At 38.5% G+C, this 56,497-nt stretch overlaps 2 protein-coding genes and 1 pseudogene across 2 annotated transcripts; 1 reads left to right on the plus strand and 2 right to left on the minus strand.

The window, feature by feature from the left end:
- Positions 1 to 14,240: 14,240 nt before the first annotated feature.
- On the minus strand, positions 14,241 to 15,251 carry LOC130861407 (olfactory receptor 52B6-like). Its single transcript, XM_057750257.1, has one exon. The coding sequence runs from the start codon at positions 15,249 to 15,251 to the stop codon at positions 14,241 to 14,243; it is 1,011 nt and encodes a 336-aa protein (XP_057606240.1).
- Positions 15,252 to 25,943: 10,692 nt separating this feature from the next.
- LOC130861509 (olfactory receptor 52H1-like) lies at positions 25,944 to 26,906 on the plus strand. The gene has a single exon (XM_057750447.1). The coding sequence runs from the start codon at positions 25,944 to 25,946 to the stop codon at positions 26,904 to 26,906; it is 963 nt and encodes a 320-aa protein (XP_057606430.1).
- A 4,297-nt stretch (positions 26,907 to 31,203) lies between these two features.
- LOC130861762 (olfactory receptor 52B2-like) lies at positions 31,204 to 32,107 on the minus strand (annotated as a pseudogene).
- Positions 32,108 to 56,497: the final 24,390 nt, after the last annotated feature.

The following is a 56,497-nucleotide window of genomic DNA, read 5'->3' on the forward strand; positions in this document are numbered from 1 at the left end:
GGTCCGACTGAGGGCGGAACGCTAGTCTCCCAACTACCTCTGGGAGGAGTCAGGGCCTCCAGAGGTCGCGGGGGTGGGGGTGGGGGGAGCAGGATAAATGGTGCTCGCTTCCTGGAGCAAAAAGACTGGAGATGGGGGGAAGGGCTGCTGACCTCTGGATCCACGCCGGTCCAGGGTCTGCCGACATTCCCTAACAAAACTTTCAGAGCTGCCTCCCCTACATCCTTCAGCTTCCAGAATCAGGGTTTCATGATCACTATCTTTACACAGGCTACTCCCGGCTCCAAAGGTGCCTCTTCTGCGCTCCTTTCCTGAACTTGAGTCAACTCAAAACTGCAGAGGTCTCCCTCACTCTGCCTCTACCCGCGAACCCCGAACCAAGCTGCAGCGCGGTCAAACTCTCGGTACTAGTGGGGACAGCGGTGGCTGGCCAGAAAATGGGTTTGCTCACCAACCTGGAATTTGTGGCCTGGATCAGAGCCGAAGATTTACAGCTGCGGCCGCCGCCACCAAAGCAGAAACGCTAAGGGGGAAAGGGGCGGGGCGAGGGGGGAGGAGATGCTGCTGATTTGTCCAGCGCCGCGTGAGGTCCTGCACTCCAGGGGTGTGGTCGCCAGGGCTCCATCCAGCAGCCTGAGAGCTGTTCCACTTGCCTGAGGAACCGCACATTCCGAGGCCTTGGAGAACGCCTGCAGCCCAGGGATGGCACTTGTAAATTGTCTTCACTTTAGCTTTCCGACCTCACGTCAGTGTTAATAACACTGAGAATAAACCTGTACTCCATATTAATCTATCAATTAAAATGTCAATAAAAATGTCTAAAGTAATACGAATAAGGAATTGGCACTATAATGGCATGTTTTGCAATAAGATCATTAAAATTTATCAATTTAAAATTACGAATGCAATTTAAAATTGTATTACAGATTCAATTTTAGATTATTTAAACTATATAACTGAGAGATTATAAATATTTGTCTTTAGGTCCTTATGAATACATGCAAAGCTTATAAAGCTCTGGGAACTGTAACTATAGGGTTTCAATAGCACAGCAACGCTGAGAAGAAAAGGAAGGCTAAATTTCCTGCCCTGAGGAAACTGACCTGGTCTGGGAAGGGGAGTTAGGGGAGGAGGGCCTGGACCTTATGAGGGTGTCCAGATAAAAGTCAAGACAGAGGGCTGGGTGATCTAACATAATATTTTCAAGGTTCATCCATATTGTATCTTGTATGAGTACTTTGTTCCTTTGATGATTGAATAATACTCCATTGCATAGATTTTCCACATTTTGTTTATCTGTTCATCAGTTTTTAGACATTTGGATTGTTTTTACTTTTTGGCTATGAATTTTCTTGTACAAGTTTTTTTGTAAACATAGGTTTTTATTTCTCTTGGGTATATACCTAAGAATAGAATTGCTGGATCATGTTTTTACTTTTTTGAGGTCCTTTCAGACTGTTTCCCAAAGTGATTACACTGTTTTGCATTCCCACCAGTGGTATAAGAAGGGTTCCAAATTCTCCACATTTTTGCCAATACTTGTTATAATATGCTTTTTTTTTTCTATTATAGTAATCTTACTCAGTGTGAAGTGGTATCTCATCATTGTTTTAATTTGCATTTCCATAAGGACTAATGGTGTTTATCATCTTTCCAGACATTTTACTATCTACTTGAATATCTTTTTTCAAGAAATGTCTGTTCAGATCTTTGACCCATTTTTTGCCTTTTTCTAAGATCTTTATGTAGTCTAGATACAAGTCACTTTTGAGTTCTGTGATTTGTAAATATCTTCTCCCATTCTAAAGGTTGTCTTTTCATTTTCTTGACTGTGTCCTTTGAAGAAGTTTTTAATTGTGATGAAATCCAATTTTTTTGTCACTTGTGCTTTTGATATCATATCTATGAAGGCTTTGCCTGATCCAAAGTCATAAAGATTTACTCCTATATTTTTTCCTAAAAGTTCTATAATTTAGCTCTTACACTTAGATCTAGGATCTATTTTAAGTTCATTTTTACTATGTGAAATAGAGGTTCAATTTTATTCTTTTGCATGTGGATACCCTGCTATCTCAGGACCAGATTCTTTCCCCATTGAATTGTCTTGACATTGTTGAGAAACCATCATTAAGGAGTTGTGTGTGTGTGTGTGTGAGAGAGAGAGAGTTGGTAGGGAAGAGATGAGGAATGACATGTTCTGAATGTCTAAATGTTAAGTGAAAAAAGATCACCTGGAAGCGCTGAGCAGGTTAAAGAGGTCTGAAAGTGACAAAAAAAAAAAAAAAATGCCTAAATCCAGAGAGAGTAAATGTCTAGTTATTGCTTTAGTAAGGAGGAATAATCGCTTAACTAGATGCTATTGAGTATAGGTAGAAGAAAATGAATTTGTTAATAATTGTTTTTCTCTTCATGAAATTGGTGACAGTGTGTAGGTGGGGATTAAGGATAAATTCTAAATGTACACCCAGGTCTCCTACTCTCACATCTTAATGAAGGACATTTAGAAGAAAAAGTAGGTAAGTTAAGAGATGAAAAATACAAGTAAGAAGAGAAATGTGAGCTGATATTCAAGGCAACACACTGAAGAAACATATCTACAGGGAAAGTTTCTTGAAGGAACAGAGCAAAAAGCCAAGGCAAAAGCTCAAGGGAGCCTTGATATTAAAAGGAGACCACTATCTAGGTCTGGGAAGGAAAAAATTTAGAAGAACATTGATATCTAGTACAAGAATTAGCTCAAAATTCATTTCATCAAAAGACTTTTTAAACATGAGCGTGACTAAATCAAAGAGTTGGTAATCAAATCCATTCATTACAACTGGCATTTCTTTTCTGACTTGTATTTCTCTTAAGAGACTAGCTACTTCAAAATTCCAAGTCAAAAGTTATGCTGTTTTTAGAATGTCCTTATATTGTCCAAGTTCTCCTAACAAGTTTTCCTTGATCTTTCTTATTTCCTTCACCCTACCCTACACTTTTGAACCCCTGCTTTGTTCAAACCCATCCACCCACCCTCACCTCTTAAAGGTATCTTCATTTGCTTTAATAGATTCAATTTTTGTACTTGAAATTCAGCATATCACAGAGAAGTTAGTGAAAGAGGTAACATCTGCTTTACAAAGAAACTCTGAGAAACTCAATTTACATTTGTTTGCCTAAAACTAACTGGCAGATCAGGTACTGAATAGTGCTGTCCTGTAATGTGTCTGCTCATCTACTTTCTATCAATCAACATCTATTCCATGGGGTGCTATTTTATTGTTTTATAGGCAATGGAGAATGCAATAATTTGTATTTTGGGTAGATCTGTTGAGTGGCTAGGTAGTTGGTGGCTTAGAAGTGCACAATGCTGAAGTCAGGGAGATCAATTCAATGACTACTGAAACAGTCCAGATGAAACTAAATAAATTAAGGCAGTAGAGTGAGAATATGAAGGAAGTGATGAAACAAGTTGCTAAGCTGGAATGATTAGGCTCAGAGACAGCAGCATATTGGAGGAAGAAAGAAGGAGGAATCTGAGATTCCTTTTTGTTTTCTTTTTTAAAATTTTTTATTGAAATATAATTGATTTACAATGTTATGTTAGTTTCAGATGTACAGAAAAGGATTCAGCCATATATATATATATACTTTTTTTACGTTCTCTTCCATTATAGCTTATTACAAGATATTGAATATAGTTCCCTGTGCTATACAGTAGATTCTTATTGGTTATCTATTTTATATATAATAGTGTGTATATTTTAATCCCAAACTTCTAAGATTGACTTTTACATTAAGCTATTTGAAAGATGGTGAGGCTCTTCACCAAGGTGAGGAATTCTGGAGATAAAGCAATTTGCTGGGGTAAAGAAAAATGCACATTTGTTGTTGCTTTTTAAAACAAGTTAGGATATGAAATCAATAAATTCTCGATATCATTCATAAGAGATTAATAAATTATGAATTCCAAGTAAGGTGTACCCACTATATTTTACTCTAGATTTGTAAGTCAACACACTGTGCAAGGGCTAAAGCCAAGGGATACAATTATATCCCTAAGGAGTATGTATGGAATGATAGGAAACAAGAGGCTAGAGAATAACACACTGAACTCTTTAAGGCCAGGGATCATTTCTGTATTCCTATGTGTATATCTAGAGTGTAGACCAATACACAGAGTGCAGTAATTATTCAGAATTGGCTTGTGGAAGGAATAAAGGAAGAAAGTACATGACTTCTTTTTCAGGTATCAGGTCACTGGAAGAAAATGATACAGATCCTCTTTGTCTCCTATAAGTCTGTCTGGCTCTCGAGCCTGGAGTTCTTATTTTGTATCTTCTCATGACCCTCTGTTGGTTCACTAGAATAATCTGCCTGGGCCCTGATTTTGTTTTTATGACTACAAAACTAATCCTTTCTGAAAGGGGGCAGTGTTCTGGACTGAACCTGTTTTTCTCTTCTCCCACAGGAGGGGAAAAGTGTCCCAAAAAGGGATATCAGTAAGTCCCCTAAATATGAATGAGTTCCATTCCGAGAGCACATTCATAAGTCCAATTTGTTCATAAGTCCAACAAAATTAGCCTACGTACCCAACTACAGAATTGGCTCTATAGTACTGTACTGTAATAGGTTTATTATACTTTTCACACAAATAATACATGAAAAACAAACAAAAAATAAACACTTTTAATCTTATAGTACAGTACCTTGAAAAATACAGCAGTACCAGCTACATCACTACTGCTTTTACACTTGCTTCTGGACATTCTGTGTTTGAAATAAAGATACTATACTACTGTGATCTATACAGTACTGTACAGTAAAGTACACAAAAGCACAACCACTTGTAGAGGATGAGTGCACCTGACAATGTACACAAGACACATGAACTAACTTAGGTAATTGGACATGTGAATGCACATTTGCATCTTTGAAAGTTCATAACTTGAAGGTTCATATGTAGGGGACTTACTGTATATGGATGGGATTGGGGCGGGGATTGTCAGTCACTTGTCCTGTGAACTGTGTTATGAGCCCTTGTGGGAATCACAGGGTAGGAAAGATGGGATATTGAGCAGTTAGCAAATATGGTTCACTGATCTGGATATTAAGGATTTATGATCAGCAGGAATGGGCAAGTGTCTATGGTAAGAGAGTTTGGCAAGTTCTCAAAGTCAGTGGGGGATGTGGAGTAAAGAGTCTCAGGATTGGTGATTCTCTTCCTGTGTCCTCACATTACTTTCATTACTGAAAACTTGTTTATTGGACTATAGAAACTGCAGCCTGAGCCATATTCTGCCTGTCAATCTCATCATTGGGTGTGCTTTGACTCACTTGCCTCTTCAAATTCTGAATTAGTTCTGAGAGTTGTAGCATCATGACCCATGTTTCCATCACTGTAGAAGGAAGAACTCAAGTCTTGCCCTCAGGCCATATAATACCCATGCCCTAGATCATGGCATTTCTAGAGTTTTTCCATACTTAGTCAGCCTCTATAAAGCCTCTCCTGTGGGGTTAATGTCAGGTTAGTTAGATTGTCCTTCTCTGACTTCTTTTAGCCCTTTCTATGCTCACCTGAATAGCAGGGCAATTTGTCCTCTATGAAGCCTTGGCTTTAGTTGAGGAGGCAAAGAGTCTATGTTCCTTCAAACTGTAAGAAAGACTCAAGACAAATTGAACTCTAGAATACTGAGAGTTGTACTGCATTTCAGCAAGATGTTCTGCACTTATTATATCCAAAGACTTCAAGAAGTAAAACTAGGACAGACCAGCATGTGATATAATGGTGTGTTATTATGGCATATCAATTATCTCCTGAGTCAGATGTAGGAGATAGAAAAATGGGTATCTCTTTTTAGGTAGGAAAGAGGCTGGGATCAGGAGCTACCTTCTTTCTTAGGCACTCAGCCATGTTCTCTCTTGTAGTCCCCCAATATCTACAGCAGAGACCTGGAAACTTGCTTGAAACAAGCACAGGGAAATGGCAATTTCAGGTCTGCATTGCACTGAACAATCCCAGAGACACTGCTTTTTGTTGTGCAAATGCCTAATCTGGTAGGTAGCTAGAGAGCCCATTTCTGTGAACAAACTGTCCACCATTTTTCTTCCTTCATGTTTGTATAGTACATTTAATTTGACCAAAGTCTTTCAAGCCATTATTCAATTTTCATAACAACCCAGGAAAATAAAATGGGCAGAGATTATCATCTTCTTTAAGAGATAATAACTGAAGCAAGAGCTCCAAGGAAAATAAAACAGAAGTCTAAATATGAGGCATCTACCATTCTAAATGAGTTGGATTAACTTTAACATATTTTATTCCTTAAGTAATTTACTTTAACATGTTTCATTCATTAAGAAATCTTTCGAACATTGGATTTCTAGTTCCATTCCCAGGGGTATAAATGAGGGCTAATTGGGACATGGCAGGAAATGGAGCTTATCACCATTAGCCATTAGGGAAATGCAAATCCAAACCACAATAAGATACCATTTCAAACCCACTAAGAAGGCTAGAATTAAAAAAAAATAATAATAGTAATAACAATTATCATAGAGTATATGAAGAAATTGGGAGTTTCATAAACTCAAGTAGGAGTGTAATATGGTATAGGCACTTTGGAAAACAGCCTGGCAGTTCCTCAGCAGGGTAAACATGGTTACCACACGACTCAGTAGTTCTACGCCTAGATATAAACCCAGGAGAAATGAAAACATAATTCTACACAAATACCTGCACATGAATGTTCATAGCAGCATTATTTATAACAGCTAAAAAGTAGAAATAATTCAAGTGTCCATCAATTTGTGAATGGATAAGCAAGATGTGATATGTCCTTACAATGGCATATTACTCAGCCATCAAAAGGAATGAAGTACGATACATGCAGCAACATGCATGCACCTTGAAAAAATGCAAAATGAAAGAAGTCGGTCACAAAAGATCACACATTGTGTGATTCCATTTATTTCAAATATCCAGAACTGGTGAATCTATAAAGAGAGAAAGTAGATTAGCGGTTGCCTAGGGCTGGGGGTGGGATGGGAGAAAAGCGTGAGTGATTGCTAAGGGGATACATTTTGCTGGGGGAAGGGGGTAATGGTAATGTTCTAAAATGCATTGTGCTGATAGTGGCACAGCTCTATGAATGTCACACCAAAAATATTGAGTCATACACTTGAAATAGGTGCATCATATGGTACATAAATTATATTTCAATAAAGTGCTAATTTAAATGTAAAAAAAGAAAGAAAGGAACTGGACTTACATCCTGTAGCAGAAAGAGAAAGAAATGTGGGCTGCTGGCCTCTCTTCTTATCTCATAGCTGAATTCCTTTATCCAAATGATTAATCCCTTTATCCGAGGCTTCAGGGCTGCCTCTCCCATCTCATTTAGCTTCCTGGGTCAGGGTCCGCTGGACAATGGTCTTTACACAGCCACTTCAAGGCCCGAGATCAGCTTTTCTATGCTTTCTCCCCAAGCTTGGGTTATACTTTAAACCTGCAAAATTCCCTACATCCCGCCACCAAACACCAGCCAACTACTGAAGTCTGGTGGGGGGAGGTGAAACCCTCTGAAGGGAGGGTGAAGGCTACCTGGCTTCACTCACCTGTACCTGCACATGCAGATGAGGACAGAAAGTGAGGAAAGCTTCTGGGGATGGAGAAGTGTCTTAGAGGGACAGAAGAGGCAGAAAAGCCTCCTACAGAGCAAATTCAAATACATTCAGTCATTCCAAGTCTAGAATGCTGCAGCACCAATCATAAAGTGGGGAGAGGAAGAAATGTGTGTCCTAAGCAAGAAAGAACTGTGTCAGGATTTTAAAGAACAGCAGGAACAAAGGGTTTTAATAATACCAGAGTCCAATAGATAGGGATATCGAGGTCTCAGCATCAGTGATCTTTACTTTCCCATCATAATTTAAAACAAAGAAAAACATGCCTACATCCCACCTATAAAACATAATTAGGAGAGTTGAATTGAAGCATAATTGAAGTGTGATTAACAGTGAGTTAGGCATTGATTAATTTTGGTTTTATAGCTTACTCCCCTCCTGTACATTAAGGAGTTATTACATCCATTATTATTTTTAGGGTCCAAATATTTTTGTAAGCACTTTAAAAGTTCTGGAGTCTAACACTGTGTGCTGAAGGCATAAAAGAGCCTGGGAAAACTTGACTACCTTGTGGAGAATAGGTGAAGTCCATCTTGTCCAAAAGGGGAATGGAATATCGGGTTGATGCCCCAGGAATCAAGAGAGTTCTCCCCTGCTCCGGAGAAGACAAACCCCTCCCCCAGCCTTCACATCTCACACCTCTGTCCTCATAATACTCCCGACCACTCACTGCTTTGAGACCATTGGGAACTATGCTATTATGCAGTTTATCCCTGTTTTGTCAGATGCAAGAAACTCATGTTTCAGGGTTATCACTCAGATTCTCATCTCCATAAGGTTCTGGATATCCCTAGTTTTAATTCCACATACCATCCCTCTCCAACTTTTGAAATCCTTTACTGGCAACCTGTGACTCACAGTTAGCCATCAGCAAAATTCCGTGTATTATCAACTTCTTCTTGGAACTTTCTCTTCACTTTCTTTGTTAACCGAAACCTGTCTCTCCATAGTATATTTGTTCATTCTCTCTTACACTTCTCAGATCTCCTGCCCTGGAGGTCATCCCTGCACCTTATCATGAATTCCCTCCATTCTCTTAAAATATAAAACCCTAGCATCTTTATATCACTTTATCACACCACACATCTCACTAATTGTCCATATTCCAGTTATCCTGGTTATTCCTTCTTTCCCAGGTGGTGTCTGCTTCTGCTTCTGGATCTTTGTCTTTCTCTCTGTTCTCTCTCTGTCTCCTCTCTCCTCTCCTCCCCAGCCCTCCCCCTCCTCTCCTGTCCTCTCTTCTCCTCTCCATAATTATTCTCTCATCATGATTTTTGATGACTTCAATTCTGATGTAGATGATCCTTGCTTATTCTGAACTTCAGTTCTATTCACCACTTCTCCAAAAATGAGCATGGCTTTCATCTTCATCCTTCCCCAGTCTCTCACTTCCATGGAAGTGCTGCACTTTAAGTCTCTCAGCTTATTGAGGGCTATTCAGACTGAGGGGTGAAGGACCGAAAGAAAGAATATGAGGACTAGGTAGAGGCAGTTACCAAAAGTTTGCTAAAATGGAACAGACACCCTAGGTTTGTTTAATTCAAATTGTAATTTATGTGGACATAGATAGGCAAATAAGGTTTTTAAAAAACTTTCTCATTAATAAAACTAGCATAAAGAAAGAAAGAAAGAATGGTGACCTTCAGTAGGTTGTGACGCCTGGAAACTAAAAAAAAAAAAATTTTTTTTTTTTATCCTTGTTCTAGGGATAAAGTTTAAATTAATGAGATTGAGGGCTGTGAGGCTTTGAAAAGTGCAAGTGGGAAGGGAAAGGAACTGTTCCAGCTTTTTCTTCTTACTGTTCTTCAATTTCAGTTCTTTTGAAATCTGTCAAATTGAACACGTAAAGCCATCATTCATTTGGGCATTCTTAGGGATCCTTGAGAATAACCCTGTAGATAATGTTAGGGGAGCGCTGAGAAGGAGACCTGGCAGAGTGACTCCAGGGACTCCAGAAGAAGAAATATCTGAAACCCTGGATACTTTTTTCTATAAACTATGTCATCCCTGTTAAATTACACTTTCCTTAGTCAACTACCTTTCAGAATCCCAGCCCTCAATCCACAAAGCAAATTTCCTTTCCAGTGTTTCTTACATGAAGTTGTTTCTTACATGAAAAATGGCAGATTTTCCCTTTGATTCTGAACAAGAATATGTTATGTTTGCGGACATAATATCAGGGAAGCTTTGCTTTCCACTTTTCAAATTTAATTCTTTACTAATAGCACATGTTAATTTTGTAATTAAAAATATAATAAGATATAGAAAAATCTTTGTCTTGAAATACAGAAAAACATAATAATTTATCAAAATTTTAAGAATGCATAATTTATGACCTAAATGTTCCACTTTTAGGCATCTAACTTATAGAAATACAGTTCTCCCAGAGGTGCACACAAATATACCTGAATATATACACCTCATTTATAATAGTGAAACATTGATAATGATTAATGTCCATTAAAACATCAGTTATTTTGTTATATCTAGCTAATCTCATTAATAATTAAAAATACTCTGAAGTAAGTGTTATATTTTTTATTAAAGAGAAGGAAGCCAAGCCTTTAAGAGGTTAAATGTATTTCCCAGAGACAAATGACTAGTATGTACTGAATATGGTGAGTGCAATTCTAAGCCAAGTCTGAGTGACTCTAAAGCCTTTGTGTAACTTGGAAACAGTTACACTCCCAGTAAACATAAAGGTGTGGATTTGGAATCCAGTAATTCAGACTCCAGCAAAGTTGTTTCAAACATTTTAGTATTACAAAAATTTTGCCATAATGATTCACCTTGCCCATATGTTGTTTTGTATCTGTGAAGATATATTTGAAAGGTAATTTCCTATAAGTGTGATTTCTGGATCAAAAGAAAAATGCAGAAGAATTTTGTTAAGATATCCTAATTCCACAGAAATTCTATCATATTGTTTATTCACGGAAATGTATGAGAGGGCTGTTTTCTCACATTGCTGCCAGTGATTATAATTTTTGCCAATCTGACAAGAAATAGTGTTTTTTTTTTTTTAAAGCTCTTTATTGGAATGTAATTGCTTTTTACACTCTTGTGCCAGTTTTTGAGGTACACCAAAGTGAATCAGCTGTATTTATACAAATATCCCCATATCTCCTCCCTCCCACGACTCCCTCCCACCCTCCCTATCTCACCCCTCTAAGTTATCACCCATCATCAAGTTTATCTCCCTATGTTATGCAGCAACTTCCCACTAGCTATCTGTTTTACATTTGGTAGTGTATATATGTCAATGCTACTCTCTCACTTCATCCCAGCTTCCCCTTTGCCCCCCAACCCCCCGTGTCCTCAAGTCCATTCTCTGCATCTGCATCTTTATTCTTGCCCTGCCACTGGGTTCATCAGCACCATTTTTTTTGGATTCCATATATATGAGTTAGCACATGGTATTTGTTTTTCTCTTTATGGCTACTTCACTCTGTATGACAGACTCTAGGTCCATCCACCTCACTACAAATAACTCAATTTCATTCCTTTTTATGGCTGAGTAATATTCCACTGTATATATGTGCCACATCTTCTTTATCCATTCATCTGTTGATGGGCATTTAGGTTGCTTCTATGTCCTGGCTGTTGTAAATAGTGCTGCAATGAACATTATGGTACATGTTTCTTCTTCGATTATGCTTTTCTCTGGTTATATGCCCAGTAGCGGGATTACTGGATCATATGGTAGTTCCATTTTTAGTTTTTTAAGGAACCTCCAAACTGTTTTCCATAGTAAACTGTACCAACTTACATTCCCACCAACAGTGCAGGAGGGTTCCCTTTTCTCCACACCCTCTCCAGCATTTATTGTTTCTAGATTTTTTTTATGATGGCCATTCTGACTGCTGTGAGGTGATACCTCATTGTGGCTTTGACTTGCATTTCTGTGTTTCTGTGTAGTCTTCATTATATTTTCTCTTGTTAACAGTTAAGTTAAGCATACTCTAGTTATGCTTTGTCCTCCTTTTCATCAAACTTTTGATCATTTTTTTCTTACAGTTGAAGGAAAAATTAGCCTTTTGGCTATAATATAACTTGAAAATATTTCTCCCCAGTTTGCCATTGATGTTTGACTTTGTTTATGGTGTTTTCTTCCCGTGAAAAAAAGAAAGGAATTTTTTTTTTTTTTACTGGAAGATTATAGAGCTGTCTCGGTGGGAGAGACATATAAACAGAAGACTGAGTAAAAGGAGGCGGTGAGCCATGTAAAGATATAGAAAGCATTTCAGACAATAGGATTAATAAATACCAAGCCCTGAAGATGAAGTGAACCTTCTTTATCTGCAAAATAACCAGAAAGTCTGTGTGTCTTGAGTGGCATAGTTGTATTTAAAATAATGCCTACAAAAAATTTTAAATGCATTTAATTTTGACATTTCAAAATTATATTTGGTTGAGATCAGTTACTGTAAACATTGGATTAAAATATTTTTCTTTCAATTCTTGTTTTCTTCTTCCTTTCTCTCTTTAGAGAAACAAAATTGGAGTACAATCCATGCAATAGGCTTAGGTCTCAGGACAGCTTTTTATTAATTATGAGGTGATGAGCTCTTAAGTTGGATGAGCTATTAATAATTAAAACAACAATTCAAGTAAAGCTATTATTTATAAAGAATTTATTACATGCCAAGTACTATTATATGATATATATGTGAATATATGCATATATGTATATCTATACACTATATGATATACTCATATAATATATAATATACCCTCATATACTATATGATGTACTATATAATATATACTTTACTCATGTACTATATAATATATATTTCTCATCAAATCATTAAGAGAAAGGTACTATTAGTATTTCCCCTTTAAATATGAGAAAGTTGAGACATAGAGCAGTGAAGTAACTTGCTCAAAGTCACATAGTTAGTATACAGAAGGTTGAGAATTCTAACAAAAATCCAGAACCCAAAACTTGACTGCTACTCCTGTTTTCTACTCCACATAATAAATACTAATAACTTCTCTCTCTAATTCTCATTATATTGTCTTCTGGATGCGGAAAGCTATGTGGAAAGAAGAAAGAGAAAAATGAACTGAATATTCATTGAATGCTTACTATGTAATAGATACATAATGTTCTATCATCCTCATCTTCTTTACCGATGAGTAGAAAATGAAGTTTGTTGGGATTTTGCAACCTCTAAAACTCATTGAATAAATAAGTAGTAGATCCAGGCTTTAAGTAAGTCACCATCCCGGCACCTAGTACAGTTCTTTCCTCTACTTGGCACTGAATCCCAGGGCTGAGAAGAGCTAACTCAAACAAGAATAAATGTTGAGCAGAAAAGTGGTGTTAAAAGTCTTTAAAGTAAGAATTTTATGCACATAAACACATATTGCATATTTGCTATGTGCAGGTTCTCATGCTTTGGAGCAAAAGAGATAAAAAGCCTTTCAAAATAACCTCTTTCTTCAAGGAATGCATTCTAGACATGGCATAAAGTCACCGATATGAAAAAGATCTCTGATAAAACAGGAAGAAATAGTCTCAGGACCCAATAAAATAGTGATTTAGATGAAAAGAGGTGGAGAATCTTAAAAGATGGATCTTTCACTGTGGGCTGAATATGGAAGTGGACAGAGTTGAGATGAAAGCTAGGTGTTTGAGGATGAGTTGGTCCTGGGCTAAAAGTCAGATTGAATTGCTCTTCTCAATCTCACAGTAAGTCAGGCTAGACTAATCTCTGGTGTTAATAAGTAATGAGGAGTGAGCAAGCATCTAAGTTACATATAGGTGTTTATATTTCTTTAACAAGTTATTAAAGAATATGTATATCTGTGGCTGTTAGATACAAGTAGGTATTTGACTTTTCATTTTAACGATGACTATAATTTTCAAACACAAAGCATATTTGGATGGAAAAGAATACTCTATCCCTATAGAATTATTTATATTTTGAGGAGAGCTGTTCCTGAAACAGGCGACAGTAGCCCAGGATTATTTGATAAGAGTTTTTGAAATGGTATGTTTGAATTTAAGCTGATAATAAACGGAGGCATCCATCGACATATGCTGCAGTGTGTTAGCATCTCTGAACTTGAGTATATATACATGTGTAATTATGGACATGTGTAGCTGGTAATAAATATAAATATCATCGCAGTGGACTATGAATTTCTAGACATGACAGTTCTCAGGCGTTCCCATTGTGAGGAAGCTATTGAACTAACAAATATAAATGTCAAAATTATACAAGTGTTTAGGTACTGCATTAAGGAGAAAAGGAAAGTGGATGCTGAGAAAAGTCCTATTTAGATGGTAGATTCCAGGTAAGTTATCACATTTCCTCTTATTAGTTTTGCTTGAGATAGCACAGGATCAGAATTTATTTGAATAATAATTAGAAGAAAGTGAGTTGGGTATTACTATAGATTTCTAAGGCAATTAATCAAAGATGGATTTAAGTAGAACATGTATTTAAATCATTGGAACATGGATGAGAATAACACGGGGATAAATGGAAGACGTAGAGATGAGGAGAGTGTGAATATAGAACAGTTAATAGGTATAGAAAGGGATTAAGTTGAGGTCAAGTTGAGAGCATTTATTTAGATTCCTTGACAAGACTTGAAAACATCTGTTTAGCCCCTTCCAAAATCTGCTTGGTCCTCACGCCGTAAATAATGGGATTGAGCATAGGTGGGATGACCACATAGAGGTTGGCCAGGAGGATAGGGACATAGCGTGGGATGTGGCTTCCACCAAACCTATAGGCAAAGACAGAAAAGAGGGCAGGGATGTAAAAGAGTAGGATGACACAGACATGGGAGCCGCAAGTGCTCAGGGCTTTGAACCGGGCGTCTCGAGAAGGGAGTTGGAAGACAGCTTGGAGGATGTGAATGTAGGAAACAGTGATAAGCATGATGTCCAAGCCTGTGGAGAGTAGAGCAGCTGCCAACCCATACCAGATGTTGATGGAGATATCAGAACAGGACAGACGGGCGATGCCCATGTGCTCACAAAATGTATGGGCAATGATGTTGATCCGGCAGTAGTGCAGGCGCTTGAGGAGAAAGATGGATGGAAACATGATGATGAAGCTGCGGACCAGCGTGGCAGCGACGATCTTCCCAATGGCTGTGCTGGTGAGGATTGTGGCATATCGCAAAGGGGAACAGATGGCCACATAGCGGTCAAAGGCCATGGCCAGGAGGATTGCAGAGTCAGCCACAAAAAGGAAGTGGATGCAGAACATCTGGGTGAGGCAGCCATCAAAGGAAATGTGGTTAGAACCTCGCCAGAAGTTAGCCAGTGCTTTGGGCATGGCAGAAGTGGAGAGCAAGACATCGGCACTGGCCAGCATGGACAGGAATATGTACATGGGCTCATGCAGGCTTGGCTGGGAGAGGATGACACCAATTAAAATGCCATTGCCTGCCAGGGCAGCTACGTACATGGTGCAGAAGGGGATGGAGAGCCAGATGTGTAGGTGCTGCAGCCCAGGGATGCCAGTAAGGAAGCAGCCCACCAGGCGAGTATCAGAGTTGTTCACGGCAGCTGTGTTGTTAGCAGATAAAAAAGCCATGATTTTCTGCAGAGACCTCACCTGTGCCATAGAGGAAAAATAGCTTCAGACTTTGTGTATATTAGCAGAGTGCACATGAAGGCTTACAGTCAGCCACAAGGTCTGCACACACTCACAGATCCTATAACCATAATGGGCTCTGCACACATGCATATTGTCTATAGGAAATCACACCCAACATCTGCACAAAGTACACAGCCCTAGACCCTGCCCACAGACAGCCTCTGTGTCCTTATTCAGTGCCCCGCCCCATACAGCTATAAGACTTTCAGGCATCTGCAGGGCTCAAAAACAGTGCCAGACTCAGTAGAGTGCCACAGGTTTGGAAAAGAGCAGGAATAGCTAGAAAACCAAAAACAATCTCTATAAACTCTGTGGGTATCTGAACTGTACTAAGCTCTGCAAATGTCCCAGGCTCTGCCACAAAGGGCAGCAGTCTCACACCAAAGAGCAATTGCCTCTGTCCAGCGGACTCCATGGACAAGTAGGGCTGGGATCAGTGGGCACTCTCACTATGTCTCTTTCCACCAGTCACAGATGCTCTAACAGTTACAGAGGCAGTGATGGCTGCTCTGGCATTTACAAAGAACACTGGACTGGGTGTGAACAACCCTAGCTTAGATATCTCTGCCAGTTAGACTGTATGATTTTGAACAAGTCACTGTCTTTTCTGAGAAACAGTTTTTTGTCTATTTAAAACTTTTTATTGAAGTATAGTTTATTTACAATGTTGTGTTAATTTCTTCTGTATAGCAAAGTGATTCAGTTATACGTATGTATATGTTCTTTTTCATATCCTTTTCCATTTTGGTTTATCCCAGGGTATTGAATATAGTTCCCTGTGCTATATAGTAGGACCTTGCTGTTTATCCATTCTATATGTAATAATTTGCATCTACCAGCCCCAAACTCCCAGTCCATCCCTCTCCACCCCCCTTCCCCTTGGCAAGTCTGTTCTCTATGTTTATGAGTCTATTTCTGTTTTGTAGAGAAGTTCATTTATGTCATATTTTAGATTTCACACATAAGTGATATCATATGGTATTTGTCTCTCTTCTGAGAAACAATTTTCTGCTTTTGAAAATAGCATAATTGTTTTCCTATTGGTGTGTTAAATAAAATTTTGTCTGTGGAAGCCTTATTAAATTGTGTGGTGCTTCCTGAGTCACCTATGTGGCTCTGAAATATGGTGCTATCACCCAGAACATGAAGGAAGATGTGGAACAATGCTTCTCAGAGTGTGGTCCCCAGACCAGCATCATCAGCGTCACCAGGGAACTTGCAAGTTCTTAGACACTACCACACGCCTAATGAAACAGAAACTCTGAGGTTGGAGCAGCAACCTCTGTTTTAGCAAGATCCCCAGGTGATTCTAACTCATGTGAAAGTTTGTGAACCACTGATATAAGAACGTCTTTACTTTCTCCCCTTTCTGATCTAGATGTCTATCTCACAGGACACCCCAAATCTACTGCTGCATTTATATTGCTTTTCAGGCTCCACATCTACTTATCCAAAGAACTCCCAATTCGTTTCTGCTGTATTCTCTGTGAAAATGTTCAGACTTCAACTAAATCTAACCAGTGCTTTCCTCAGCTCACACTGTCAGGATGTGAAGAAAATGACATAATCATACAAATAGCCTTTATTATACGTTAGGCTACTTGACCCCTCCTTAGTCCTATTAAATTATTCTCACAATGACTATACAACTTGTAGCAGTGCCCAAATTCCTGTTCCTCTCGAAGTTCCCTCCTACTTAACTGAGACTTCGAGACTGTCAGGAGCCAACTCCTCATCTTATTATTCCACTCCTGTAAATTTATCTGATCTCTGCAAGCACTCTCCTCTCATTTCCTCTACTCTCAGAGGAAGTCGTGTTGATGTCTCTTCTGCATTTCTATGTTTCCTATCTTAGGGCTATAATATATTTTACTTTACCTAGGCATGAGAAAGCCCCATTAAATATTTATGTATTCATTTGTTTATTTATTTAGAGAGTGCAAAGACAATATAAATCAATTATATTTTTTATACTAGCAGCAAACAACTATAAAATTAAATTGAACATTTTCTTTTAATATTTAACTCAAATTGTCAGAGCCTCTACACTAAGAATTACAAAATATTGTCAGAGGAGATATTTTTAAATGTAAATAAATGGCAAAGTATACCATGTACACAGATCAGAAGAACCAATTGATTGTTAAAATATCAATTTTCTCAAAACAAATATGTATTTTAAAATTTAATTTAATTTTTCCAGGTTTATTGAGGTATAATGAACAATTAAAGGCTGCATATATTTAAGGCGCACAACATGGTACCTTAATATGTGTATACATTGTGAAATGATTACCACAATCAAGTTAATTTATACACCAATAACCTCACACGGTTGCCACTTTATTTTTGTGGCCTTATCTTAAATTATTTTTAAAACAAGCTGGATATACAGACACACACACACCCCCACCCCCCAAAAAAACACAAAACCCCACAAATATACATATATACATACTTGCATGTATGCATATATTTATAAACATGCAAATGTGTATACATACGTATGTATACATATGTGTGTATATTTTCAAGAATAATTGCCCTAGTTATGCTCTGAATTCACTTTCTTTCCTACCTCATCATGGACTTTGTTCCATCAATTATCCCCTCTCTGACTTATCAGCAGTTACTCCTAATTTCCTGAATCTTGATGAAAATTCAAATATTTCTAATCTTAAAAGCAAACAAAAAAATTAACAGCTACAATAAAAATATCTGATTCACCTAGCTTGTTTCACTTCTTCTTTCAAAATCACCTTTTTCATTAGATACTTCTTTTGGCTTTGATTTCTTTACCCTCTACTGGTTCTTCTCTTGCCCCTGACCTTCCTTTTCAGTCCTCACAAAGGGCTTTGCTGTCCCTGAAGGGAGGTTTACTGTCAGTGTTTTCTATTGGTGTCTCTATGCTCCCCTCACTCTTCACTCTACCTGGCCAATCTTGTCACCTGCCTTGTCTTCATTTAGCCTGCTTGTGCTAAGACACCCCAAATCTATAGTTGCATTTATATTGCTTTTCAGGCTCCATATCTACTTATCCAAAGACCTCCTAACTGGGCTTCTAGGCTGCAGTCCTTCCAGTCTCTAAACCAGCCTCCGTATATAAATTATATTTGCAAAAGATGATTTTGAGTACACTACTTACTTGATCACAGATAATAATTTCCTGTTGCCTAATAGATTCATATACACATGTTCTTTGCTTTCTCCACTGATACTGGTTAAGATGCATGTCTCTGAACTGGCTCTTTTATACACTCCACTTCCGCTGTCTTCATCCTCCCCTTTCATGTAGCCAGTTTATATTTCTTGTCCAGGAAAACTTTCCTCATTCCCCAAGGCTGGGTTATGCACTTCCTCCAATATTCCTCTGCAGTTATCCATTTCTCTCTCTAGGATTTATCACACTGAAATATTTTCAGCCCCAATATATTATGAGCTGCCTAAGAGTTAGGGCTGAGTGTTATTCACTGGTGTCTGGGATAGAGTTGACATGCAGTGAATTTTTTAAAAAGTGAGAGAATAGGTAGGTTCCCACCCACTCAGCCATATAAGTTCACACTGTGAAGGACACATACAAATACTATAAAAATCAGGGATTTATAATCATAGGTCTTCTGTCCTCACATTCTTTTCTTATCTGTAGTCTGTCATTCATTGTGCGCATTCTTTCTACAGCACCATTCAACATGCTCATCCTCCACTACACGCTCCCTTTGTCAGTCGCGTCAGCACCTGCGCAAACTTTTCTTCTCCGATTTCAGTTCTTCTACACCATCAGCCTCCCAGGCAGACTCTGTTCACATTATCTCTCCATCATTCATTTATGTGACTTCTATTTCCCTCCAGTTCGGGCACCCATTGATGTTGCCGCACCCTCAAACCAGGGAGCAACCCCAAGCACTCTGCTTAAAGTTGTCTCTCTGGCAGCCTCTTTTTTTCAGAACTTCCACTTTTTAAATGGCCAGTTTCCTTGCACACTGATTCCTGCTTCTGTTGTCTTTGGAAAAATTACCAGAAAAATTGTCCCTTATATTTCAATGAATTCCTTTTTCCACCTGTTTTTGAACCCTTTACCTGACTGCTCTGTCCAGGAAATTTGTCCTTTTTAAGTGGTCCCCTAAATGCTGTAGAATAACTTGTCATTGCTCCTCAATGTCTGAGGACAGAATCTCTGTATCATATATGATTTTGCATCTTCCTTAGGAGCCAAGGATCGCTTACTGATCAATCTCTCCATCCTCACTTGGAAATTGTCCCTCCAAACTACCCTTCTCCATCTGACTTCCCAGGAAAACACAATTCACTCTAGCTACCCTAGGCAGTTTTTTTTCTATCAGCCTCCTTGAACATTGACACAGAACTTTCCACCTACCTGGTTCCTATTCTCCTTCCATCCGGCCATATTAATAACCTTCTCTCCTTCCAGAAATATCTGACCCAGACTTACCTCCACAATGCCACCTTCTTAGTCTTACAGTTTCTCAATTCAGCACTTCATACGCAGCTTAGGTTTCCTTAATATATATAATTGAGTCTCACACCTTGCCTCATATGGTGTTATTCCCTCCTCTCCTTTGGGAGCAGAGATTCTCCTCCTTTTGTGTGTTTCCTTTCCTCAGCTCCAACTTCATACTCTGCCATTTGGGCCAACATGCCTCTATTCAGCCCAAGGATCTAAGGCACATAGGGATATAGTTTGGCATATAGCCAGGTAGAAGAGAGCTATTGATAAACACTCTGGGAGTCTGGGGCTGTGGGGGATGGTCAGCGCCCACTTTGAGTCTCTTAGCCTGAATGTTTCATTGAACTTGTTTTTGCATTTTCCTTTCCAATACTAGATCTCTTTCACGCTTTCAATCCTGCTCTTTCTCTCTTCCCATTGGCCTTCCTAAAGCATTTCCTCTTAGGCTTCTTTCATTCATCACTTTCCTAGTGTCTGTTTTCAAATCCTTGTTTATTTTTCACCTTAGTGCTTTTTCATCACTCCTTCACTGCCACTAAAAATCTAGTCTGTTCATCCTAAAGGAAAGGATGTGTAGAGATTGTTGCCCCTGCTCATTTAAAAATCTGACAAGGCTTGATCCCTTCTTTGGGTCAGGATTTTAAGTCAAGAGATAAAGGAATCATGTCCTCTTACCATGAGTAAATATCAGTAATTAAAATAAAGCAATGGGTGCACGGCGCTGTGAGAGTCCAGAGATCAAAAGAATAATTCTGCCTGGTGTTGTTAAGGGAGGCTTCACAGAGCATCAAATTGCAGCTGGAACTGAAAAGAATGTGTATGTGTATACACATGTGTGTTATGTGTATACACATTTGTGCGTGTAGATACATGTGTATAAGTTATTGTGTGTGCCGCTTGAGACAATGAAGGTGAAAGGAGTTTACAGATGAAATAAATGCTTTGGTGAATTTGGATTGAGGGTAAGATGGAAATTAGAATTCTACAACCAAAGCAGAAATATCAGAGACTAGTATTCAGGAAATAGGAAGAAGTATTATTCTGTCTCAGGATCTTCCAAAATTAAAATGACTCCTCTTTTTGGGCCAAGCTTTATTTAATTTTGTTTGTCAAATGAAATAAAATTCACCTTTTTAAAGTGTACAGTTAAGTGGCTTTTAGTATGTTCATTAGGTTTGCTGAAGCATGGTCACTATTTCCAGAACATTTCCCATACCCCCAAAATAACTGACATTCCCATTAGCAGTCACAACCCATACCTTCTTCCTGTCAGTTCCTGAAAACCACTAATTTGTTTTAAATAGATTTACCTATTCTGGACATTTTACAGGACAGTGAGTCCTATAATTAATAATAAAATGTTATTAATATCTTACATTAGTATGACACATTTGTTATAATCAATGAATGAATATTGATGCATTAGTATTAATTAAGGTAAATATATATTAATTATAGTCCATTTCTGATATAATTTGTATCAGAAAAATATATTTTGTTTACAGTGTATTTGCAGTAGAAATACTGGTATGGAATTCTTTAAGATTATTTATGCAAACAACTCTATGGTAATTTTGATAATAAATAATATAATTTATGCATACATATACATCCTTTATTATATACAACAGCTAATAATAATTAACATCTTTTGAGCATTAAGTATATGTTTTATAGTTCAGGAAATAACTCATGTTTGTTAGAAAGAGCTATAACTTAACACTACTTATTTTGATATAGCATTCTAGTATGGCATATATCTACTACATTTCAACAATCACTTTATAATTAAGTATATTTGTTCCAAAGAATTATAATCTTGTTGATTTAATAAAGAGGACAGTCAACAGTAAAGATAGCTTCTATTTCTGTGACTCAGTTTCTTTTTTTTTTAATTATTTATTTATTTATTTATTTATTGGCTGTGTTGTGTCTTTGTTGTTGTGCGCAGGCTTTCTCTAGCTGCGGTGAGCGGGTGCTACTCTTCGTTGAGGTGCATGGGCTCCCCATTGCTGTGGTTTCTCTTGTTGTGGAGCATGGGCTGTAGGTGCGTGGGCTTCAGTAGTTGCAGCACATGGGCTCAATAGTTGTGGCTCATGGGCTCTAAACCCCGGGCTCAACTGTTGTGGCTCGTGGGCTCTAAGGCCCAGGCTCAATAGTTGTCGCGCACAGGCTTAGTTGCTCCGGGGTATGTGAGATCTTCCTGGACCAGGGATCGAACCTGTGTCCCCTGCAGTGGCAGGAAGATTATTAACCACTGCGCCACCTAGGAAGCCCCCTCACTGTTTCTTAGAGACATTTTGTTTTACCTGGTTTTGTTCTGAGTATGGTATACTTGTTCTAAATGCTCAAATCATCTATGTCAAGAACTATGAAGAGTCTGAAATTGTATTTTATTTGCAAGATAACAAGTTAGCCTGCCACAGTTTCATGAGGCCAGTAAAAGACACAAAACTTCTGGATCAGAGACAGAACACTTTAGTACACACAGCAGTGGCAGATTTCTCTAGTTTTTACCTAATGTTCTCTCTTTTCTCCAGAGTCCCATTTAGGAAACCTCATTACATTGTCGTCTCCTCAGGTTCCTTTTGGATGCAACAGTTTAGTTTGTGTTTTCAATCTATTACTATTTTACTTTGATTCTTAAAAATAACTTTGTGTGTGTGTTATATGTTTTTATCTTAAAATGGTAAATTTTTTTATATTGTTGGAATGGATGGATTTGGTATCATTGTGTATTCAATTTGATTTTTTGCCATGGAATTCCAAAGTTCCATGAAATTCAAAACTTCCATGATTTCCCAAATTCCTCTGATGCGTTGAAGTGAGAGAAAGAGCATTTCATGTAAGGAACTGAGAGATCTTCAAGAACTCACTCACACAGCCAGAGTCAAAAGAATAAATATATTTTTAGGTAAGCATAATTTTATTTGATCCATTTTTACGTGCCATAATTGTTATACCAAGCTAATCAGCATACAGCCACCTTTAATATTATGTTCTGTTACCCTTATAATATTCTGGACTTGATATTTATGTCTGATTTAGTAAGATGCAAAGAATTGCTAGCATCACAAAGTAACAATGTATTGTCAGTTCTTTCCACAATATATAAAGCTTGGTCTGCATTATATATCCATCACACTGTTATAAAAAAAACTCAAGTATGAGAAGTCTCTGTGAGACACTGAGATCTATGGTAGTTCTTTTTTTTGGCAAACCATTAACATGATAAAATGAAAGGAAAATATGGGAAGTGTGAAAAAAAAGTGATGTCAAGAATAATCTTCAGGTTTCTACTGTAAGCAGCTAGATGTTAAGGATACTTCTCCAGAAACATGGTGGGCATTCAATAAACAGACAATGATCTAAGGGACTGGTTTATGTAAAAGTTTAATTCATCTTGCTCAGAAGTCACCGAGTTTCTTCAGTCCAAAAGGTATTTCAATGCAAAGTAGAGACCAGAAACCCCCATTCAGTGAAATAGAAGATGATATAATAATCCAGGAAAACCCTCACCTGATGGAGGAGTTGAGGCTGAGGGATTGAATGCACCAGAGTTTGGAGGACATTGCAAGACTGATTTTCACATCTGTCCTACAACCATATCATCTTGAACTCACTAGCATCTCTAATCAATCAACGGTCTTTTCTCCAAACGTTCACATAAACATCTTCTGGGACCCAGGATTTAAAACATCATCATCACACCATTCTTCTGAGTCAGAACCTGGTGCCTATGTACTTTAATTCATTTATTCCTTCAAAAAGTATTTTTTGATTGTCTATAAATAACTAGTCTTCGCAGGCCATACCTTGAAGAATCCTAGCACTTTCTGGTTTCTTACCTCCGTCTAAAATCCAGGATCATATGCGTTGTGTGTATGCTGGCATTTACAGGCTAGACAAATGTTAATGTTAACAATTAGGTACTAACAGTATTGACTTGGGACTGGAGTCCCTGAATCCTCCTAGGCTTTAGAGCCCTCATTTTTCAGAGTCCCCCAATTCCCTGAGCAAACCAACGGGAGATAAAAGGTTATGCCACCCAGATGTGACTGTCTTTCTTGGCTGGAATTAAATTAGTTTCTCCCCATGCCTCACCGTCTCATCTGGGTACCCTTCCTTTCTTTCCCTTTATATGTCCTCTTCAATTATGTTATGTTCTATCCTGCATGTCTCTGTTCTCATCCTTGGAGCTCTCCTCTACAAGCTCTCTAGTGGCTGTCTAACCCAGCACTAACCTCAAAATCAGGTGTCTGTGAGTATTATCTGAGGGTGGTAATGTTAGTGATGGTGGTTCAAGTCTTGGGGAGGCAGAATGGGAAAGACCCAGGTAGTATAAAGGTCCTGGTCGGCAGAGCGAATGCGTAGTGAATGGAGCCTCAAAGATACACACATTCTAATCCTTGGAAACTGTGCATATATTATTTACAAGTCAAAGAAGATTCTTGGTTGGTAATCAGCTGACTTTAAAATAGGGGGATTATATTGAATTATCTGAGTGATTCCAATGCAATCGCAATGGCTTTTATAAGTGGAGAGGGAGATAAAAAAGTCCAGAGTCAGAGAGATATGTGACTATAGAGGTCAGAAGTCAGAATAGGGAGATGAGAGAAAGACTAAATCCACAGTGTGTGTGTGTAATTTTTTTTTTCTGGCCTAAGTGAAAGATTTCATTAGAAAATCAGAAAAAAATAAGTAAACAAGGACAGAACTAAAATGTCCTACTGAGGCTGTGTGAGTGGTTATTCCATGAGAAATCTTACCTTCTCCCACTCTGGAAGAGACACATGGAGACACAAAATGTGTCCTTAAGAAGAGTTCTCGGGCTTCCTAGGTGGCGCAGTGGTTAAGAATCCGCCTGCCAATGCAGAGGTCACGGGTTCGATCCCAGCTCCAGGAAGATCCCACATGCCGCGGAGCAGCTAAGCCCGTGTGCCCGAAAAAAAAAAAAAAAAAAAAAAAAGAAGAGTTCTCAATCACTAACAAAGGATGGCTACATACTTAGGAAAGAGAATCTAAGAGAGTAAGTAGGAAAATAATATAAAGCTCAATATAACTATCTGATAATTTGTTTGGTAAAACAATTAAAAGCCGTGATTTTATAAGCAGGGGGAGTCGACTGCATGTTTCAGCTACACTAGAGCAGGTTTCTTGGTGACATTAGCACTTGTAAGGATCAGGAGCAATAAGTATTTAGAAAGATTGCATTTCTGGAAAAGACAACAGTGTAAGCATTTAAATGTAGCAATGATGAAGAAATACAGAGAGGCCTATATGGATACATTTTAGGGAATAGTGTCCTGATAATTTCATATTTTAAAGAGAGCAATCTGGCAGTATAAGGTGAAGAAAGGGCTTTCAAGACGCTGGAAGAACTGGAATTCTTATTGTATGTTTCCAATTAGTGATTAAGGTGACTTGCGTAGGTGAGGAAGTGGGATAAGAAATGGGATAAGCTGATCAAACAGGGATTTCAAAAAAAAGTCATATGAGATGGCAGATGAGATATAGAGACTGAAGGAGAAAGAAGAGTCACAGCCAACCCTCAGATTACCATGTACCAGCAGTGGGAGAATGATGTGATTATAAAGTGGGCTCAGGAAGTTGACAGGTGGAAGAAGACAATGAGTCTTGGAGAATTGATGAGTTGACAGAATATTTAGAAGAAGATTTTCTTCCAGATATTGAAGAGGTGGGGGTAAGTAAGCATTAGTAGATTCACTTACCAGAGTCCTAGTGATACACTGGCACTAAAAAAAATGCAGATTTGCCAATTCACACGTGCTTCCTGTTATTTCTTTGAACGGATACCTAGGAGAAGATATTACAGAAACTCATAGAGTCAGTATTTACATCTTTAAGAAATCTCAGACTGGGTTATTTGGTGAGGGCAAGCCAACCTTAAAATTTTAGTTGACAACCAAGGGCCAATATACTCCTCAGACATGGTCCCAATATAGTAAGAATACAATTGTGGTAATGCCTATAGATGGGGAATAGTTAGTTTAATTGAGATCTCTTGGCAGCTTTTGGTAAATGCTGTTGTAGTTGTGAAAGAGGTAGGTCACATTTTTCCCTAGTGTTTGCTAGGTGATAGAAAGGGAGGGACCCTATAAGTGGAAAAAAGCTTAAAGGGCATTCATGGACGGTCAGTCCCAGGATCAAATATGATATTTTGTCCTCAGGGAATGACAATCCACATGATGGCCACATTGAATTTGACCAGTTTTAATCCAGACTCCTTCATTTTGGTGGGGATCCCAGGGCTGGAGCACTTCCACACCTGGATTGGAATTCCCTTCTTCACCATCTACCTTGTGACCCTAGCAGGTAATGGCATCCTGCTCTACCTCATCACTATGGACCACAGCCTCCACGAACCCATGTTCTTCTTCCTCTCAATGTTGGCCTCTGCAGACCTCATATTATGTACCACGTGTGTCCCCAAAACACTTGGTATATTCTGGTTGAAAGCTCAGGAAATCACATTTCCTGGCTGCCTCACTCAGTTGTTCTTCCTCCACTTCAGCTTTTTTCTGGACTCAGCCATCTTGTTGGGCATGGCATTTGATCGTTACATGGCTATCTGCTCCCCTTTGAGATACACCAGTGTCTTGACACCTAAGACAATTGTCAAGATCATGGTGGGCATTGCGGGTCGGAGCTTTATGGTCATTTTGCCTGTTGTTTTCCTGGTGAAGCGTTTGCCTTTCTGCAGGACACGTATGATCCCTCACACATACTGTGAGCATATGGGGGTGGCCCGACTCGCCTGTGCGGACATTTCCATCAACATCTGGTATGGCTTTGCTGTGCCTGTAATGACTATTATCTCAGACCTGATCCTCATTGGCATCTCCTACACTCTCATCCTTCATGCTGTTTTCCACCTTCCATCCAGAGATGCTCGCCAGAAAGCCCTCAGTACCTGTGGGTCTCATGTCAGTGTCATCCTCATATTCTACACACCAGCCATGTTCTCTGTCCTTACTCATCGCTTCGGCCACAATATCTCTCGTTCCTTTCACATCATATTTGCCAACCTCTATGTAGCAATCCCTCCCGCACTCAATCCCATCATTTATGGTGTCAAAACAAAGCAGATCAGGGACAAGGTCATCCTTCTATTCTTTCCTAAAGGGATGCAGTGACCTGGGGATAAGAACATGGAGAGAAAAACTGTGGTAAATCAAGTAATCATATGGACTTAATAGAATTTCTTTTGTAAATAAATAGCAGTAAGTCTTCAATAATGGATCCAATTCCTATGAATTTCAAGACCTCAATTCTGTTGGAGAAAATTATTAGTAGGGTTAGAGGGAGAGAGGTAAGGATTTTTTGAGCCCCCCAAAAAAGAAAGGCATCAGATGGAAGTATCCTAATTTTCTACAATCAAAAACATCAAAGCACAAAAATTTTACTCTTCCTTTGGTTCTCTTATCCTGTTTCCATTTCCTTTTTTAAAAACAAAAGAAAAAAATAGTACTTAATTTATAGGCTTGTTGTGAGGTTAAATTTGTTTAGCACAAAGTAAACTCAAAATTCAATAACCATCATTATGCTAAAAATTCCCAAGTCTAATGCTCTACTTCCAATTCTTTCTGTCCCACATAGCCAACTCTATTTGATAACTCAACATGAACCAGAAAAATTACCATCTTCTCTTCCTTTCTTCATGATCAACACCATCTCCTGAATTTTCTATCATTAGATGGTATAGAATTCAACTGGTTTCCCACATCAAAGCCTTTTCTCCTTATTGCATTCATTTTCTCTAATTATTTAAAATTCATTTTCTATTTATTATGTCTTCTGAATATCCCTTAAGTTTATGCACATGTTTCACATTAAAACATGATCATCACCCTCTCTCTGTCCTGAATTTCTCAGCAACCTCATCTAGGAATCTGCTACTTTCATTTGTTTTTTTCTCTCCTACTCATTTTTTTTTTTTTCCCAGAAACTAGAGCGAGTGGTCTTACTAAACTTCAACTAGATCATGTCAATCCTGTAGTTAATAATCCTTCAACAATTACTCATTTTGCTTAGAACAAAACCCAATACTAACATATCTTCAAAGCATTTTATGTAATGATTGGTGCTGACCAGTTATTGCTTGGTGACCATTGATCCAATTCTTCCCTTTCCTGTCGCTCTTTCTCTCACATGCCATTTTTGCTATAACCACTCTGTACTTCTTTTGGTTTTTCAAAGAGTATTCTCTTGTCCTTTTGGACCTTCACACATGCTTATTCCCCCTGAAATCTTAATCTTACCTTGAACTTGGGTAGGAATGAGAACAAAGGGAAATTATTTTTCAATTCCTCTCTGTTGTTCTATTTCATGCCTACTAGAAATGCTATATATATATACATTTAATAGGAAGTAATAAGTGTTGGTGAGGATGTGGAGAATCCTTGATGCATTGCTAGCTGGAATATAAAATAATGAAGCCTCTATGGAAAACAGTTTGGTCGTTCCTCAAAAAGTTAAATATAGAATTTTCAAATGACCCAGCAATCTTATTCCTACATATATACCAAGGAGAATTGAAAACGGGTGCTCAGACCAAAACTTGTAAATTAATATTTATAGTAGCTTTATTTATAATAGCTGAAAAAGTGAAAACAGCTCACTCAAATATGTATCAACTGATGAATGGATAAGACAAATGTGTTAAATCTAAACAATGGAGTATTTCTCAGACATAAAAAGGAGTGAAGTTCTGATATGTTATGCAACATGGAGGACTTTGAAAACATTATACTAAGTGAAAGAAGCCAGACACAAAAAGCTGATATATTATATGAATTCATTTATGTCAAAAGCCCAGAATAGGCAAGTTCATAGAGACAGAAAATCAATTAGTAGTTGTCAGGTGATTGGGGGAAGGTGAAATAGAGAGTGACTTCTTAGTGCACATGGGATTTCTTTTGGGGTGATGAAAATGTTCTGGAATTAGATAGTGGCGATAGTTGCACAACATTGTAAATGTACTAAAAGCCACTAAACTGCACACTGTATAGTGGTGAATTTTATGTTTTATGAATCTCGTCTTAATATTAAAGTTAAATAACATGCTCAATGTCATACAAATAATAAATGATGACTGTATAGCTGATACGTCTGTCTGATTCCCAGTATTTGTTCTTACCTACTCACTATTCTACCTCCCAGTGAGACAAGATTTCTCTAGCACAGAGAAATCCTCATGCTTTCACATCTTTTCTGAGTTACACCAAAACCACACTTGTCAAGATCATTCTAATCCCAGTGTGTCAGATCTAATAGGAGCTACAATTAGTGGTGAGCTGGAGACCGTTTGCACTGGCTCATGAGAGCTAAGTGTTAAATTTTCAGGAAGTTTGCCAGCAGGTCAACATCATATTGTTAGCTTCAAATCAGCCCCAGTGAGAGTATCTATACATCCAGAATCAGCAAATCTACAAATCAAAGCCCCCCAAAGCCAGGAGTTAGATATTCACCAGCACACCACTGGCTACAGTCCTCCTGAAGCCCAACACATAGGTCTGAGTGTGGCTCAGGCCACAGCTTCACATCGCCCATGGCTGCACTTGATCTTCAGCCCCTCTACTGGGCTCTTCTAGGTAAATGGATTTGTGTGGCTACAGAGAATAGAGTGGGAAGGAGACACAGGGATAGGTGTAGGGACAGCAGCCGCCCAAGACTTATAGGGTTGATATGGAAGTAGAAGCCCATTTACCCTGGAAGTTTATACTGAGCATGTGTTGGGTTTTAATTATTTATGTTATCAATGCACACAGAAAGTCTTCTGGATCAGGCACCAATTATTAGTATTCAGTTAAAAAGCAAATAATAACTCTGTGGTTCCCCACACTCAGTTCTTACCCCTAGGACAATACAGTGAAGGTGAGGCCAAATGACCTATGCATACAAAGCCAAGGAATAAAGAAATATGTATTTTCTCTGTTTATAAAAGCCAGAGAGATTATTTCTCATCCCCTACATCCCCTCCTACTGAGAAAGTTTCCTTAAAGATGGGTGGGAAATAAATTTCTCCAGGTAAAAGATAAGACCATTGTTTGCAGCTCTAAAACCCAGCTGTGTCTTCATAGTTCTTCAGTTAGGTAAATCTGTCTGGAGTTCTCTCACTATCTGTAGTTACCTCACTAACTACAGTTGTACATTAATGTCCTAAGACTTAGCCCAGTATTCCAAGATACGGCAAAAATTTTTCAGAAAGCCCAACTTAACAAAAATACAAAAATATTTTCTCCACACCTCACGATACACCAGGAATTTGAGCAGACAGCTGAGAAGAAGGAAGGTAAAATTTCCTTGAAAATTCTCATTGGGGCTTATCATGGAAGGTAAGTGCAAGACTGGCCTACACTGCCTGGAATATGGGCCATGTGGATGGAGCCCTGGAATAGTATCTGTTGTCACATCCTCCATCCAAAGTGGGTGGTGCACATCTGATGGGGAGAAGCTGTGGGAAGGTACTTTGCTGTAGCTAGATGAAGCCTGGTGGGAAAAGAAAGGAGAAGGAAGATAGAGGATTTTGGTGTAAATAAAGGACCAGGTTTTTGCTTTGTTTTGTTTTTAAACTTTGACCAAGGAGGCAAAAGCTCACACTAAGGAACATAATGACATTAATGGCAGTGATACAACACATTTGCATAGAACTTTATAATTTCTAAAGTGCTTTAGTATCCATTTTCTCATTGGATCCTCATACAACAATGCTGTAAGATAGATGGTAAGAACCCCAAAAAGAGGGTTGCTTAACAACAAATTAAGGGGACACCCAGCATCCAAGGCAGCTTATTATCTCCAAACACTTCACTGAATTTACCTTGTCCTTTTTGTTTTCTCCCAAATCATGTACTTACAGCAGTAAAGTTCATTTCATTTGCGTGGATCATGCTACTTAGAGTTATCAGCTATTTCCATTTGTATTACAAGATTGTTAGAGTCTTCTTTTGTGAATAAGGTGAGGTAGAAGAGTGAGTCTCCACCTTTTCCCTATTTGTGTTTAATTTTGATGTTCACTCTTTCTAATTTGTATTCATCATAGCTGTTAAGGAAGACACGTAGGGACCTAAATTTAAATATTTAAATAGTAGATGAAGCAGAACTGTTCTATAACTTTTATTTTTGTTTGGTAGAAATACAGATATTATGTTATCAATAGATACTGAAGAACCCTATAGACATTTAAAATAGTATTTTTTGTGTCTGTGAATACAGATTTTCATGACCCTATTTACCTTTGAACTCATACAATTTGGGTCATCCCGATTTAATGAAAAAAGACTAATTTCGTAGCAAGTAGAGCCTATTCTAAATGGCAAGTTACCTGTCCTCTTTTCTCATAGGACCCTTCCTCCTCACCTGTAAGAAACCACAGTGAAATCAAGGTCAGCCTCAGCAACACTTCTCTTTTGAAGAAAACACAAGGGCCACTCATTCACGAATCTGTTTGGTCTTTATTCCATAGATAACTGGGTTCATCACTAGGGGCACAAGAACATAGAGTTTGGCCAGCAGGATGTGGACATGCTTGGAGATTTTTCTGCCAAAGCACTGAGCAATGACAGTGAAAATCCGTGGCAGGTAGAATGACACAGACATGTGAACCACAGGTGCTGAGTGCTTTCATCCAAGCATCATGGGATGGCAGCCTGAAAACTGCCTGGAGAATGAGCCCATAGGAGATGACTATTGTCACCATATCTAGCATAACACTGAGTAATGGCACAGAGATTCCATACCAAATGTTTATGGTAATATCAGCACAGGCCAGCTTTGCCAGCCCCATGTGTTCACAGAATGTATGGGCAATGATGTTTGTCCAACAGAAGGGAAGACACTTCACAAGGAAGACAATGGGGAAAACAGTTGCAAAACTCTGAAGCACAACAACACCTGCAGTTTTGCCAATGACACCATGGCTAAGAATGGCAGTATATCTCAGCGGGTAGCAGATGGCTACATAGCGGTCAAAAGCCAAGGCCAAGAGAAAGCCTTACTCCACTACAAAGGGAAAATGCATAAAGAAGAGCTGGGTTACACAACCACCAAAGGAGATGTCCGTGTCATCAAACCAGAAGATGCTCAGGGCTTTGGGTAATGTGAATGTGGATAGAATCAGATCCCAAAAAGCCAGCATGGAGAGGAAGAGATACATAGGTTCATGAAGACTGTGCTCCACCGCCACTACACAGATGAGGATGCCATTTCCTGACACAGCCACCAGGTACATCAGGCAGAAGGGAATGGAGATCTATGTGTGTAGCTCCTTCAGGCCAGGGACACCAATGAGGATAAACATATCATAATTGACAGTGGAATAGTTGGGGGCTGTCATGCCTGTATTATGGTATGAAACTTTTATCACTTATCTGTAAGGAGAAAGTTAGAGAGCTAGCCTGTCACAACCAACTAGTATACATTGAGTGACCCTCAATGGACTCAGAGACATCTGCTATGTAAAATGTCAGTTAATGAGATTCCACATACTGTGTGTCAATTATGGACTTACATGTGTGCAGTATTCTGCTTTGAAGAGAAAGATTCCAAAGATTCAAAGTAGGATCACAGAATTTTAAAAAGTTGGTTTAATGGGAAATCCTGAGTCTGATACTATTTTCTTATATAATTGACATAAATTTAAAATAATGGTCATACAAAATGTTAAACTTCATAATAATTAATTGTATTCTCTGACTATTTTAAGATAGGAAAGAAAATTTAATTTTTATAAAGAATATAATAAATGAATAGAAACAAAACATTTTTTAAAAAATAGAACCAAACAATTGTTATCTAGCACACATATTTACTTAATAAACTATTGACCTACTAATTACCTAAGGATCTGTTGATCACCTTCAATGTGTATAGACATATCGACGTGCATAAAACAGAAAAAGGAGTCCAAAGCCTATAAAATAGAAATTCTGTATATAGGGTTATAATCCTTGTGAACCGTGGTATCAAAACAGGTGTTTTCTGTTTGTTTAATAAATTATTATCCACTGACTACAGATATCTTTTTTTCAGATTTCAATAGTGGAAGATTTTATTAAATTATGAAGCGCTATCACTAGTTAGCGATGTTGTTACTTGAAAATGTGTGAAGCTACATTTATAGCACATGATGAGTACTTTTCCTTAAGTTCAGAATGAAACTCTACTGAAGTTTATTCAGATTACTTAAAAATATTGTTCCTAACCCAGAATTTTCTTTATTAATACATCCAACTGTTGTGGAAATCGAATCAGTCCATCGAGAAACCAAGCACCACACTCGGAGGGTTGGAGATCTCAGGTTTATTAAGCCGGTGGTCCCAGATGAGCTAACACTCTAAAGTTCTGGGGCCCCAAGCTCAGGGTGAGCTTTACTTTTATAGGGGTCAGTGCACATGGTTACAGTTAGCATTGGTTGATTGGTTACCTGATTACTATAGGTTACAGGCAGTTACAGAGCACAGGAGTTGCTATGGGTTATGCACAGGGGGTTTCCAAACAGAAACTTGCAGGAGCAGGAGCAGAGCATTCCATACTTATCAGAACATCTTAAGGTTACAGTTGATTGCTAGGTCTTCTTGTTCTTATCTCAGCACAGCAAGCAGATTTTACAGAAGCAGAGCAAGCATGAAGTTATTCTAGCTGAGTACAAACTTCTAATTTTCTTCTTCACAACTTCATCACTTTAAAGTAATATGATCAGAAATAAGTAACTTGAACAAGTTAAAAATATAAAACATAGATATAATTGGATACCGCTACTACTAACCACTTCTTGTTTAAATTTATTTAAATTTATCAAAAGATTTCATAATTTCCTTCTTTGTTAGTTTTTAAGATTTTATTTTGTGTGTGTGCAAGAACTGAATTTGAATAAAATCAGTAAACAAGGAAATGCAGTTCTTCAGGGACTTTCCTCAAATCTCCCGTCTCAGGGATTTTTGTGAACTACCCCCGCCCCTCCCCCCCCCACTGCCACGTGCTAAATGTGTCATCAATGAAAAGGGAACATATAATGAAATATACTATACTCTTTAAAGAAGATCAAAATAAAATTTTCAACTCTGCCATCATTTTAAATAAGCTAAAAATTAATGACCAATCTTTGTTAAAAAAAAAAGTTAATTTTCTTACTAACACAGAAAATCCTCGTTATTCTGTATCAGGAATAATTGACTCATAAACAAAGATAGCTTAATTATTTTTATTTTAAAATATATTTAACTTAATAGTTACCATTTATTGTTAAATTTAAAAAAAGAGGTTATAAAAATGCTATGGGATCACAGTTGAAAGCTGCATAACCGTATATTCACATGGATAGGATGTTTGGTAGATAAGACATGGAAATATTAACTATTATATCTGAGTAGTGAACTAACGGATGATTTTATTTTAGTTTTTATTTGATAGTTTACATTCTTCTATTTTATGGGAAAATTATGACATTATTTTACTGTTGTTAAATATATGACAATAATTTGAGGAAGTTAATTTTGTTTATTAAAGAGAGGGCTAAAAATTTAGGCTTTTAATACAAGTTATGTAATTCATATACTCAACCCTCAGAAAAGTTTACCCAATATCTCCTCTAATCCATAGTCATCCAACTTTCTATTGGACTAGCTCCAGGTTCATGAAGAATCTATAGTTGTCCTTTCCCTTTTTAAAATAAACTGGAAAGTCTAGTATTGATTACTATCATCTGAAATACTTGTTGGTGACACAGTTGACATGGCATTTACCAAATGGGAGTTACATTTATCAAAGAAAGGAAGTGTGTATGGAACAATATATACTTGTTCTTTACTTTTTATTAAGGTATCTCCCTAGTATTACTTAAATTTAAAAACCAGGGCATTTTCCATATTTACGAAGATCAACTTGTTGGGCAAATGACATCTTTGACATGGTGTCTTAAGCTTCTAAACTGGAGAAGCTTTGTGTGTGAGCCCAGCCTTCATAAACAGGCAACCAGGAAGTCAAAGTCAGGATCTAGCCATCCACAGAGGATAAGATTTGAGAAGCACCCATAGAATACCTAACTTCCTAACCCATCAAGAACTCCCTTTCCCCACCCCACCCACCCAGGCACATCTCAGATCTGGAGTTCTCCCTTGGGTTGAAAGATTAGACTGCTCTCTTTAAATAGATCCCGTTAAGAGCCTGTCTTATTCAGGGGCCCCTGACTTCTGGTGCTCTCATCTTGCATTCTCCTTTGGGTAGAAATCTGGAATGTGATCATCACAGCGGTTGAATATCCCTGGAGGAGGCTCAGAGAGCAAGGCACTGTACTGGTCACTATTTGGGGGAAAGTAGGCTGTGCCTAGATGTAGGGAGAAATTTCTGTAGGGAGAGCAGGGAAGAAATGCAGATTCAGAGAATGAAAATATGGGGAAGAGCTGTTAGAAAAGTACACTCTAAAAAAATTGACTTTGCCTGCTGTCTCTGTGGGCAGTCCACAGACACAGAAATGGCTTCTTGCAATCTAGGTGGTTACAGTCACTGTTATGTGTCTGTGTGTCTAAGATCTCTGGAAATGTTCCATCTAGCTCACTCAGACCTGTCCATTCCATCAGCCACAGAAGGGAGACTCCCACTGCATTGAAGGCAGAGGGAGCCTGGGATCATTTACTGCTCCTGGAAAGTCCCAAGGGAATGACCTCTGGGACTTGGTGCCTGGTCTTGCCTCCAGCTAAACTGCAAACAGGGATAAATGAGTAAAGAAAATACTTAACTCCTTTTTGCTGAACTGGAAATAATGCTTTGATCGTTCCTGTACTGAGCAGTAAGTCCCATAGAGGTTCCCATGGCAAAAAAATTGAAAGCAACAATTAAGACACTGAGGGTGATTGCCTCCTTAAACTTTGCATTCTAAAAGCCTCCCAGCCCTGGAGGAAACATTATTTAATTCATTCCTGCACCCTCTCAGCATGCATAACTCCTCATAATCTCTGCCTAGATTGCAGTGAAAATTCTTAAAGTTAATTTTGCTGCCTCTATAGCTTCAATCAGAGTGTATCATACTTCATTCCACTAGCAAGTCCACACAACAGTCAGAACAAACTTTCCAATATGTCAATTTCGTTTTTTCATACTCCCAAGTAAAACCTTCCATCAGCCTTTTCATCCCTTAGCATTTATAATAAGATGCATGTTCCAAAGCACAAGGAACAGGTTCTTGCTCCCCTTCCCAAACTCATATTCTGGCCTCCCCATTCCTGCTTCTCAGCCTCAGCCACATTCAGGGTGTTTTCATATCCATGTGCAGAGAGTTCCCCAGCTCTCATTGTGTTCTCATTTGCTTCTTTGTATTTGAAATAATGTTCTCTCCGCCTAGCATGTTTCTGTTCTCTTGATTTTCCTTGAAAACTCCTATTTTTCCTTCAAAACACAGTTGATATAAAATTCTTCACTAATCTGCCCTCTCCCCAAATTGTATCAGTGCCCTACTCTGTGTTCTCACAGCTCTCTATGTTTTTTAAGGTCATATCTCTTGTCACTCTGTACTAGAATTGCCCACTTCCATGTGTGTTTCCCCCACTAATCTGTGACATCCTCGAGGACAGTAAAGCTTGTTTTAGCCATATCTTTATCCCCAGTACCCATTACACAGTAAAGTAAAATCAAATTTAAAAATAATTGTCATGTAATGTCCCAAACAATGTGCAAAGAGCCTTTGAAACAACCTCACAATCAATCCTCAAATCTTAGGAGATAGATAAGAACTCCACGCACACACAAGGAAACTGCAGCTTTCCAGTTAGTTAGTTAAACAAATAGTTAAATAAATTTCCCAATTTCATCCAAAGGAAACTCGTGGAGCTGGTAAATTGCAGTCAGCAGTCAGTGTTTGCCATCAAGACTTTCCCCCTTAATCCCTCTTCTACATCCTCCTGTAGATGCCTCAACAAATGGTGGTTGGATGAATGCATAAATGAATGAACCATAAAATGAGGCAGGGAACATGCTGTTAAGCTGAATGTCATCTTTCAAGATAGTTCCTTGGAAAGGTTATTTCCTTACTGGAAAAGACTTCTGTGGCTCATAACTTTTTAAAGTATATGAACTACAAATGAAAAAAAAAAGAAAATAAAAAAGAAAATTACCCGCTTCTAAGGAGCTTATATTAATATCTTCCTCCTTCTTGCTTAAAGGCCTTTGCAGATACTTTTTTCTGCCTTTTTCTTTCCTTTAGTCTGCTAGAGAGAACATAGTATAATGTGAAGTAGAAGTAGGATTCAGGAGTCAGAATACCTAAGTTAGAAAATTCTCCATTTAATAGCTGAACAATTTGGATTGACTTTCTATGTTTCATTTGTCTTACCTGTGATATGGAAACAAGGATATCTACCTCATTGGAAGGGAGTAAGGTCTAAAGGTTCTTAAAGGTTTGGCTCTGTAACTGACACATTGCAAGAGCCCCATAAACACTATCTATTTTATTAGCTTTTTGTTAGAACTCACCTCATCTTTCAACTATCTTCCTCAAAGAAACTTTTCCTATCTCCCCCAGGCCTGATCAGAGATCTTTGCTATTTACTCTTGTAACACTCTACAGATCTTCATAACAATTATCAAAGGTAGCAATTATTTTTACACATATATCTGTTGATTATTTGAATAATGTATGCCTTCTTCATTGGAATGAATACTTCATGACAGGCATTAGGTCTGTTTCACTTTTCACTATGTTCCTGGTGTATAGCTCGGTGCCTTGCTCCTACTCGGTGTTCAATGTATCTGCAGGGAATGACTGAGGACCTGCATGTGTGAATGAATGAATGGTTGCCTGCCTATCACAGCAGTTTCATTTCTCAGCACTTCACGAAATGTACCTGGGTTTCCTCTTAATGCTGCTGTCTGCCCTCTAGTGGATGAAGCTATCTAAGAGGCTTGTGCACGCTTCCTGATAGGAGGAACTGGTGGTGGGTAGGTTTGGGTTTTGCTCTGGTGGGCAGAGCTCAGTAAAACTTTAATCCACTGGTCTGCAGATGGGTGAGGCTGTGTTCCCACCCTGTTGGTCTTTTGGCTTGCAACGCAGCACTGGAGCTTACAGGCTCTTTGGCGGGAGCTGATGACGGACTCAGGGAGGGCTCACTCCAATAAGCACTTCACAGAAACCCCGCTGCCAGCCTCCCCATCCCCATGGTGAGCCACAGCCGTGCCTCGGCAAGTGACCCTCCAACACCACCAGGTAGGTTGGTTCAGTCCCCTATGGGGTCACTACTCCTTCCCCCTGGGTCCTCGTGCTCACACTACTTTGTGTGTGCCCTTCAAGAGTGGAGTCTCTGTTTCCCCCAGTCCTGTGGAAGTCCTGCAATCAAATCCCACTGGTCTTCAAAGTCTGATTCTCTGGGGATTCCTCCTCCCATTGCTGGACCCCCGGGTTGGGAAGCCTGACATGGGGCTCAGAACCCTCACTCCAGTGGGTGGACTTCTGTGGTATAACTGTTCTCCAGTTTGTAAGTCACCCACCCAGCGGTTATGGGATGTGATTTTAATGCGATTTCGCCCCTCCTACCCATTGCGCCCCTCTTACCGTCTCATTGCAGCTTCTCCTTTGTCTCTGGATGTGGGGTGTCTTTTTGGTGAGTTCCAGGTCTTTCTGTCGATGATTATTCAGCAGTTAGTTGTGATGCCGGTGCTCTTGGAAGAGGGAGTGAGTGCATGTCCTTCTCCTCCATCTTGAACCAAATCCCTATACCTGGGTCTCCTAAATGACACACATTTCTCAGAACACATCATATCCTCTGACACTGCCAAGCCTTTACACATGCTGGTCTCTTGGCCCCAAATATCTTTTCTGTGTCTTCCGCTAATCCTATTTATCCTAAAGACTCATGTTAAGTTAACCTATTTCTCAAGATCTTCTCTGATCCCTAGGCTGTGGTACTGTAACCACATAGTGCTAAATTGGACTCCATGTTGGATCTCTTTCTTTGACTTTGGCCTTTGCTTTTTGTTGCTTTTGTTATTATAATAATACATGATGGCCTGCCTCAGGGAACACTGCCCCTCTGCCTGAATGTTGAACTACAGTGCCTCTGTTCAGCTCATAGGCAGCCAATCTGCCCTGCCCACCTGTGTGACTGGCTGAAATTAACGTATCCCCTCACCGTGGCTGGCCATTCCCAGAGATCTTTTGTAAGACTGATGGCCCTTTAACTTTACTTCCTCACAACCTCTCCCTCTCTGTTCTGCCCTTTTACTTTGCTTCCTCATGGCCTCTACCTCTTTGATTCTATAAAACAAACTGGCATCCAGACCCCAATAAGATGGTTTTTCGAAGACACTAGTCTGCCATCTTCACGGTTTGTTGGTTTTCCGAATAAAGTCGTATTCCTTGCTTCAACACCTCGTCTTCGATTCACTGGCCTGTCTTGCAGCAAGCAGAGCGAGCTTGGACTCAGTAACAGTATGACGCCTATACTCAGTTTCCATGGACATCTTTGGATTTCCTATGACATGCACTATATATTGAAATTTTATTTTACAATATTGACCTTAGTAGTTTGTGTTTGCAAGTAAACAGACTGATATTTATCTCTGAATGTGCAGGGTCTGGTGTAGTGTCTAGTTTCCTGGGTCTGATATATTATTCCTAGTTTCAGCAAATGTTTGCTGTGGGAAAGAAGTTATCTTGAAATTTTTTACAGATATTCATGGTGTTTACTGTATTTCACACATACAGGATAGGTGACCTCCTCTGTTGAGGTCAGTTTCAAAGGGGGTTATTCAAATAGAATTATAATGCATTATTTTAAGCAGCCTAAGCCACCAAGAACCATATACTATGCCTTGACCTTCACTTCCTCATCCATAGGTAGGACTGTATAATGATAATCTGCATTCCTTTTCATGTTAGTCATCTATGCTGTGTAACAAATTACCTCAAAATTTAGCAATTTCAAACAAACACCATTTATTATAGTTTCTGCCTGATAATAATTCAGGAGTGGTCTACCTAGGCAGTTCTGTCTTGGGTCTCTTATTAGGTTGCAGTCAAGATGTTACTGGGGTTGCAAGTACCAGAAGGGTTGGCTGGAGCTGGAGTATCTACTTTCAAGGGGGGTCACTATTTTAGTGCTGTTACTAAGCTTCAGTTCCTCCCCACACAGGATGCTGGTCCTCATGTGATGGAGGCTGGCTCCTCCCAGATGGGACATTTCAAGAGTGACAGCAAGAAGGAAGCTTCAGTGCCTTTTGTGGCCTAGTCTTAGAAGGCACACACTGCTTGCATGCACCATATGCTATTTGTTAGAGGTGAATCACTAAGTCTAGACCATACTCAAGGGAGGGGAATTAAACTCCACCTCTTAAGATTGGAGTCACAAAATGTGTGAACACTTTTAAAAACCACGATACCTAGTTGTTTATATTTACAGTATAATTACCTGAATTCTTTATCTTTCTGATGTTTTGTCATCTGACTTTACCTATATACATATATCAGGCTATCAGCATTAAAATGCCCTGGGGTCTGCGTATGAACCACAGGACTCCTACTATATTTGTCACCATTGATTCTAATTAGAGTAACAATTGTTTCCCCAAACATTCTAACCAAATAAATAAAGAATTTACAGAAAACATGGATAAATCCCTTCCCAAAGACAAAAGTAAATTGAGGACAGCTGTTAGGGTCCCCAATTCTTTATTTTCTTCTCTACTAATCATGCTTGAATTTTTTTTCTGGAAATTAAGGTAGAGGTAAAAGTTTGAACTGAGAGAAGACTACAAAAATGTTACAGTAAAAATGAGGTTTTAATGTAAGATACACTGTTGTCAGATTATTCTAGTTTGATCTGAGTTTTTGATATCATCATAAGCTAACAGCGTTTCTTAAGATTCAGGATTTGGTATTACCTCTTCTCTGTATTATGCTCTAAGTTCAGGGAGTTTTAGGCCTTTTTTAGAGGCATCAAGTATTATAAAATTATTTTCTAATTGGCATTTTTTAGTAACTTCAACATATAAAAGTGTTACATGAGCAACTGATGCAAATAGGTGATGCTATTTCTACTAGTAGTAATAATTGAGAGTACAAATTGAATGCATATTTTGTGAACAACAATGGAATGGTGAGCATGAAGAGTGAAGTCCTCAGTCATCAAGGAATTTGCATTCTGGAAGTAGAAACAGAGAGCAACACAGATAATTGCAATATGGTGTGATTAGTGCTAAGGCAGGAGTAAACACAGGGGTCAGTGAGGGATGACTTTCCAAATGAAGTGATTCTAGGTTGAAGCTGAGTCAGATAGAAATGAATAGGAAGGATATTCGAAAAAGAAGAAACAACACATGCAAAAGCAAGATGCTTGCAAAATTATGTATATGTGAAAATCCAAAGAAATGAATTGGAATTTAGGGGGTTTTGGATATGAGTGGCAGGAGATGGGACCAAAGAGGAAGTTAAGGGCCTGAAATTGCTAGATCTTCTATATTATTTATTTTATCCTGAAAACTCTCTGAGGAAATTACAATCACATTTCTATTTTAGAAAGATTAGTACAGCCTCGGAAAGGATGGATTGGTGGGGTGGAATTGAGTCTTTAGATCAATAAGAGCCCAATAACAGTAGCAACAAGAAACTAAAGAGTGGTTATTGAAGGAGAAAAGTAATTCTAAAGATATTGTGAAGTAGACTTCAAAATCATCAGGTCTGGCAAGTATATGTGTAAGGAGTTTTATATGAAAGTTCAAGAGTTTGGTCAAGATGAATGATTTGTAATAACTCAGGCATTCCCTTTCTAGGCTTGAATCAGAAAGAAGAACCCTCACACAACATTGTAAAGCAATTATACTCCAGTAAAGCTGTATAAAGAAAATCATAGGGGAAAGAAGAACCTGTATCTTTCCTATAAATCTATTTGCATTTTATGAAAATAACCATTGAAAATTTATAACATAAACAAAATAGCGCTCAAAGACATGCAAATCATCTCAAACACACAACACACATGCACGCAAGAAATACAGAGACTATCACTGTAGATGGCTTTGGCAGCCACTTTGAAAGCCCCAGGAGATTCTACCCACTCAGATACTGCCTGTCCTGGAAGACCTGAGCCTGCAGGGACTCAGTCCACCCCAGCCTTTGGGACCTCAGAACTTCATGAGCTAGTCCTTATTCCCCAAAAGAGCCTCACTGTGCATCCCACAACTCACTGATTAGATTTGTGTCTGCTGTCTCTTAGGGACCTACCAGCCCGAGTGCCCTCTCTGAAGGCCCAGAAAGAGAAAGAAGAAGACTGGCCCCTTGAGGGTGCTGTTACTGTCCATCCTCATGAAGGACATGGGGATTGGTGACTATTGGTTTGGGGGCAGGGAAGGTATGATTGGAAAGCCAAGGGCACGGCTCAGTCTCAGATCCTGGGGCAGGCTGACTGAAGGACACACAGAAGATCTCAGGCGGAGCAAGCAGAGGCTAAGAAAAGACAAGGTGAGCTCAGTCCAGCTTTCTCCATGAGGTATTCTACAAACCTGGAAGCCCAATTTTAAAGTCTTAGGGGTTGGAATTAGGATGGATAAATAAAACAAACAAAACAAGTAGGATTGGGGCTGTCATGAACACATAATTCACCAGCCAAAACCAAATGGTCTGAGAGCTTGGACCCAGAAGAGTGGACTTGCACTGTGGTTTTTGTGTGATTTGACACTTCCTGTCATCCGTGTGTATTTGCCTGTGTTTGCCATCATAATGGTATTACATACTAGTCGCTATTGAGAGCTTAACATTTTCCAGTCATTGAGATGAGGACTTTCCTTCCGTAGAAAATCTCCTTACAGAGTTACTCCTCACAAAAATTCTATGAGGAAATAGGCATTTTAGATAGTGTGCAATGATTAGAGTATGTGAGCAATGATTTAAACATTATTTGTTTATTCAGTAAAACAAGTGTTTTATAGAAATTAGAGTAAGGAGATAAAACTATGAATATGTAAATGTCTTTACACTCAAGAAAAATAGGTGATAGGCAAATGGATGCAATAAATTGTGATAAGTGCTTCCATAAGGCTTAAGTACATGGTTCTGGGGGTATGAATAAGAGTATTCAGTTTTAAGGGTTAAGAAAAAGCTTCCTGGAAGAATTTTCACCCAAGCTGAGGTAAAACAGGTGGACAAAAGTAAGAAGTCCTAAAAATGTCATTTCTCTGAATAGAATGCTTGAGAAATGTTAATAAAAAGGATAGTGATGATCTTTTTTTTTTTCTTTAATGGAAATTCCATTAGTATTTTCCGGGTTTCCTAGTTTATATAGGTTAATTTTCCTTTACTTATGCAGTAAAAGATATTTAATGATTTCAAATGTATTTTTAGAGACAATATTATTTTTGTCTTGACTCATTAGTGACATTCAATTCCAGAAATATTTACTGGGTACTTTTAAGTGCTGCCATTGTGCAGGCATTGAAGATATTATTGAAACAAAGAAAAAAAAATTGACATGATCTTTGCCTTCGCAGAAATTTCAATCTATAAGAGAAAATAATAGACAACTAGTTGTGAGTATGATGAATTTCAGAAAAGGGGAAACACATTTAGAAAATAGAATTTTCTAATATAGAAAGATCAGGAATACTGTTCCCAAGGAAGTGATATTTAGTCTGAATGAAAGGGGGCTTAGTTAAGACTTGAATGATAAATAGAACTTTGCCTTGTTTGGAGGCAAAAATAGGGATGAGAATACTTGCCCTCAGTCAAGGGGTATGTGCATGATCTCATAGTCAGGAGACGTTGACACTGAAGAAACACGTGTCCTGTTACTTTTATTATTATATGTGTAGACTTTTATGTTTAGACTTTTTAAAGAAGTGCAGTATCAACGTATGACAACTCAATGCATGGGCAAGGGTTTGAACACCTTGCAGCCCAAACTTAGTGAGGGGCAATGGTCTCATCTTCTTCACAACATGGGTTTCCACTATCTCTGGCTTCATTTCTGTTCATCTTCTGAGAAAAAATAGGAGTCTCAGTGCATACATAAGTCAAAATTTATGAGAAAATTATTAAATACTGTCACTGGAACCCTGGAAATGAAGTAGCAGATGAGTTTACCATAATCTTTTATATGGAAATTACTTTTAACATATAACGTTTTTAGAAAATGCAGGATTTTTTTCTGGCAAGCATTCCTGGAGTGAAACAAGAAGACTGAGGAGGCAGTAAGACCAGATTGTGGAGACCTTGTTCATTATGTTAAGAATTTTTGATTTAGATTCAAAACAGAATTAGATCAACGTAATTCATTGGATGTGTGGGGTTTAAAGAGATGAAGGTATAAATGATGAATTTCAAGTTTCTGCGTTGGGTTGTTTAGTGGATGATATTAAAATTCTATGAAATACTAGACATAGTACAGGGTATTAAGTCTGTGAAGAATATGAATTTTCATTTTAATATTTGAAAAGTTAAATTTGAGGTGCCCATGAGATATCCCAAAAAAGGATATCAAGGGTGCAGTTGGAGATGTGTGCCTTGAAAAATCTGAATGAGAGCTAAAGAATTAGGAGGTGACAATGTATACCTATTAATTGGGGTCATAAGAGTTGATAATAAAGATCAGGAAAAGCATGGACAGAAGGAGAGAGGGCTTCAGACAGATCCTTAAGGAATATCAGGATTTGAGACATAGAATAGAGAAATGGTCAAAGTATGAGCTAAGATGTCAACAAGGTTGAAGAAAAACTCATAGTATTATGGTAGAACATTAAGAAAATACTTCAAAGATTGAGGTGATGATCAATAGTGTCAAATGCTCCTGAGAAGGCCATCAAGGATTGAAGGACAGGATGTGGACATCACTGGTGACCTTAGTGAAAGTTGCTTCAGTGGGAAGGTGAGGACAGAAATGAGATAACATGGGTTAAAGTGTAAGTGGGAGATGAGAATGAAGATGAGTAGTGTAGACAACTACATATTTAGCTATGAATGAGAGAATATAATTATTTCTTCATAATTTAGCTTGGAAGATGTTTGAGCACATTTTAATTGTTTAAATGCTGAAGGAACAGAATTTTTAAAGTACTGGGTTGCAGAAAAAGTCAAGAAAGAGAATTGGTTGATAATGAGTGATACCTGACAAGGAGGAAAGACTTGAGATAGAGCGTGTGAGTTTGGTTTTGGCCCCAGATATGAAAGGGACATTTTTTCCCAATTATAACAATAGAAAAAGGGTAGAAAATTGGTAATATATATAGTAGATGTGATCACTGTCTTACATGATTTCATATCTAATGGCTTCTATTTCTTTGTGAAGTAAAATAAAAGATTATCTGTTGAGAAAGAGGGAATTGGGGATGGTGAACGTGCTTAGAGGAGAGTAGGAAAAAGTCAGGGAATTCCCTGGTGGTCCAGTGGTTAGGACTCTGCTCTTTCACTGCCAAGGGCCCGGGTTTGATCCCTAGTTGGGGAACTAAGGTCCTGCAAGCCACTTGGTGTGGTCAAAAAAAAAAAAAAAGTCAGAGAGGGAGACTGAGTTGAATAAGATCATGTTGTTCAACCATTGGACACTGTTGAGGATTAAATTTAAGGCTGGTGATTATGAAATTTGGGGAACACAAATGTGCTTAACTAAGAAGTGTTTTTCCATCATGACCTAGAGTACTCACTAGGTTTATTAATCTAGGAATTGAGTTTTGCCATATATATATAATGGAAAGTCAGTGGAGCAAGGGAAGCAAAATATTTGTAAGAAAGTAATTGAAATGATAACTCATAGAAGTTAATCTACATAAAGAGGGATGCAAAGCCACTGGGAATCTGAATGAATAATAGTGAAAAAGTCAATGCCCTAGAGGTCTCAAGGTTGTTGAGGAGCAGATTGGTAACTGAATCACATAACTGAGCAGATAAAACAAATAAATTTGTGATTTATGATTTAGTGATTTGTGATTTAGTCAGTTTTGGGTTACAGTGCTTCAAAGAATATGGCTCTGCAATTGTGTGGGTTGACCATCAGTAATAAAAAAAGCCATCCAGGATGATGTTGTGCTACTTCGAGGGAAAAGTTTTAGGTAGGTGAATGGCAAGGATGTCAAACTTGTTGCAGATAATAGCTAGACACATGTCTTCAAAGAATTAAGGGAATTATAAGAAAGTCTGTGAAAGAATAATAAGCAAAATGTTGGGTATATGAATAGATTGTTGCTAAGAAACATTATTTATTTTAAATGAGTCCTAAGGATACCTGCAGGCAGTATGACTTACACCTTCATTTAGGAGTGTTCCTCTTAAAAGTGCAAAGTATCTTTTGCTTCATTTAATGCTTTTAAAATTACAGGTCCTGTAATTGGCACCAATTTTCCCCTCCTGAGGGCATGGTAGGATAAAAAATATCAATTTGCCTGTCCGTAACAACCTTACAGGAGAAAGGGCCTGAGAAAGTGTCCCAGACCAAGAAAACAGTCTATGAGATATAGCATAGTTGAGCAGGGTGAGTACAGGACATTGCTGGGGACCTAGTGAGCTAAAACATGACCTCAGTGCATATTTCCAAACAATAAAATGGACGTACTGATACATACAACAAAATAAATCTCAAAGGCATTATGCAAAGTGAAAGAAGCTAGATAGCAAGGATAAGTGGCTGTACGATTGCATTTATATGATATTCTAAAAAAGACAAAATTCTATTTGAGATAAGATTAGAAGATACCAGGGCCAAGGGCTGTGAGAAGGAAATAAATTGCAAAGGGACATACACAAAAAATTGCGGAGTGATGGAAATGCCTTTTATATATCATGATTGTGTTATGTGGACAACTACATACAAGTCAAACTCACGGAACTGTATACTTAAAATTGCTAACTAATGTAAATGATAACTCATTAGAGCTAACAAAAACAAAATAGAAGAAATGCAATGAGAAAAACAGGTTTGGTTTTCTGATTTTCTAATTTGTGATCTTCTAAGCACAAATTAGAAATGTGTTGTCAAATATGGTAGCCACATGTGGCTACGGAGCACTTGAAATATGGCTAGTCAGAAATGAGATGTTTTAAGTTTTGGTAAGAAAAAATAATCTAAAATATTTCATTAACAGATTTTTTTTATATTGATTACATGTTCTAAATATATTTTGGAAGCATGGAGTTAAATATATTAAAGTCAATTTCACCTGTTTCTTCTAACTTTTTAATGAGGCCAATAGAAAATTTAAAATTATATAGGTTGCCCTATTACATTTCCACATTTTTTTTCCATCTAACGTTCTATTTGAGATACTCAAATCAGAGAGAGATTCTTGAACAGAAGATTATGTGAGTTGATGTCTCGACTTGTGTATAAAGTTAAGGCTGGGGAAAGGAAGGAGGGGAACAGAGTCAGCTAACATTCAGTTAGAAAGGGTCTGAGTAGCCCTACCCACATGCCAGCAGGCCCTTGACCACTGGCTGTTGTGCAGCGCAGCCCAGAGGACACAAAAAAAACCAACAGAATCCCCTTCTAAGGCCATGTCTCCAGAGCAGTGTGGGTGGACAGAAAGATGAGTCTGGCTGTGTGAGGAGTGCAGATCCCAGAGCCTAAGGGGAAGAGCCCTGAAGATCAAATTAGCAAATGAAAGAGGACAAATTCAGGAGCGGGTGGGACCAGTGAAAGCAGAAGCAGACATCAGAAAAAGGTCATGTGGTCTACTAACTAGCTGCACTGGCATCCAGTGGAGCTCTTTATGTAGAATCTCTAGGTCTCTCAGACCAATTCAGTATCTGTGCTTTAATAAAACCTAAGGCCCCAGAAGCATTGCCTTAAATACATGTTTTCTTTCCAGGTAAATGCAATTTAGGGTGCAAAACAGAAAGGGGTAAAAGTGGGTGAGGAAAGCCAAAGAATGGACTGATATTTAGATCTGAAATATCTATTAGAATGAAAGCTCACAATTCAATATTAAAACAGCTTTCAGAGTAAAAGTCAGTAACTGGGTAGGGAACACAACACTGCTGCAGGCTGGGGGCTCAGAAGTTACAAATGAGATGGGCGGGACTGCCCTGGAGCTGGGAGGTCTAGTGAAAGCAGAGTGAAAATCTAAACAGGTGGCAACTGCAATTATAAGTGAGTTGAGATTGTACTGAGGAAATAATACTTTTCATCCCTTTTGTAGGAAGCACTTAATAAATATTTGAATTGGAACATAGTTTACAATTTTTTAACTTCAGAAAATCACTACCTCATATATTCAAAACTTATAATGATTTAATAACTTTGCAAATTCTTAAAATATTGTCCTGCACAGGTTTTCTTCTTTCTGGGTGTTAGATAATCCATTAACTGAGTGGGTTTTTTTTAGATTAGATAATAAAATTCTAACCATTTCTTTCTGCATTTGTGATATTACACTTGTAATTCCTAAGTTTTTAAACTCTGCTGTATTTTAACTTGTCAGAAGTAGTCATATTCTCCTTAAGCATAGTGCGTTTTTTACATATTTTATTCCCTATTCTTTCAAAAACTTGATTTTGCATCTTTTAAACGGGAGGCGTTGAGTCTGTCAATAATAATAACTTAATAATTTGAATATTTACGATTTTTTTCAGGCACTCTCTTCTGTTTAAACCTCTGCCTCACTTAATCCTCACCAAGACTCTTTAAAATAAATATTACTCCGTCCATTTTTATAGTTGGAAGAAACTGAAGCTCAAAGAGCTCAAACAACAGGTTGGGGGCACACAGCCAGCGTCTACGTGTCAGAGGCAGATTTTGAACCCAGGCATGCTGGTCGCAGCACCGACGCTCCTAACCACGTATTTCTGTCTTCATTGATTGATTGACTAAATGTTGTCCCTAGTCTCGCTGAGCGATTCGCAGTGAGGATGAAAAAGAAATAAATTATCTGCATCGTGAGCTCCTAAAGGGAAGGGACTCCACTTCTCTTACCGCCCTGTCACTTCAAGTGACAGTAAGTGACCCAGCCACAGATGGCAGACATCTCCAGGTAACCGGCACACGTTGGCTCCAGATGGTCAAAGCTCCTCTGAGCAAACCAAGGAGTTTTAAACAGATTCTGAGCAACTCGTTTGCTCTTTTTTCCTGAACTCAACCGCGCACCGCCCTGCTACCTACGGGGAAATTCAGGGCGAGATCTCGCGGCAGCCCGGCCTTTGCACATACCCCGCAGGTCCGACTGAGGGCGGAACGCTAGTCTCCCAACTACCTCTGGGAGGAGTCAGGGCCTCCAGAGGTCGCGGGGGTGGGGGTGGGGGGAGCAGGATAAATGGTGCTCGCTTCCTGGAGCAAAAAGACTGGAGATGGGGGGAAGGGCTGCTGACCTCTGGATCCACGCCGGTCCAGGGTCTGCCGACATTCCCTAACAAAACTTTCAGAGCTGCCTCCCCTACATCCTTCAGCTTCCAGAATCAGGGTTTCATGATCACTATCTTTACACAGGCTACTCCCGGCTCCAAAGGTGCCTCTTCTGCGCTCCTTTCCTGAACTTGAGTCAACTCAAAACTGCAGAGGTCTCCCTCACTCTGCCTCTACCCGCGAACCCCGAACCAAGCTGCAGCGCGGTCAAACTCTCGGTACTAGTGGGGACAGCGGTGGCTGGCCAGAAAATGGGTTTGCTCACCAACCTGGAATTTGTGGCCTGGATCAGAGCCGAAGATTTACAGCTGCGGCCGCCGCCACCAAAGCAGAAACGCTAAGGGGGAAAGGGGCGGGGCGAGGGGGGAGGAGATGCTGCTGATTTGTCCAGCGCCGCGTGAGGTCCTGCACTCCAGGGGTGTGGTCGCCAGGGCTCCATCCAGCAGCCTGAGAGCTGTTCCACTTGCCTGAGGAACCGCACATTCCGAGGCCTTGGAGAACGCCTGCAGCCCAGGGATGGCACTTGTAAATTGTCTTCACTTTAGCTTTCCGACCTCACGTCAGTGTTAATAACACTGAGAATAAACCTGTACTCCATATTAATCTATCAATTAAAATGTCAATAAAAATGTCTAAAGTAATACGAATAAGGAATTGGCACTATAATGGCATGTTTTGCAATAAGATCATTAAAATTTATCAATTTAAAATTACGAATGCAATTTAAAATTGTATTACAGATTCAATTTTAGATTATTTAAACTATATAACTGAGAGATTATAAATATTTGTCTTTAGGTCCTTATGAATACATGCAAAGCTTATAAAGCTCTGGGAACTGTAACTATAGGGTTTCAATAGCACAGCAACGCTGAGAAGAAAAGGAAGGCTAAATTTCCTGCCCTGAGGAAACTGACCTGGTCTGGGAAGGGGAGTTAGGGGAGGAGGGCCTGGACCTTATGAGGGTGTCCAGATAAAAGTCAAGACAGAGGGCTGGGTGATCTAACATAATATTTTCAAGGTTCATCCATATTGTATCTTGTATGAGTACTTTGTTCCTTTGATGATTGAATAATACTCCATTGCATAGATTTTCCACATTTTGTTTATCTGTTCATCAGTTTTTAGACATTTGGATTGTTTTTACTTTTTGGCTATGAATTTTCTTGTACAAGTTTTTTTGTAAACATAGGTTTTTATTTCTCTTGGGTATATACCTAAGAATAGAATTGCTGGATCATGTTTTTACTTTTTTGAGGTCCTTTCAGACTGTTTCCCAAAGTGATTACACTGTTTTGCATTCCCACCAGTGGTATAAGAAGGGTTCCAAATTCTCCACATTTTTGCCAATACTTGTTATAATATGCTTTTTTTTTTCTATTATAGTAATCTTACTCAGTGTGAAGTGGTATCTCATCATTGTTTTAATTTGCATTTCCATAAGGACTAATGGTGTTTATCATCTTTCCAGACATTTTACTATCTACTTGAATATCTTTTTTCAAGAAATGTCTGTTCAGATCTTTGACCCATTTTTTGCCTTTTTCTAAGATCTTTATGTAGTCTAGATACAAGTCACTTTTGAGTTCTGTGATTTGTAAATATCTTCTCCCATTCTAAAGGTTGTCTTTTCATTTTCTTGACTGTGTCCTTTGAAGAAGTTTTTAATTGTGATGAAATCCAATTTTTTTGTCACTTGTGCTTTTGATATCATATCTATGAAGGCTTTGCCTGATCCAAAGTCATAAAGATTTACTCCTATATTTTTTCCTAAAAGTTCTATAATTTAGCTCTTACACTTAGATCTAGGATCTATTTTAAGTTCATTTTTACTATGTGAAATAGAGGTTCAATTTTATTCTTTTGCATGTGGATACCCTGCTATCTCAGGACCAGATTCTTTCCCCATTGAATTGTCTTGACATTGTTGAGAAACCATCATTAAGGAGTTGTGTGTGTGTGTGTGTGAGAGAGAGAGAGTTGGTAGGGAAGAGATGAGGAATGACATGTTCTGAATGTCTAAATGTTAAGTGAAAAAAGATCACCTGGAAGCGCTGAGCAGGTTAAAGAGGTCTGAAAGTGACAAAAAAAAAAAAAAAATGCCTAAATCCAGAGAGAGTAAATGTCTAGTTATTGCTTTAGTAAGGAGGAATAATCGCTTAACTAGATGCTATTGAGTATAGGTAGAAGAAAATGAATTTGTTAATAATTGTTTTTCTCTTCATGAAATTGGTGACAGTGTGTAGGTGGGGATTAAGGATAAATTCTAAATGTACACCCAGGTCTCCTACTCTCACATCTTAATGAAGGACATTTAGAAGAAAAAGTAGGTAAGTTAAGAGATGAAAAATACAAGTAAGAAGAGAAATGTGAGCTGATATTCAAGGCAACACACTGAAGAAACATATCTACAGGGAAAGTTTCTTGAAGGAACAGAGCAAAAAGCCAAGGCAAAAGCTCAAGGGAGCCTTGATATTAAAAGGAGACCACTATCTAGGTCTGGGAAGGAAAAAATTTAGAAGAACATTGATATCTAGTACAAGAATTAGCTCAAAATTCATTTCATCAAAAGACTTTTTAAACATGAGCGTGACTAAATCAAAGAGTTGGTAATCAAATCCATTCATTACAACTGGCATTTCTTTTCTGACTTGTATTTCTCTTAAGAGACTAGCTACTTCAAAATTCCAAGTCAAAAGTTATGCTGTTTTTAGAATGTCCTTATATTGTCCAAGTTCTCCTAACAAGTTTTCCTTGATCTTTCTTATTTCCTTCACCCTACCCTACACTTTTGAACCCCTGCTTTGTTCAAACCCATCCACCCACCCTCACCTCTTAAAGGTATCTTCATTTGCTTTAATAGATTCAATTTTTGTACTTGAAATTCAGCATATCACAGAGAAGTTAGTGAAAGAGGTAACATCTGCTTTACAAAGAAACTCTGAGAAACTCAATTTACATTTGTTTGCCTAAAACTAACTGGCAGATCAGGTACTGAATAGTGCTGTCCTGTAATGTGTCTGCTCATCTACTTTCTATCAATCAACATCTATTCCATGGGGTGCTATTTTATTGTTTTATAGGCAATGGAGAATGCAATAATTTGTATTTTGGGTAGATCTGTTGAGTGGCTAGGTAGTTGGTGGCTTAGAAGTGCACAATGCTGAAGTCAGGGAGATCAATTCAATGACTACTGAAACAGTCCAGATGAAACTAAATAAATTAAGGCAGTAGAGTGAGAATATGAAGGAAGTGATGAAACAAGTTGCTAAGCTGGAATGATTAGGCTCAGAGACAGCAGCATATTGGAGGAAGAAAGAAGGAGGAATCTGAGATTCCTTTTTGTTTTCTTTTTTAAAATTTTTTATTGAAATATAATTGATTTACAATGTTATGTTAGTTTCAGATGTACAGAAAAGGATTCAGCCATATATATATATATACTTTTTTTACGTTCTCTTCCATTATAGCTTATTACAAGATATTGAATATAGTTCCCTGTGCTATACAGTAGATTCTTATTGGTTATCTATTTTATATATAATAGTGTGTATATTTTAATCCCAAACTTCTAAGATTGACTTTTACATTAAGCTATTTGAAAGATGGTGAGGCTCTTCACCAAGGTGAGGAATTCTGGAGATAAAGCAATTTGCTGGGGTAAAGAAAAATGCACATTTGTTGTTGCTTTTTAAAACAAGTTAGGATATGAAATCAATAAATTCTCGATATCATTCATAAGAGATTAATAAATTATGAATTCCAAGTAAGGTGTACCCACTATATTTTACTCTAGATTTGTAAGTCAACACACTGTGCAAGGGCTAAAGCCAAGGGATACAATTATATCCCTAAGGAGTATGTATGGAATGATAGGAAACAAGAGGCTAGAGAATAACACACTGAACTCTTTAAGGCCAGGGATCATTTCTGTATTCCTATGTGTATATCTAGAGTGTAGACCAATACACAGAGTGCAGTAATTATTCAGAATTGGCTTGTGGAAGGAATAAAGGAAGAAAGTACATGACTTCTTTTTCAGGTATCAGGTCACTGGAAGAAAATGATACAGATCCTCTTTGTCTCCTATAAGTCTGTCTGGCTCTCGAGCCTGGAGTTCTTATTTTGTATCTTCTCATGACCCTCTGTTGGTTCACTAGAATAATCTGCCTGGGCCCTGATTTTGTTTTTATGACTACAAAACTAATCCTTTCTGAAAGGGGGCAGTGTTCTGGACTGAACCTGTTTTTCTCTTCTCCCACAGGAGGGGAAAAGTGTCCCAAAAAGGGATATCAGTAAGTCCCCTAAATATGAATGAGTTCCATTCCGAGAGCACATTCATAAGTCCAATTTGTTCATAAGTCCAACAAAATTAGCCTACGTACCCAACTACAGAATTGGCTCTATAGTACTGTACTGTAATAGGTTTATTATACTTTTCACACAAATAATACATGAAAAACAAACAAAAAATAAACACTTTTAATCTTATAGTACAGTACCTTGAAAAATACAGCAGTACCAGCTACATCACTACTGCTTTTACACTTGCTTCTGGACATTCTGTGTTTGAAATAAAGATACTATACTACTGTGATCTATACAGTACTGTACAGTAAAGTACACAAAAGCACAACCACTTGTAGAGGATGAGTGCACCTGACAATGTACACAAGACACATGAACTAACTTAGGTAATTGGACATGTGAATGCACATTTGCATCTTTGAAAGTTCATAACTTGAAGGTTCATATGTAGGGGACTTACTGTATATGGATGGGATTGGGGCGGGGATTGTCAGTCACTTGTCCTGTGAACTGTGTTATGAGCCCTTGTGGGAATCACAGGGTAGGAAAGATGGGATATTGAGCAGTTAGCAAATATGGTTCACTGATCTGGATATTAAGGATTTATGATCAGCAGGAATGGGCAAGTGTCTATGGTAAGAGAGTTTGGCAAGTTCTCAAAGTCAGTGGGGGATGTGGAGTAAAGAGTCTCAGGATTGGTGATTCTCTTCCTGTGTCCTCACATTACTTTCATTACTGAAAACTTGTTTATTGGACTATAGAAACTGCAGCCTGAGCCATATTCTGCCTGTCAATCTCATCATTGGGTGTGCTTTGACTCACTTGCCTCTTCAAATTCTGAATTAGTTCTGAGAGTTGTAGCATCATGACCCATGTTTCCATCACTGTAGAAGGAAGAACTCAAGTCTTGCCCTCAGGCCATATAATACCCATGCCCTAGATCATGGCATTTCTAGAGTTTTTCCATACTTAGTCAGCCTCTATAAAGCCTCTCCTGTGGGGTTAATGTCAGGTTAGTTAGATTGTCCTTCTCTGACTTCTTTTAGCCCTTTCTATGCTCACCTGAATAGCAGGGCAATTTGTCCTCTATGAAGCCTTGGCTTTAGTTGAGGAGGCAAAGAGTCTATGTTCCTTCAAACTGTAAGAAAGACTCAAGACAAATTGAACTCTAGAATACTGAGAGTTGTACTGCATTTCAGCAAGATGTTCTGCACTTATTATATCCAAAGACTTCAAGAAGTAAAACTAGGACAGACCAGCATGTGATATAATGGTGTGTTATTATGGCATATCAATTATCTCCTGAGTCAGATGTAGGAGATAGAAAAATGGGTATCTCTTTTTAGGTAGGAAAGAGGCTGGGATCAGGAGCTACCTTCTTTCTTAGGCACTCAGCCATGTTCTCTCTTGTAGTCCCCCAATATCTACAGCAGAGACCTGGAAACTTGCTTGAAACAAGCACAGGGAAATGGCAATTTCAGGTCTGCATTGCACTGAACAATCCCAGAGACACTGCTTTTTGTTGTGCAAATGCCTAATCTGGTAGGTAGCTAGAGAGCCCATTTCTGTGAACAAACTGTCCACCATTTTTCTTCCTTCATGTTTGTATAGTACATTTAATTTGACCAAAGTCTTTCAAGCCATTATTCAATTTTCATAACAACCCAGGAAAATAAAATGGGCAGAGATTATCATCTTCTTTAAGAGATAATAACTGAAGCAAGAGCTCCAAGGAAAATAAAACAGAAGTCTAAATATGAGGCATCTACCATTCTAAATGAGTTGGATTAACTTTAACATATTTTATTCCTTAAGTAATTTACTTTAACATGTTTCATTCATTAAGAAATCTTTCGAACATTGGATTTCTAGTTCCATTCCCAGGGGTATAAATGAGGGCTAATTGGGACATGGCAGGAAATGGAGCTTATCACCATTAGCCATTAGGGAAATGCAAATCCAAACCACAATAAGATACCATTTCAAACCCACTAAGAAGGCTAGAATTAAAAAAAAATAATAATAGTAATAACAATTATCATAGAGTATATGAAGAAATTGGGAGTTTCATAAACTCAAGTAGGAGTGTAATATGGTATAGGCACTTTGGAAAACAGCCTGGCAGTTCCTCAGCAGGGTAAACATGGTTACCACACGACTCAGTAGTTCTACGCCTAGATATAAACCCAGGAGAAATGAAAACATAATTCTACACAAATACCTGCACATGAATGTTCATAGCAGCATTATTTATAACAGCTAAAAAGTAGAAATAATTCAAGTGTCCATCAATTTGTGAATGGATAAGCAAGATGTGATATGTCCTTACAATGGCATATTACTCAGCCATCAAAAGGAATGAAGTACGATACATGCAGCAACATGCATGCACCTTGAAAAAATGCAAAATGAAAGAAGTCGGTCACAAAAGATCACACATTGTGTGATTCCATTTATTTCAAATATCCAGAACTGGTGAATCTATAAAGAGAGAAAGTAGATTAGCGGTTGCCTAGGGCTGGGGGTGGGATGGGAGAAAAGCGTGAGTGATTGCTAAGGGGATACATTTTGCTGGGGGAAGGGGGTAATGGTAATGTTCTAAAATGCATTGTGCTGATAGTGGCACAGCTCTATGAATGTCACACCAAAAATATTGAGTCATACACTTGAAATAGGTGCATCATATGGTACATAAATTATATTTCAATAAAGTGCTAATTTAAATGTAAAAAAAGAAAGAAAGGAACTGGACTTACATCCTGTAGCAGAAAGAGAAAGAAATGTGGGCTGCTGGCCTCTCTTCTTATCTCATAGCTGAATTCCTTTATCCAAATGATTAATCCCTTTATCCGAGGCTTCAGGGCTGCCTCTCCCATCTCATTTAGCTTCCTGGGTCAGGGTCCGCTGGACAATGGTCTTTACACAGCCACTTCAAGGCCCGAGATCAGCTTTTCTATGCTTTCTCCCCAAGCTTGGGTTATACTTTAAACCTGCAAAATTCCCTACATCCCGCCACCAAACACCAGCCAACTACTGAAGTCTGGTGGGGGGAGGTGAAACCCTCTGAAGGGAGGGTGAAGGCTACCTGGCTTCACTCACCTGTACCTGCACATGCAGAT

Source organism: Hippopotamus amphibius, chromosome 9, assembly GCF_030028045.1.
Source record: "Hippopotamus amphibius kiboko isolate mHipAmp2 chromosome 9, mHipAmp2.hap2, whole genome shotgun sequence".
NCBI classification, from domain to species: domain Eukaryota; kingdom Metazoa; phylum Chordata; class Mammalia; order Artiodactyla; family Hippopotamidae; genus Hippopotamus; species Hippopotamus amphibius.

Excerpts from the sequence above, each read along its gene's own strand:
- LOC130861407 (XM_057750257.1), bottom strand. The coding sequence starts at position 15,251 with ATGGCACAGGTGAGGTCTCTGCAGAAAATCATGGCTTTTTTATCTGCT.
- LOC130861509 (XM_057750447.1), top strand. The coding sequence starts at position 25,944 with ATGACAATCCACATGATGGCCACATTGAATTTGACCAGTTTTAATCCA.